Here is a 72,089-nt window from a genome sequence, read left to right on the forward strand (position 1 = left end):
TATATATTGGGCAGGAGACAAAGATCGGGCATCGTTACAGGGCACTTCCGTACCCGCACCCTCCCTCGAATCCAGAAACTGCCCCCGCCAAAACGCCTTCTTCTACGAACTATATTTTTGCTGATTTTGAATCTAATGCTGCCTGTAAAAGTATCAGTTGTATACATCTTTAGATGGCGCTATTCAAACAACACTGTCAGACTGAGTCGCCAATAAATTCCGTATAGATGGCGCTGCACATTATGAATAATTGACACAATTTGCAGATTCAACGTGCCCCTAAAGTTGTTTGCCGTTTTGATCATTATCATAAGCAACTTACGCCGGGTTGAAAATATTAAACAGATTAAGCATATTTTGAATGTCAATGAACGGAGGATTTATACAGCCTGCATGTTTCATTAAGGATGAAAAGAGATATATAGTGTTGTAGTGAATAAGTGAGTGTTGCCCATAAAGATGGAATGATTAACCTCTATTCCTGAAATGATTGTCTGTCACAATATTGTTTATTCTTGGAAAGTATAGTTTATATCTTCTCAGAACTTTGCCCATCAATAATAAGTCACGTTGTAACAATCATTTCATCAACAGATCTTTGGAATTATTTTGTTAACTTCATGGCAAACGTGTAGTTGTCGATATGCGCGACATTTGAGATTTACACATTGATTAAGCCTACAAAATGTTGAATAAAGATAATGAAATGTCTTCAATTTTAATAAGCATTTTTATTCACACATATCGGACGATGCAACTAACATTAACTTCGTCAATAGTTCCCAATTTTTCTTCCTTCCATAAATTGTGTTATTCAATCATTGTGATTTGAAAGAAGAAAAAAAATACATTGATTGTCAATGGGAAGGTGTTTAGCTCACCCTGTGGAACCTTGCGAAACTTAAGACTCAAAACAAATGATGTAATTAATTCTGAAGAAGAACACAACAATCTTATTTTTTGCAACTTTTTTTGCAGGAATTATACCACACACACTCATAATTTCGTCACCTATTCCAGAATAGATTTTGTGATTGTACAATGTTAGGTTTAAAAAAAATAATGATTACGTAGCTTGATCAACCAGGAAGGAAACTGTATGATGTGAACGTCCCCAAATGATCATGACCAAAATATAACACTTGTGTAAAGTTGCCCCCTTCTATTTTTTTAGCGACTTTCGATTTGGCAAGGAGTTGGCCTGACAGGAGGGTACACCGATTTCATCCTATACTAAATACGCAAATGTCAAAAGAAAAGGGCATACAGTGTATATCAAATGTCAAATGTGAATCTTTATAATCATCTCAAAGAATATTTCGTTTAATCATTCTCACTGTGATATTTATAAACCACGAAGTGTATTTTGTTATTTCTTTATCTTTTGTTGCTATTGTAAGATAATCTTTAATCTGATAAGACCGTTTGATCGTAGGGCCATTAGAAGTACTTCGTTCAACTGAAGGCATTGTACTAACCTCCGATTATTTACATACTGATTATGCTGATAGATTGGTTGGATGACGTCACAATAAGTACTCAAACAGTTGTCTTATATACCTGAAAAACAGAAGATTATATTGTATATATCATATCGACGTCATTTAACTACTCATGATGATGATATCACATATCATTTAGTGGAATCAATTTGTGGAATCATAGTTTGAAGAAAGGATTATTTGGTATGAAGGATACGGGACATGGATATGGCACTAATATTTCTGCTGTATATTTCGAAATATAACGTAGGTATATCAAATAATGACCCCCTCCCTTATGTCCACCCTTCCCCTCTCTCTCTCTCTTTCTCTCTCTCTCTCTTTCTTTCTCTCTCTATCTCTTTCCCCCTTCTCTCTCTCCCCGTTATTTCTCTCTCGCTTTCCCTTTCTCACTCCCTCTTTTTCTTTCTGTCTCTCTCTCTCTTTCTCCCACTCTCTCTCTCTGTCTCCCTATCTCACTCCCTCTTTTTTCTTTCTGTTACTTTCTCTCTTTTTCCCACTCTCTCTCTCTCTCTCTCTCTCTCTCTCTCTCTGTGTCTGCCTTTTGTTTTCTCTCTCTCCTTTTGAATTCTACTCTCTTGTCTCTCTTGCAATCACAGTGTACACTGCTACCCATGTCACAGTTCTGAGATGATTTAAGCTTTGTCTAGCAAGAATAAATTTCATGATAACAAATATCAAGTTTTTCAGGTGTACGAACAATTTATTCCAACTTCACGGGCAACAGTATGGACTTATGGTTCGCCATTCACTTACAAGAATCAAGTTCTAATTATTAGTATATTGGAAGCAATCATTCGTTAGTGTGTATATAGATAGTTATGATATTGTCGGACTAAACATGACTAGTTTCAGTTGTCACATTGTGTTTGAGGCGTGTGTTATAGATCCAAAATATTAACAACACTTCACTTCGATCTCCTATCTTTGTTAGCAATCACAAATTATTTTTCATTATCTTCCGTGTTTTTCGAACGGGATTTTTGAATTTTTATCCTGGTTAGTTGAGATAAAGAAGTCGATTCGGGGAGAGAAAGTCGGTGTTATAGATAACGTTCTGCGATGCGTCTTGAAGAAGCTGCTGGAGGACATCGGAAGCGGCAATTCCTTTACCAAGGAGAATGGCAGCAGCACCTGGTGAGAGAACAACAAAACTACACATCTCAAGTCCACTTTTAAAATACTATGCATTTTTATTCTTGCAGTCATGCCGGAAGCAGCTACGGTATACCGGTAAGCAGGTACCGTAAACCGGTTGGCAGATATAATATACCGCAATAATAGGCATACACATGTATCAGTGAGATTGAAAGCATAACACTCTTTAGGGATGAAACAGTTCCACTGCCTCGATAAGCAGTTACGAATTATTGTAAGTAGAATCGTGCAGTTATGGTGTTTATTTTGAATGTTGTTCTTCTGTTTATATATTTTTTTTAGGCATGAATTTAATTTGGACTTTTAACTGATTTCACTTCTGAATAATGTAGTTTTCATTTTCTTACTGCTTCTGTTTGGAGAAATAAAACATTTCAATAACACAAAAGGACTTGTTTTTATACGAGTTCCTCGGAATGTACTGTATCGTATTTATTCATACATTCAGTAAAAACCAAACATGTCGGGGTGCAAGAAAATGATTACAGTAATCAAATAAAACAAAATATATGATAATAATTTTAAAAAAAGAGAAATAAAAACATAGAAATACAAAGGTAAGATAGTAAATATGAATAAAAACAGACAATCAAGTTGTATAGCATGTGAACTTTAAACTGGTGACAGTAAATTCTGTACAATATTATCAGAGAGTTGAGTTTTATATCCCATATGTACTAGTGTACAGGATGGATTAGACCTCCCTGCAAGGTCACTGGACAGATAGTTATCTCATCAAATCAGCTCTCAGTTAACATAAGAAAAAGAAAATCACGGGGGACCAAAAATCACCGATTAGGCATTGTTTGTTATATAGAGGGCGCAAGTAGCTATAAGACGTGCGATGGGCCTTAAATTGACACTCACCAGCAACATGAGGAGTGGCCATGCTTGTACCGCTCCATATAGCGATGGCCGTATCGGATGCAGATGAAGAACTGACGATAGCCACACCGGGGGCAAAGATGTCTACGCAAGAACCAAAGTTGGAGAAACTCGCCCTCTTGTCATCCCGATCCGTTGCTCCAGCAGTGATTGCCTGTCAATTTGAAAAAGTAATATTTTACAATATCTTTTTGATAAAAGTCCTAATTCGAGAGTTCCATCCCCTCCGCTCACGTTCCTTCTTTCTCTCTCCCTCCATCGTTGTCTTAAACCCTTTGTCTACGTCACGCTGTCTCATTCGTAATTTCCTAAATTTCAAAATACCTATAAATACTACATTGCCATTGTAGCTAAAACTCACTTGAATTTGAATGGCATCAACTAGCTGATTAACATTCACCTATATATATTATTACGATCCATTTTTATAGAATAGATTCGCAAGTGTTTATACCATATGCAGGAATTAGGAAAGCCCACATTTAATTCATGATAGTCGAATTTGGGTGGGCCGATCCCGATCTGACTTCTAAAATAATGTAAGTATTTCTTCTCTTGGTCAATCTTTTGATATCACATAAGTATCTTTCCCATCCACCTTGTTCCATTGGGTGGTTATAGGTTGGTTTTCCAGCGTCGTGTTTGAACGCAGTTTCACATCTTCATGCCACCAGGGGGTGTTTCATCAACTAAAATCGATTTCTATTTTATAAATCAATTTTAAGGCCGAATCAGTTTTAACAAAAAACCGATACTTGTGAGCTGTTTCATCAAATCAATTTTAAGCTAAAAATAGATTTTAGGTGTCTGCAATCAAAGCTAGTCAATTTGGGGTAAATCGATCACAAAATGTCGTTGCCAAACTACTGCAAGAGAGTCCTTGAAAAGCAAGTCAATTCCGTTTTTCTTCGAAAATATTAATTCTGTTGATAAAAAATCTGTTATTTGGGAAGAAGAAAAGGGTTCCTGTCATTTTTTATAGAATTACAGTTTTGTTTAACTGAACAAAAACTTTAGATAATATCAATTTATATCACTCCCCAACTGGGCTAAAAAGTGGACGAATTGCTCTGGTTCAATCATTTCAGTCCCATTCATATAAACTCATGTAGGTCCAATAGGAATTTTCTACCGACGGTTAGGACAGGTACAAACTCATTAATCTAGTTTATTCTTGCAGTAGTCTTGTGGTTAGACCTATACAATATACTACTAACCTTTGGCTCCCGAGCAGGAGAGAAAAGGCAGGTGTCCATGTTCTCGTTACCAGCTCCTGCGACGGCAACGACCCCGGCGTCGACGGCCCGAGCCACGGCGTCGTCGATCGCCTGATTCGCCAGAAATCGGAATGACATGGACATGACAGCAGGATGGACGGCATTCTGAGCTACCTCATCGATGCCTGAAACATAAATCATATCATTAGTTCATTTGTTTCTTTATCTAATAAACCATACATTGTATATAAATTTCAAATACATAAGTACTTCGACAACTCAACTACGCCCTATAAGCCGCTGTGGGCTAGTGGATATGGGTAATTCCATAAATAAGGGCCCGTTTTGTAACATTTTTGGTGTCCCACTCACATAAGGAGCTCACACGTATTTGTGGCTCTGAAGAAAGACTTAAATAGTCGAGTGAGATTGTTAAGTGATTCTAGGTATGGGGATATAATATTATGCTTGGAAATCACTTTACACTTGTAGTTGTCTATGGACATGTGTCCAGAGGTAGTTGACCTTGAACAAAAACCCATCTCAAACAGTACCTGGATCAAATTAGGTTTATCCCAAAAGTTGAGCAGACTTTCGTTGGTTAACCATCGATCTATTGTAGCTACAATTTCTAAGCGAACCTTAACCCTAATCCTAAACCTAAACCCTAAATCTCAACCGCACCCTAAACATAACGGTTGGGGATGGACATTCATATACATTAACTCTATTGGTGGTTAAGCCAAGTTCTCACCTGCAATAGTGCCAGACGCGGAACCAGAACCTGCACAGTTGAAGAGCCGTATCGAGACAATGTTGGCTTTCCTGGCAATACCGTGGATTCCTCCCGCTGCCGTTCCCGCGCAGTGGGTCCCGTGTCCGTGACAATCAATACCCTTTTTTTGGGGGGGGGGGAAGCAAAAACGAAATATTTCCCCCACTTTTATTCACATTCTTGTATCTGTCCATTTTATTTCATCCATTAGTTATCATATTTACCAGGACCTTACTTAATGTTAATGAACGCTTGTGATATTACGAGAAATATAAAGAGAACAAGAACATGATTGAATTAAAATATATCAATGTCGTCTGACAAGAACATAGAGCGGTATCAATGTTAACAAAATTTTCATCTAAATTCAAGCGATATAATTAATTGATTATTCTACATAGTTTTTCCTATCTAGAATTTTAAAAAAATTAAAAAAATTGATCAATAACACAAATGCAATGACTTCAGCCAAAATCAACTCAGTAGCGATTTCTATATCCTTTTGTATATCCTATAAAAACTTGCCCATACCTTTTCAGATTGCAAGTAAAACGTCACTGTAATATTAGCTTATTGGGTAACGGAAAGACTAGGAATTGCGCTAGCATGATTTTTTGAAGATTTCCGCAAGTTAATTTCAGTTGGTGTAATTTTTTGTTTTCCTTCTCAATCAAATCAATGCCAAGTTGGATTTACATTTTTTTTTTTAAGAAGATTTCACTTACGTTCCATCCGTCGTCGACGTAGTCTCCACCGTGACTAACCCGTCCTCCAAATTCTTCATGAGTATCTCGAACTCCGGTATCCAACACGTACACAGTCACACCCTCTCCGTCACCTTAATACCAACAAAAGTAAATTTTGATGTTTAAAGTTAAGATGCTAGTCTTGTGCACAAGACCAGCTGTGGGAAGGAAGGCCGAAGGGTTTATTCCTTCCCAGGCGGTGCACCTTCGTCTAAGAAATTATCACCATTTTGCGTTTACTTATTTCCATGTTATTTTTTTTGATGTATTAACATTGCGAAATAAATAGTAATGACAATAATTATGTTAATTGTGATCATAATAAATATGTTAATAATGATAACGATAATGACAATAATAATAATAATAACACCAATAATAATTATAATAATACAAAATAATAATAATTATTTGAAAAAATAAAATATAAAATAAATAATTCAAATATGGAAATATAGATAGCAGGTGAACACAATATGCTATATAAAATCAAGCCGCCCCCCCCCCCCCACAAACAAAAAATCTTCAAGCTCCCCCACTTTAATTCATTATTCATGTGAGTTATTGTAAGTGAGGCACATTAATTAAATGAATGCAAGAATGCAAGCTCCCAAGCCCCCTATCCTCCCGCCCTCCCCCGAAAAAAAATGTGGAAACGCGCTCCAGTGTAAGTCATGCCTCCTGCGGCGTTGCGCTCTCTGAATTCAAATCACATATTATTTCAATGTTCATGATAAATATCTATGTAGATATTTAAACGCGGTTTCATGGATGAGATTTGTAATTATAATCTTAAAGGGTGGTTTCATAAAAATTATTTTCATAAAATGCGTGCAGAAGATTGCCCAATCACTGTATGAATTGACGACACATCACCACCTGGCTCCATTGCTCATACTAATAATTAAAGTAGGCGAATCGCCTTCGAAATTCCAGCATTACCTTCGATGTTGAAAGCATCATCGAGTGGGAGGTCGTGCTGATCAATGCGATCAAGACCCCATGATGATGAGGCGACATCGACGACGCCGATAGCATCCTGTTCCATGTACTTCACTGCAGGGAGTTCCAGTACCTTTTGGAAAAACAGCAAGGTAAAATGTTATCCATTTAAACCAGACCCGGTTTAATGATTATCTTTACGATTGCCAGAGAGACATTGCTAGAGAGAGAGAGAGGGGGGGGGGGGGGGGGTAGGAGAACCAGCACTAATAATTGCAATGTAAAGCGCAAAAAAACCTTAGTATTTAAATGAACGCTATATAAATGTGATTAGAAATGTATTATAGTAGTAGTAGTAGTAGTAGTAGCAGCAGCAGCAACAGTAGAAGTAGTAGTAGTAGTAGTAGTAGTAGTAGTAGTAGTAGTACTATTATTATCCTTTTTGTTGTTGTATTCATCACTATTATTATTACTGTTATTATTATTATCATTATTGAAGTCATTATCATTATCATATTTGCGGATGTAATTGTTAATGCTTACCCTTTCTGCAACATCTTCAGACATATCTGCAGCGAACCCATTCAGTGCTTTGTAATATTTCCTAAAAACAGAAAACCTCCCCGAGCGAGGAACCATATTCTGCTGTATCCGGGTGAGCAAAGGGTCCAGTATCTCGCCATCCTAAAGAAATGTATATATATGTTTGAAATAAATGTCATGATTAAGAGGTAAAATATACACTTAATTATCATTTCAGTAGTATAAAGAGATTTTTAGAGATTGTAAGATACATAACAAAAAGTCGAAAGCTTCCATCTTATTATGATGAGGAATGCTTGAAATTTAAAAATCGTTACAATATAGCTTTTTTGTTACATGCTCGCAAATGAACATAAGACTAAATAGGTAGCTTGCTATGGATCTGAAACCAAAATGTAATCGTGTATTAATTTGATTCGAAATATTCTGTCTATTATATAATAATAATAATACATGTAGAATGGAAAAATATTACCACAAAGATGTGTCAATCGGATGTCAACTGAAAAAAATAATTATTGCATTCATTAGATGTATTGCAAACTGTACTTTCTCGTGAATTCCTAAATCAAAATTTAATTAATATTTGCTAGCTATGGCAATCCTTCTTCCGCAATTTTTTGTTATAAAGTTTGATGAAATATGATTATTTGAAAATGTATCTATTCTTTTTTTATAATAATTGTTATATATGTTTGCTTATTTATGATTCATTGTCAGAAATTACTTAAGTAATTTATGTTTGTTATGTTACCGAGGATTGATTATAATTAAACTGGAATGAGGAATAAAATAAATCAAACCAATTCAACATTATTTTTAGTCATTAATAACGAAGCACCTTTAGTATATAACCTGTTGCTTTGTTGGTTAAGCATGGAAATAGCACTATAGGTGTTTTACAATTAGTTTACAAGTATAAAATGGTTAACATTAACGTAGGACAGGCTAGATGCGGGGATGTTCCTCTATTACCATGGTAAATATACTTACATTGAGTACCACTATGTACCTGTCCGGGATGGTCTGTATCCTGCTATCTATACACTGAACCAGGCCCAGTACAGACAGGAACAACACGATGGAAATCCCGATTCTCATGGTTCAGTAGAAAAAGGTACTGTAACAAAATAAATTAGTATACAAATATAAAATGACACTAGAGGATCTAGCTAAAACTATTCGCATCGAAGGAACATCAACTATTCTCCTGAGGGCCATCGGCCCGAGGGAGAACAGTACTAATGTCCCTTGGCAAGACATTGATCTACATTTGCCACACTCCACCCAGGTAAAGTAAATGGGAAACGGTAGGAAGGAATTCCTTGAATGCTGTGAGCACCGAAATCGGTAGCCTAGCAGAGCCGGGGTAATATTTGAGCGCTTTGAGCACCTTGCAGGGTGGATATGTTCGCTATATAAATATCTAATATTATTATTAGTAGTATTATTATTGATGTTCCTGAGTGCGAATAGTTTTAGCTTGTTCAAAGAATGAGTCATTGTGTTGTATATCCCTTCCACCTGTATCATTCCTTGGACACTTCTGTACATGCTTCTATAATAACATGTACTGTAATCACATTCACATCACATTAAAAAATGAAATAAAATAAAATTTCACGGCTGAAATGAAACAATGAAGGACGTAAATATGTTTAGGTGGCGCTGTATACAGGTACTGCAGTAGTGTAGTGTATAGTTATTGCACAGTGTAAATTGCGTTGCTTGACCACGGTGACACAGCGGGAGTTGGCCGTGTGGAGGCATTTGAAATCCCGTTCGCTCGCTGAAATTTGCCAGTTTTGAGGGAGAGGGGGTGCCGAAAAAAAACGAATAGTACCCCTTTTCCGGGAAATGCAACAATAAGGCAACAATAAGGGATATAATATATATATACAATAAACGTGCAAATGACATTTTATGACAATATAACACCAATGAATCCAAATCAAAATTGGTATAGGAATAGTTCATGTTTGAGAATGCATTAGTGAATATATACTGCATGGAAGTAAAGTCATTATACGATAACGAGACTTTTCGGGTACATGGTCCGTCTCATTGCGATTCACTGTTATGAGACAGAATGCGCTTCAGCAATATTAAACTTTAAATATAGCAATTTTCCTGTATTGTTTTTCAATATTATCCTACACGTTATTATGCTTTATGCTAAAACAGACTAAAACCGATAGACTCATATTAAATTACAAATGCCAGTATTGCAACAACAAGAAGTGCAGGAAAGACTAAATATATGCTTACCTTTGCCAAGAACGAAATCAGATTAAATGACCGCTTGGTTTAGAAGACACAATAATAATTAGCGATTATGTACACAGTTTATGTTGATACACAATCGCAATTAGGACAGAGGTGATCGATCCATTTCGGACTTTGCTCGTATCTTATACACATTGAGATAGTATTGAGGGTCATTTAGATAAAGCAAATTCCCATCTTTCTTTCTTTTTCTCTCTTCCTCTTTCTCTCTCTTTCTCTCTCTTTCTCTCTCTCTCTCTATCTCCTGCCCTCTTTCCCCCTCTTTCTCTCCCTGTCACTTCCACTCTCTTGTCCTTCCTGCAATCAGATTTGTATCAGTTCTGAGATGATGTTATAAACTTTGTCTATCAAGAATAAATTCTATGATCAAAATTATTTAGTTTTTCAAGATTTAAGAACAGTTTATTCCACCTTCACGGGCAACAGTATAAACTTATGGTTCACCACCAACTTACAAGAATCAATTTTCTAATTATTAGTATATTAGAAGCAAACTGTCATCAGTGTGTATATAGGTAGTTACGATATTTTTTTTTACTAAAGATGTGCAGTTGCGAATGTCAAATTGTGTTACAGGTACAATGTCCCATTTGCAGGCACCAAAAAATGAAAAGGTTGAATTCCAACGGCATTTGAAAGACAATACTTATTTAGAACTTCCCTCTAAACAAAAGGGCTTAAAACGGCTTTTAGTGGGAAAATAACGACCATTAGTTGTCGAATCGACTTAAGTGATTGAAATCACCTAAGTAATGGTCTGATTTTCACGCCCTTTTACTCATGTACCTGTTACATCTCATATTATGAATCAGTCAAGAAGGTAAACGGGTTTCCTTGCATAATTTGAATACTTTATAATAGCGATACGCGCATATCGTGGAAATATTGTGAGAGGACATACATGACATATTCATAATTCCTTCAAAGTTCTAAATAATTTGACGTTGGCTGCAAAAGGGACATAGTATTTTTAAAGCGTGTTTTATAAATCCAAAATATTAACAGCACTTCACTTCGATCTCCTTTCTTTGTAAGCCGCAATTTAAAATTATTTGTCATTATCTTCCGTGTTCTTCGCACGGGATTCGGGGTTGTCATCCTGGTTAGTTAAGATAAAGGAGTCGATTCGGTGAGAGGAAGTCGGTGTTATAGATAACGTTCTGCGATGCGTCTTCAAGAAGATGCTCAAGGACATCAGAAGGGGGAATTCCCTTCCCAAGGAGAATGGCGGCAGCACCTGGTGAGAGAACACAAAATTAAATTAATCTCAAGTCCAGTTTTACAACACACTTTGCTTTTCTTCTTGCAGCCATGCCGGTAAGCAGCTACAGTATACCGGTAAGCAGTTACGGTGTACCGGTACGCAGTTATGATATACCGCAACCGGTACCTTTGGAACAGTCTTACACGCCCAAGGCGGTAGCCGAGGGTGTTTGGACTGTTTCGAAGGTACGGAATGTGGGTAACTTTTCCAATGGCCGAACAAAATGATTTGTATTATTGGTTTTATAAGATGATGTTTTATTTTTTTTTATATAAATGATGTTTTATAACATGATATTACTAATGACCGATCTTTAGCATTTTATAATTACCGGTCATTATCAACATTACGCATTAGGCAAAATAAATGCCTGGTCACGTGCACACTCTCAACCAATCATTTGATTAAAATCAACGCCATCATTTTATTACACGTATTACGGATGAAACAGTAAAGCATGTCAACTTTAAACTGGCAACAGCAAATTATTTTTTGAAAATTATCAGAGAGTTGAGTTTTTAAATTGAAACTCACCAGCAACATGAGGTGCAGCCATGCTTGTACCGCTCCATATAGCGATGGCTTTATCAGATGCAGTTGAAGAACTGACGATAGCCACACCGGGGGCAAAGATGTCTACGCAAGAACCAAAGTTGGAGAAACTCGCCCTCTTGTCATCCCGATCCGTTGCTCCAGTAGTGATTGCCTGTCAATTTGAAAAAGTCATATTTTATAATATAATTTTGAATAACAGTCGTAGCGAATTTTCGAGAGTTCCATCCCCTCCGCTCACATTCCTTCTTTCTCTCTCGCTCTTTCTTTTTCTCAAACCCTCTGTCTTCGTCTCGCTGTCTCCTTCGAAGAGCAATTACGTACATTTTAAAATACCTATAATACTACTTTACCATTGTAGCGAAAACTCATCTAAATTTGAATGGTATCAACTAACAAATTAACATTCACGTATACTGTATATTACGATTACGATTACGATTACATATAGAATGAATTCGCAAGTATTCATATGCAGGAAGTGGGAATGTCAGACCACAGTCATTGGTAATCGACTCGGGGTCGGCCAACAATGGTAATCGACTCGGGTCGGCCGACACCGGTTCGACTCCTAAATGTAGGTATTTGTCATCTGGGTCAATCTTTTAATATCACATAAAAGTATATTTCCCATTCACCTTGTCAATTCAATCTCATTAATGAGCTATATATACATATGTATAATATAGGTTCGACGCCTTCCACGCAGTTTTACCATGACATGTGTGAACGCCGTTTCACATCTTTATGGGTGCGTTCAAGAGATTTTTTTAAAGCTAGAATCACAAACATGAATAAAAAATCAAAACGCCGTTAAAACACGGTTTCTGCGGGAAAGCGTTCAAGCGATTTTTCATCAACGCTGATTCTCGCTCATTTCAAGCCCAGCCACTGCTCATCACACTGCGCAGGTTGACCCAGGTCGAGGAAGTATAGGTCAACTTCGCCGGCGTGCTTTTGGAATTTTGTTTACGGTCGACTGTCGGCTAGACCGGAAGCAGGCCACGATAATGACGTTATAGAAGCATGATTAAGATCTCCGTTGCGTTCAAGCGAATTTTAGCGACCGTGATTCTGCAGAATCACGATTCAAAACGCATCTTTTTCAGCGTTTCATGTTTGCGTTTTGAAACACATATATTTTTACGACCGACGAAAAATGACTTAAAATCGCTTGAACGCAACCGTGTTTTAAACTAAACGTTTTTGAAAACAGTTTTCCTAGGGTGGAAAGGTGTCGCTTGAACGCACCCCAAGTCACCAGGACATCACTAACCTTTGGTTCTCGAGCAGGAGATTTAAGACAGGCGTCTGAGTTATCGTTACCAGCTGATGCGGCGGCAACGACCCCGGCGTCCACGGCCCGAGCCACAGCGTCGTCAATTGCCTGAGTCACCGAAAATCCGAAAGACATGGACATGACAGCAGGGAGGACGGCAGTCCGAGTTACCTCGTCGATGCCTGAAACATAAATCATTATTATTGTTTGTTTCTTTAATAAACACAACATAGACAAGTCAACTAGGCGCCATAATATTGTGAAAAGCCTTAGGTTTCTTAGCTAACCCTAACCCTAAACCTTTACCTTACACTAAACATAACGGTAGGCGATTGACATTCATGTGATAAACTCTATTGGTGGGGTATTCCTTAAAGGGGCTGTAGCATGACGAGACTATGGGTCTTCCCCGGGGCCCACTCAAACTCGGGTACGACTTCGGACGACGCGACCGCAGTAGGCCAACGTATGCACGTGCGTGCAACATACGCGAAACCGAAGCGTGAGGAGAACTTCGGTCTGTTTCGCGTACGCTAACGCGCTGACACAGTTAAGTCAATTCTTTAACGTGCAGTTGTCAAAAAGAAGACGTAGATGGCGTCAAGCAGTATTTCCCATGCTACCTCTTTAAGCTAAACCAAGTTCTTACCTGCAATAGTGCCAGACGCGGAGCCAGAACCTGCACAGTTGAAGAGCCGGATTGAGACAATATTGGCTTTCCTGGCAATACCGTGGATTCCTCCCGCTGCCGTACCCGCGCAGTGGGTCCCGTGTCCGTGACAATCAATGCCCTTTTTGAAAAGCAAACAAAGAATTATCCGCCACTTTTATTCATATTCTTGTATCTGCTCATTTGATATCATTCATAAGTTATCATATACATCTTAATGAACACTTGTAAGATTAAGAGGAAGTTTAAACAAATCAGCACGTGATGCAATTTAAATATGAAATAGAGTGGTATCAATAATTACGAACAGTTTCATTTTAAAGGGAAGGTTGAGTTCTGGGAAGAGGTGAACAATAATTTGTGAGCGTTATCATTCTTATTATGCAAGTGTGGAAGAACATCAGATAAAGACATGTTCCCTGAAAAGCATGGCTCTTTAAATGCTTTCATTTTCTAAATATGTCATGTAACATCGTAAAAATCCAGGGTAGGATTTTTACGCCACGTGTTCGTGTAGTCCCATATACATCTTTCTGTGTACAGTGTTTGTAACTTTACCAAGACTAGGCCAAATTTCTTATCATTTTGATGATTCCAGAACCTTGCAATACACACAAATTCTTATATGCTAGATGATTTTCTGGTCGATTCCACACCGTTTCTTTCACAATGCAATCACATGACAAAAACTCAACTTCATCTTTAAAGGCAAGGCTATAGAAATTGCGTAAGAGTGATTTTTAAAAGTTTTTGAAATCGTGTTTGATGGAGACTGAGATACCTTCAAAAGTGTGCTTCTTCTTAATCAATTCAAATTCCAAGTTGGATTTACTTTTTTTTAAAGAAGATTTCACTTACGTTCCACCCGTCGTCGACGTAGTCTCCGCCGTGACTAACCCGTCCTCCAAATTCTTCATGACTACCTCGAATTCCGGTATCCAACACGTACACGGTCACACCCTCACCGTCACCTTAATACCAACACAAATTAAGTTATGATTTAGTTTAAATCAATGTTTGGATACTTGTGCACTCGGCCAGGTGTGGGATAGAAGGCCGCCTGGTCTGGCGCACCAGTGTCTGTGAAATGATTGCCGTATTTTGTTCGGTCATTTGTATGTTCATTTTCTTTTAATGAATTAAAATTGCCAACTAAATAAATTAATACTAATTATTATAACAATAATGCTGATAATAATACTACTAATACTAATAATAATATGACAATAGAACATTGCATAGTATTAGCTGAATTATGGAAAGTACTGTTATACGCATATTTATAACCGTTTGGGGGGGGGGAGGATATACGAAAAGTTAATGGCATATATGGTAAATTATGCAAGCCAACAGAAGCAGTTCTTGAGGGGGCATGGGAAGTCAAGCCGCTCCCCTACCCACAAAAAGCTCCCTCCCCCACTTTCCATGATCATAAATAAATTTAAGCGCGGCACTTCAACAGTGAATGCATGAACCCCAAGCCCCAAAACTCCTAAAGCCTCTCCCCCAACAACCCCCCCCCCCCCAAAAAAAAAAACACAAAACAAAACAAAAAAAAAAAAAAAAAAAAAAAACAACAAAAAAAAACACACACAACAACAACAACAACAACAACAAAATAATTCTTCGAAAACTGCACCTTCGTATAAGCCAGGTGCTGCGCGGTGTTGCGCTCTAAGAAATAATATCACAATTCGCTTTCAATATTCATGATTATATCTATGGGTTCCATGGACGAGGTTTTCTAATTTGAAATTTAAGTGGGTGGAATAACTTCTATACATGTATTATCTTAAGAAATGTCAATATTTTGGTGCATGGGATTTGAATAAAAGCAACCACTCTAAATTATTTTCATAAAATGCTTGTAGAGGATTGCCCAAGCACTGTATGAATCACTCAATTGACAACCCATCACGTTATCGATTCCATAAACCACAATAAAAGTAGCTGAATTGCCTTCAACATTCCAGCATTACCTTCGATGTTGAAAACATCATCGAGGGGGAGGTTGTGCTGGTCAATGCGATCAAGACCCCATGATGATGAGGCGACATCGACGATGCCGATTGTATCCTGTTCCATGTACTTCACGGCAGGCAGTTCCAGGACCTTTTCGAAAAACAGCAAGGTAAAATGTCACCTTTCTCTGTTTACAAAACTATCAACATGATTATCAAAGCAGAATCTAGATCCGGCTCAATTATTATCTTTACGATTGACATTTTTCTCACGAAATAGAGATAAGAACCTATATATTATCATGCATAAAAAAGAACTAATTTTTTCATTCAGGATAACGGTAAGAAAGGGGAAGTTGCCTCTAATAATTACGAGTTTGATTATGATTCGTATGTGTTTCTTTTCCCTATATGATTTGATTTGATTTGATTTGATTTTTGGTTTCTGCATCTTTTTTCTTTCTTTTTCATCATACATTTTCATGAACATAATATGGTTTGATACAATATTTCAAGTGTACATAATTTTATACAGATAATATACGAATTAAACAAATATATTGAATGCATAATTAACATAAATTAGATGCAGGAGGGCTACAGAATAATCAAAGTAGCTTGCCGTGCCCGCAGCCTTCAACTTAGATACAACAATAACAATTAAAAAGCAGAAGAGTGACTTGCAGAGAAGAAAAGTAAATGATTTTGGTAGTTGCCACCAGCTGATGTAATTAGGACCAAATTCTGATAAATCTGATTTGGGTAAGCGAATCTAATTAATTAGATTATGCTAGTGACATTTAACATCAAACTCGCCGTCAGGCTTACAGTACGCATGGTAAGCGAGCAATCAGAGAGAGCACTACATTGCCAATAACCAAATAAGAATTGAGTCTAAAATCTGGGTTCTAGGAGGAACTCAAGTCCCTGCCATAATCAGATATAGTAAACTGTAAGATGTGACTCCTATCGTTTGAGACAGAATAGTTTGGACTTAATAACAATAATAATGGTGGCTTCTTATATAGCGCACATGTCCGTCACGTTGCCCAATAGAGGTAAAAATGGGAATGAATAGAAAGGAAGAGGTCTGGAAAATGACAGGAAAAGGGAGAGAGAGAGAGAGAGAGAGAGAAAGAGGGAGAGAGAGAGAGAGAGAGAGAGAGGGGTGTGAGAGAGAGAGAGAGAGAGAGAGAGAGAGAGAGGGGGGGGAAAGGGAGGGCCAGAGAACCAGTAATGATAATTGCAATGTAAATCACTTGGAAACCTAGCATAAAGCCCTTTATCAACTTGTGTATTTGTATAATTATCATTAATATTATCATTGTTACTATGGTTATTTGTATTATTATTATTATTATATCATTATAAGTAGTATTATTATATCATTATAAGTATTATTATTAATAATATTATCATTATTATTTTTATTATGACTATTATTATTATTATGATTATCATTGTTATATTTGACACAATTTTTTTTTTGCTCACCCTTTCTGCAACATCTTCAGACATCTCTGCAGCGAACCCATTCAGTGCTTTGTAATATTTCCTAAAGACAGAAAACCTCCCCGAGCGAGTAACCATATTCTGCTGTATTCGGGTGAGCAGAGGGTCCAGTATCTCGCCATCCTAAAGAAATGTATAACAGTTCTTATTATGTGATTATATTATACATGTATGTGAAATATTTCTCGTCATTCATGCTTGTACAGCGCATAGAACACTTTTATTTATTATGCGCTTTATAAATATTGTATTATTATCACTGTTATTATTATAATTTAGAGTGTTTGAAATCTATTTTTTTTTTACAAAATGGCTATACGTCCTCGGAAACAAACATAAGACTAAATACATAGCTGTCTCTGGATCTAAAAAGATAATTTTCATTAGTAATAAATGCAATCATGAATCCGATATTCTATGGTTTATAATATATTGGTCTTGTAATAAGGGAAACAATAAATATCCCCCCAAAGATGTGTCAATCGGATATCAAATTTAAAAAAATCCTAATTGTTTCATTTATAAGATCTATTGCAATATATATTAAATGTACAAAGTCAACTCTCGTGAATTCCTAAACCACCAAACCAAATCAAATGTTCTTTAAAGTCATACCTCAGGATGCACCTCTTAGTAAACAATTCTTGCGATGTCGGTTAAACCTAACAAGCGTGGAAATAGCACAAAAAGGTGTTTTTACAATGTTTTAAGTATCAAATTGTTAACATCAATGTAGGAGCTGCCTTTTTGACCATCTTTTTGTATCTCTTTCCTGGACAAGCTAAATGCGGGGATGTTCCTCTATCACCATGGTAAATATACTTACATTAAGTACCACGATGTACCTGTCTGGTATGGTCTGTATCCTGCTATCTATACACTGGACCAGGCCCAGTGCTGACAGGAACAACGCAATGGAAATCCCGATTCTCATGGTTCAGTAGGAAAAGGTACTGTAAACAGAAAAGGTACTGTAAACACAAGTAGTATACAATGAACATAGTAACTGTTATGACACTATTATTTATGATATAACAGCATTGATTCCAAAAACAATATTAGTATACGACTAGTTCATGTTTGGGAATGCATTGTATTAGTGAATATACACTGCACGCTAGTCATAATAAGTCATTATACGATAACGAACGAGACGTTTCCAGTTCATTGTCCGTCTCATTGCGAATCACTTACATGATACAGAATATACAACTTGAAATATAGCAATTTTTCTGTATTGTTTTTCAATATTATCCCACACGTTACTAAGGATAAGCTATGTGTTAAATGAGACTAAAAACCGATAAAACCCGATAAAAATACAAATGCCAGTATTACACACAATAAAAAGGAAAAAGTTACCCCAACAATATGCTTACCTTTGCCAAGAAAGAAATCAGTTTAAATGATCACTTGGTTTAGAAGACACAATTATTAGCGATTATCTACACAATTTTTGTTGATACACAATCGCGAGGATAGAGGTGATGGATCCAATCCGGACTTTGCTCGCATTCCCATACTCGTTGAGATAATATTTAGGGCCCTTAAGATAAAGCAAATCCCCATTAAAGGCAATTTGGTGCGCAGATTTGACCGTAACGATGATTGTTTTTCAAGATATGATACAAATTTTAGTATTTGCTTGATTAATATATATTTCTTGCTGAGTAATGGGCGACGGACTTGGGTATGGGTTACAAAGTATTTCATCCCCCTCCAGCGAAAAAATGAAGTGACCGGGCATTCCATTCTGTTGAAGGGGTGGGGGGAGGTTTTCCATTTTGTTTAACTCTTGGTGCCCAACATTGGAAACTGGAACTCTTTGGTGTAACCCATTTGTATACGTTTAACACCTAAACCGGATCCTGGTTCTCCTTATCAATGACAATGAAGGGAATTTTATGTTCATTTAAAAAAATGCCCCTTCCTTGTTTCTAATCGGTTGTCAGAGTGATAATCGCGTATTTGTTCTCATGTGAGAATGTGAACAATATATAATCTTATCATTTAATTGCAAAATGTGTTTCAAATTCGAATGAAATATAAATGACAATGATTCCTCGTCATAATATCCTATTACTTTTTTATAACCATTTTGTTTCGGTGAAAGGAGGAGATAAAAGATTTTATTTCCTTTGTAAAATACCAGTAGGAATAAACATTGTAGTTATTTTGGCTGAGGATGCTAATGCTATGAACTTAGATATATGTCAGACAATCAGCAGATTTCAGTTTAATGACCAAATAATAGCAACAAGCACAGACACACTACATGTATAGTTTTTCGTTTTGCACTCACAGAATAATAACACAAAAAGTAAAGCTCGAGCAAGACAATAGGAAGCTATTCTCTGGACTTTACAGTACCAATCATCTCTTTAATTTACTGATCATTATCTTTCACAAATCCAGTGGCGTATCCATAAATAAGCGAAACAGAGATAATCACCATATTAAGTAAATATTGATACGAAGAAAAAAAAAGAGAGATGACGAAACATGACCAAATTGATAATACGAAATGAATTGATTTTCTTTTGATTATATGATTGTTATGTATGTGTTTCGAATACCATAACTAGTTGCACTGTGTTGTTTTTAGCAAGTGAATCTCTCTTCCCCCACCCCCAGACGCTTTTGGGTCTAGAGTAGACTCGATACAATACGCGTATGGGGATGATTTTTCCTCCATTGTATCAACTTCTGGATAAGCCGCTGATGGCCCTGAAAGGACACGACATTGACTGACTTACACATGTGTAAGAGAGATTGTTTACGACATGTATGTATTAGATTTATTCTCATTTAAGTCAAATTGACAAACTGATCAAAGGGGTATTAAAGTCATTTGCACACGAAGCATGCGTCAAATACCTGACGGAGGACTAAGTCAATGACTGGTGCATTATTGGACAAGCCACAACAGGATGACATCGTGCAAAAAAGAGAGAATATTTCAAAATGAACATAGTGCAAACATTGTGTTACACTACTGGCTTATGAGTCAGATGCCTTCACATACTTAATTAGCGCAGGTAATAACGCAATATAAATTACATTTCGTGTGCATTAGGTATTATTATTGGATGAGCGGATTTTATGATAAACATTGTTGTCCGTTAAGTTAGAATAACTTTTTGTCTTACCTCTTTTCATGAAATGATTGTTACAATGTGGTTTGAAATAATAAACCTCATATCTTCTAAGCACATCATTGACCAATCTCTATGGATCTTCATATCGATCAATAAAGTTCTGAGAAGATAATGAATTAACTTTATCTATCAAGAATATATTATATATTATATAGTCACAACCATTTCATGAAAAGAGGTAAAACAAATACTCTGACTTCATATTATATGTATCTTCGTGATTAAAATAGTCATGCATCATAACAATGTTATGAATTCAATATGTTATCCTGGGCTCAACAATCATTCTAGTATCAGTTTGTGGGACCGAGGTAAAGGAGTTTGTTTGGGGTTCCGTCTTCGGAATCGTAGATCTTGTTGACGGATGCGTCGTTCACAAGACGGTCTCGGATGTCTTCAGGCGCGACCCCGTTACCAAGATGGACGGCCGCTACACCTGTAATTCAGAGAAGAACAAGAGACGAGGATGAAGATGAGGAGGAATGTGGAATTTTCATAAAAATTATCGTACATGGTTAATGGTTTACTTCTCATAGCTAACTGTTAAAAAAGCATGTGATTGCTTGTACGTTAGGAAGAAGGGGACTGACAGTTTTTATTCCTCTCCAAAGGATTTAATTATAAGATTTAGTGCACGCGTACGAGCGCATCGACTAAGTTTCGAATCCGGGACCTCCCGATTACGAGATCACTAGTCTACCACTGAGCCAATCGAAATCCCAACATTCTTTGATCCGATGGCACATATATATGTCCATTGTATACAATGACAATTCAAAAGAATCCATGCCTCAGATAACAAAATAGATTTTAAAAAATGAACAAATATAACCAATCCAACCCACTATCATCATAGCTCTTTTTCAACACGGTCGCAACTATTTTTGAAAAAAATTAACTTGAGGCAATAGGCCATTTTCATAGTGTAACCAAATGAATACATTTCATTCACCTAGTACGAATAATTGTATCTCAATAGTCAGAATACAAACTGCATATATATTTACGTGTTGCAACTTTTGCAAGGTAGGACGAGCCATAATGTTTGTGCTACCTAGCAATATTCTGACATTCTTACTATTGAGATACATGTTTTTCTTAAGCGGGACTGCACTACTTTCCTAAGCGGTACCCGTTGGTCCCTCAGGATCCACTTTTTCTTGTGTTAATCGAGAGCTGATTTGATGAGATAACCGCCTGTCAGTGACCACGCAGGGTGGTCTAATCCCTCCTCGCCAAACTAGTGCAGATTGACTTTAACCGGTAAATAAAATAATTCGTATCGAGGCGCTTCACAAAGGCATATGCATACCTTTGGTTACATTACGAAAATCGCCTATTCCATTCAAAGTCTAATGGTCACCTATTGAAATGTGTGACCTTGACAGTGGCGTGTGACGTAATCCGAACATGAATTCTATGGGACAAACAATTAGGTATTGAAATTGCCCTTGATTTTTCTTTTGGAGGTAGATACCGATATAAAAAAATGTTCCTTTAATCGATAAAATTTGTTCACTGTCGTTTCTCCTCACTACTACAACATTATATGCAATAACTATAATGATTGCTAATTACCTAGAAATTTCATATACCTACATTACATCCTAAATTTGATATTTATCTTTTATAATTATGCAATTTAAACCATTTTCACAATTCATTGGGCTTAATCTCCACATGAAATGTTTATTACCTTCTTAGTTATATATATAATTCTAATGTAAAATGTCATAATGTAAATGTCATATTGCATTATGTTATCTTTTTTTCTCCTCTTTTTGTTTTTCCCTAATTTTGTTTTTCCTATTTGTGCTGTTTTCGTTTTTTACCATTTGTATAAAACTGCTTTTTTGTTTGTAACTGCTCTCATTGTCAGTTTGTATTTGTATTTTCCATCCTTATGCAGGACCATTATGTAAAACAGCCTGTGAGCTGATTAATGTTAACCTGTTAAAAGATGTTTTAATAAATAAATAAATAAATAAATAAATTCGTTCGTGTTGTTCTTACCAGCGACGTGAGGACAGGCCATGCTGGTTCCGCTCCAGGTAGCCGTGGCTACATCGCTAGCAGGAGAAGCGCTGGTGATGTCGACACCGGGAGCAAAGAGTTGGACGCAGCTTCCGAAGCTGGAGAAATAGGCCCGGTTGTCGTTGATGTCCGATGCTGCAACGGTGAAGGACTGTCGGTGTGTGGATGGCATGGAGGTGAAGATGAGGGAGGGGTTGATTGAAAGGGAGAGAGAGTGGGAGAGAGAGAGAGAGGGAGAGAGTGGGAGAGAGATAGAGAGATAGTGGGAGAGTGAGAAAGGGGGAGGAAGAGAGAGTGGGAGAGAGAGAAAAAGGAGGGAGAGAGAAGGAGGGAGAGAAAAGGATGTAGAAAAATTAAGGAGGGATGGAGGAAGGGAAAGTGGGAGAGGATGTAGAGAGAGAAAGAGAAAGGGAGGGTCGAATTCCGATTTATTGATATAATCCTATATACATTAGAGAACGTCATAATTATTTCACGCTTGGAATAAAAGGTAATTCTAACTAATTTTTACAAACATCATCACATCATCATTCTTACTAATCATTGATGAACGTCTTATGACAGGAAAAAAATACATTCAATTATCATAATCACAGAAAGATAGTGTCAAAGAGTATGACGGACTTATGGTAAGATTAGTTTATTTTCTGGGAGAAAAACAATAATAAATGGTTTATTATCTATTAGTCGAATTCGGTATCGTAATATGTAACAAAAAATAGATTCAACAAATCTTGAATCAGGACTATCTTCTTTGGGGGGAGGGGAGTGCGGGGGACAGGCGCGGATCCAGGATTTCTTAGGGGAGGGGGCCCAACTTTTTTTTTTTTTTTGCTCCCGAAAATTTGAAAATCGCGCCGGCCAAAAAGTCGCTCAGTGGGAGGGGGGGTGGGTTGGTGTCATACAGAGCACAATTTTTTTTTTTTTTTTTTTTTTTTTTTTTTTGCTCCCGAAAATTTGAAAAACGCGCCGGCCAAAAATTCGCTCAGTGGGGTGGGGGGGGGGGGGGGTAGTGAGCACATTTTTTTGTTGTTGATCAATTTGCACCCCCCCCCCCCCCTTGAGCGCCAGGGGGGGGGCCCAACCCCAAAAAAAGGTAAAAATCACGATTTTACATGATTTTTTTCTCAAGGGGGGGGGGGCACCTTTTTCATCCTAAACTCTTCAATATTTTTGTTCCTGCTTCTCGATTCTTCATCATGAGTATTTAATTATTGATTCATGGCCTTTTAAGAAATTAGCATGACAATAATTCAAAGGAAAATCTTACTTTTGGAGACCCCGCTGGCGAAAAGGTGCAGGCATCATTGTCGCTGTTACCCGCCGCGGCTACGGGAATGATCTGGCTGTTACTGGCCGCTTCAATCGCATCGTCGATCGCGTTTCGTCTTACTACACCGAACGACATGGACATCACAGCGGGACGCTGAGCAGTAGCAGTTGTATAATCGATGGCTGAAAAAATAGATAGATGGATATAAAGTTAAATGGATTAATGTAGGCAAATAGATAGATAGATAGATAGAAAGATAAGTACAGCATATGCCTCAGAGGCGAAAGAGACCAGGTTTTTTCACAAAGATCCTAAGTTGAGCTTATCTCGAATTATTGAAAGCCATTAACATATTTTGTAAAAGTTATATTAAAAGGCATCAAATGTTGATTCAAATCGTTCATATTTTCAGTGAGATTTCATGTTCTTGATGTGGAATTTATAAAAAGTATAAAATACCTTAATTTTAGCTTTTGAATATAATTTTGTCAATGCTACAAATTTTTTTAAAACTCCAAATTAGAATTAAGTTCAACTTAGGATCTTTGTGAAACACCCCCTGGACCTCGTTTCTTGTTATCAATAACAAGATACGATAATTGTTATTAGCTACTATAATCCTTACCTTTGATTGGCTGCGAGTACATACGTCACAGAAATTTAGCACTTCTTATTGATTACAAGTTTTATGAAACAGGGGCCAGGTGTTGGGAGCTGCACCCCACCCTCACCAATATTAATGAGTGGTCACTTCATATTCGGATATTTGGGTGGCAGCGAGATGTGTGTTTGTTTGTTTGTTTTTGATAAACCTTGTCTAGCAGGTTTTGAAGACAAATCACATTTTACACTATGGAAAAGTGCCCGAAATTTCGTTTGCTCCTTTCTTCTACCTTGCAACATGTAGAAAAAGGAAAGTTGACATTCGGGCAAGAGGCCGTCAGCCCCCCCCCCCCCCCGCCCCGAAAACAACAACAACAACCCACATATAGAATAGGGAGACTTGTTATATAGACACTGTAAAACCTAGATGGAGTTTCTTTCTTTCTTTCTAGTGTTTTCATCATTTGGGTCATTGTCAACATTAAAATAGTAAAATTTTTCCTTCAGAACCGACCTAGTATTAGTCGAAAAGGGATTTCAACATGATTGAATAAAATGGCAGAAAGGTACAAAATATAGCAAAGATTATTTTTAATCATTTTTGTACCTTTATGTGTATGTGTGGAGATTCCAAAAAATAAGATTTCATTATTTTCATTAGAAAGTGACATATATTCCTGGAAAATGTACTCGTTACCTGAGACAATATCCGACGCCGATCCAAAACCACCACAGTCGAAAAGCCGAATAGAAACAATGTTGGCTCCACGAGCAATACCGTGAATACCGCCCGCTGCCGTTCCTGCACAGTGAGTGCCGTGACCATGGCAGTCTGCTCCCTATTTTTAATGGAATACGGAGAGAGGAAGATGAATATGGGGGAAGTCAAATGCTTGGTCAATTGCAGTCCCGTAAGTTACTTTTAATAGCGAAAAAAAATAAACGGAAATCAGCATCACAAGGATCATTTTCTTGCTATGAATGCTATTTTGCCCGTTTGATGGTAAAACTATCAACGTGATCAACTTGAAAGAATCGCCAGGTATTTTACAACTTTTGATGATATTCGTAACGTTAGAAGGAAAATACCCAGGACTTACTGATGTAAGTAAGATAGATAGCTTGATATAAAGATGGAAAGATAAATAGATGGCTAGAAGGGTAGATAGATTGACATATATATAGATAGATAGATAGATATATGGACATGCGAATAAATATATAGATAGATAGACAAATAAGTGGAAAGATACAATAATTGATAGCTATAAAAAAAATCAAAGATACAGTAAAACTCCTTTTCTTACATAAGGATTTAAATTAATAATTGATAGCTATAAAAAAATCAAAGATACAGTAAAACTCCTTCTCTTACATAAGGATTTAAAATAATAATAGCTCCCCCCTAAAAAATAACGATAACTATCCGGGTTGTATTCGTCTGGGATGGCAGTAGTCCAGGCCAAATTGGACCTGCAATCAAATTGGCAACAGAGCATTTGTATTTTCTTACATTCCAACCGTCGTCTACAAAGTCCATTGGGTCTCTCCTGGCCCTCCCTCCGTCGAAGTCTTCATGCGTCTCCCTGATGCCGGTATCCAAGACATAGACAGTCACGCCAGCACCGTCCCCTGTTACAGATTTTCACAAATTATGACGTAATAACAATAGCATTAATCATTGCGTCAAGTGAATGTGGTGATAGTGATATGGTATACAAAGTGACTGCAAAGTGAATAGGGCAAGCAATTCTTATAATAAATATCGTGTAGGCTATTAACTACATTTATAGGTTAGATGAGCGCATGTACACTAAAGCATTTGAAATAACGCATCGTGTGTAACATGTATACGTTACCATCGGAGGCAGCGCTCCGGGGTGGGGGGCAGGGAGCACGGTGCCCCCATTTTTCATGTAGCCCAAAAGTCCCCTTTTTTACATAGGAAAAGTGTCCCCTTTTACTTAGAAAAGTGCACGTTTTCCTTTGTAAGAAATGCCCCTTCCCCATCTATATAATGCCCCTTTTACCTCTGATAAGTGCCCCTTTTATGTTGACATGTGCTCCTATTTCTTTTACAATAAGTGCCCCTTTTCCTTGTGATAAGTGCACCGTTTAAGAAAAACATAAGAGCTCCTTCCCCTATTAAAATCTGATAGGTACCCCTTTTACTTCGACAGATGCCCCTTTTCTATACTTATCATTACCATTTTCATCTCTGATAATTGCCTTTTTTTTAAAGCTTTGACAAGCTCCTTTTTCTGTTTAATATGTGTTCTTTTCCCTTGTCATAAGTGCCCCTTTTCCTTTCTCCATAATATGCGCGCCTAATATAATGCTACTTTTCTATAATTTTCTGCAAAGCTCGCTCGCTACGCTCACTCCCATTTATAGTTCATTTATTACATATTTAAGTTCTTTTCGGTCTTTCATGATTAGATTGGACCTAAAAACCCATCAGGTGTGTTCTCCCTCCCTCTTTATAAGATGTAATTTTCAGCACTGCGACATTACAAATCTTTAAATGTTTGCTCGCTCGCAAACGAATATTCAGATCATCAAACCCAATTGCAAGTATGATGCTTAAGCAGTATCTCAGACTGGGTAAAGAAAGAAACAAATATTGATTTAATCCCTCATAATTCAATCATAATAATGAAAATGTAGGGATATATACCAAAGTCTAACAAATGGGGTATTTCGAAATAAGGCTTTCTAATAGTATGTGCCCCATTTTTTTCTTTCCAATAGTGCCCATTTTTTGTTACTGCCCCCCCCCACCCCCAATTTGTAAGACGCTCCGCCACCCCTTGGTACCCTTCATCATGATGTTGTGTGATATGACGCGAAAATCAGTAAAAGATACTGCCTGGGTACATGAACCTTAAACATCGCTTGAGGTAGGCCTTCACCGAAAGATGGCGCGATTAAAAAATACATAATAACAGTGGTTGCGATTTCGGTAAAATACCATGCATGCCTTTAAAGGGACTTGGTGACATTCTTAAGATGAGAGAAAATGGTGCTAAGGTAGTGACTTCAATGCTATATGTACAATTAAAGATAATCTGAAAGTTTGAGTGAAATGCAAACCATTATTAATGGCAACAATTGGGAAAACTGATCTGATCGATTCCTTAATTATATTATTATAATTTGATTAAAAATTTAGGTGAATGTTAATCGTCACAAAGCAATGAATTGGCCGTATATACCATCCCAAAGATTTGAGTGTTGCAATATTTTTAAAAGCCTGTGTTATGTCTTATTTTCATGGAAAAAATGTTGGGAAAATTCAGAAATTGGTTAGGAGAATTTACTTTATGAGGATGTCGCACAGTGACGCTTCAAAGAAAACCATAAATATCTTTGCGGTTTGAGAAATTTGTCAGGATTTTGTGCATGTTAGAGGGTTAGTACAGTAGATGGAATAGTTAAATAACATTTCATACAACAATGTTACCGGTTAAGCCATACAGTACCTTGCATTTCGAACGATTGATCTAGAGGCAGGTCTCTCTGATCGACCCTGTCCAGACCCCATGACTCGGTGGCGGCATCGACCCGGGCGATAGCATCGCTCTCGATGTATTTAACACCTCGTGCTACTCTCAGCTGCAAAGTTGGAAAAAAGGGAAATCAAATAGACGATTTATCAAGTCTCTAACTTTTAGGAGTAAAATATGATTATCTGATTATGAAGAAGAAAAATTCTATTCCTTCATTAATCGGATATTCTACTCTGAATGACTAATCTAGAATATGATAATGATGTAGCTACAGTAGATATAGATCTAGGTCTAGTTTACTCACTAAATCAAATTGGATATTCTACTCGGAATGAATAATGATAATACAGTAGATATAGATCTAGTTTGATTAGTTATACTCACATCACTCGATCAAATTGGGCAGTACAATCATGCAATGCAGTGCAGCGGCCCGGCACGAGTCGGTGAATTCCCCCGCCGACCCGGCCGGCGGCGCTGTACGGCTAGCTGCACACTGAGCTGAGCTGCTGCGGTAGCACTAGGCAGTAGTCTGCTAATTTACGGCCAGGACGAAAGAATGTGAACAAACATCAACCATCTCGTCTAAAATGTACTATATTCGACTTCTCAATAATGAAATCTGTGTCAGGAATAAAAAATAGACCTTCATATGAGATAAAAATTATATTTTTGCAGTGATTTACCGACAAAAACACTGCTCGAATTTCAGTGGTCCGAGTAGATACAACGCACATTTAATGTACGTGCGGCAATGCAGATTGCGAGCTAGAGCTGTGAGTAAATTGTCCGAAATGTCATTTTTTTTGTCATTTTACCTAAAGATAAGTCATAGATTGTCTTCATTAGAATCATTTAACACAATTCCATTAAAGATTTAGGTTGGAAAGGGCATTATTAAGTCACAAAGAGCACAAACATATACACATTGGTATCTCTCGATCGATTAATCAGGTCGGGACATCTCGGCCCAGTTTTTCCAGCTGGGCCGAGTAGTCCCGTGGGCCGAGTTAGCCCGGATTCATTATATCATTCATTTATTGCAACCATAAGTTGGATTTCGTACAGTAAAAAAGGCAGGCATATATTAATGGTTCACAATATAGTTATATGTATATATACTTTGTACAATAAAACTGTATAAATTGACACTTTAAATACATAGATATGAAAAGAAGAAGAAGAAAAAAAAACACTCAAGAGCAATCGCATTTAAACATAATTAAAAGGTACACAGGACTTCACAGGACCAATAATCATATATAAACTGACATCAACATATTGTCCAACAATTAAAATTGAGAAAAATTTTGAAAGAAAGAGAGAGACAGTAAACCCAAATTGAGTGGTGGTATAATGCATTATCCGTAAAAAAAATATATATATCCAGTCAAATTCAATTGGTATTAAATTTGTTACATTCTAAATTATTATAAAATACATATAACAAACAAGTGTGCAATTTTAAGCAAAACATCTACACGGCAACTCAATTCAATATAAAATTGGCAATCATGATTATTAATTAAATGTTATACCATGTACAAAACTTAAATACAAGTACCCCCAAGTGTGATACTAATAAACCGGTGTCGAATAATAATAACAGATATGTAAAATAAGATTTAACATAAATATATGGACCATATAAACATTGAAAAAAGGAGAGATTGAGCCAACGATATCATACCGATGACTATTTCTGCATGAAGCCACAGATTTTATTTATAAACCTACTTGCATTTTTAAGGTTTATGTTGCAAGAAGAATGAGGATGATACGCTAGCTGCAGACATTCAATTTACAGGGAGGGGAGGGGGGGGGCAGGGGAAGGGCAGAATGCTGTCGGACGACATATGCTATAATGCAAAATCCTCTAATATATGATGGCCTAAATAATGTATAAATGTTTACTTCCTTTTCTTTACCTATAGAATCTGAATAGATTGTATTCAATGCAAGGCGTACATTAAGAAAATCTACGCTTTTTCTAATGCAAAATGGCTGAATACATACAGGCGGAAAGAAATGGAATACAAAGATGCTATCTCGACCAGTCGAACTTTGATAGCCCAACTAGAACTTGAAAATGACAAAATATCAAATGAAATGGTTGTTTTATGTCACCTTATGTTCAAAGTTCCAAAATGAAATTCAATCCTTGGTAACGTGTGTGACATACGTGGACTTTCCTATTAAGAAACATGCATTAGAAAAATGAAAGTAATCGTACCAGTTTCAGAGCTCTTTCATCAAGTTTGACAGCAATGCCTTTTAGCGCCGTGTAGAATGTACGAGTGATTTCGAACTCGCCGGCCACCGAAGCGACGTCGACTTCGAGGTTGGAGACGAGCGCGTCGACATCGACAGTGTCCTATGGGAAGGGAGAACATATCATTCTAAGAGTTGTTATATTCTAAAGAGCCAAATTTGAATAACATGAATGACGAGGTAGGTAGGTTCTTGTGGAGGTGAACTTAGGAGTTGTGAGATTTCAGATTCTTTTCATGTCAGTTTAGAAGAATAGTATAGTAAAAATGTGCTCAAATTCGAAATATGAGAAGTCGTGGAAAACTCGTAGTTTAGGACAGTATCCGTTTTACCACTTTTTGTCAATCATATTCATCTTTGTGCAATTTATTTTGTCCAAGTTATCCGAGATCTTTCAAAATAATGTCAAAGTAAATTTAGTCGTTCAAGTTAGTCAATGGTCGATAAATTTCAACATTGGTCCAGAAATGTTCGTAATGCTTATTCCAATTCGTCTCACTTGGTGGTCCGCTGCAGAATTTAATAATTTTAGTTCATTAATCAAATTCGTCTCTGTGTAATCAATTTCAAGCGAAATTTAGTCGAATTCGGTGCATAGACATGACCTTAAAACGAACGAGTGACGACTTTCAATGACGCTTTCAATTGCAAAATGACGAAATTAAATTATGCAGTTGTACGTTGGCAGCCGAGGATGACGAATTTGATTTAAAATTGGATGCAAATGATGAAAGCTATTTGACAAAGTTCGTCAATGAATGACCGAAGACGAAATTTACTATGAAATGTGCAAGATTAGAAAGTTCAGGACGAAATTGAATGAAAACAGTTTGTAAATAGACGGGGAAACCTATATTCGTAGTATCAGTAGTAGTAGTATCAGTAGTAGTAGTAGTAGTAGTAGTAGTAGTAGTAGTAGTAGTAGTAGTAGTAGTAGTAGTAGTAGTAGTAGTAGTAGTAGTAGTAGAAGTAGTAGTAGTGGAAGAAGAAGTAGTAGTCATCATCATCGTCGTAGTAGAACTGAGAGAAATGGTGTTGCTGTAGTATTACTGTTACCATCCCGGCACCCCCTCCCTCCAAATAATAACAATAAATAAATAAAATAAAATAAAATAAAATAAATAGATGAAATAAAACTCAAACATACCCTCTACATTGTTAGTGTCATTTATTAGTGTTACTAAGCATTCACCCATCGCCCAAGTGAAAATACAATTATCCTGAGTAATTATTAGACTAAGACAGCACTAATCTCGCTAGAAATCATCGTAGACAACTTTAAATTAACAAAAAGTAATATGATGACAACTGTTGGAACCGCTCTCACCTCAAAGACTACGATATACCGATCCTCGATGGTTGCAAGTCGCTCTTTCAGGGTTGGTATTGCAGCTACAGTTGCTGCCAACAGAATGGTAGCGATAACGAACTTCATGGTGGTGATAGTTTATCAATAAACCGTGCTGCAACAAACAGAATACCATGAAAAATATTGCGAAGAATCTCAAGAAGAAAAAAGAAAAGGAATTTCAATATCCTATTATTGTAGTACATAAATAACTCATGTTTGAATTGTGTAATATGTCATTAAAATGTTGGCACGTGTTAGAAGGTGATGGACAATTAAAGAGAAGGATGAGTTCTGGGAAGAGGTGAACAAAAATTTGTGAGCGTTATCATTCTTATTATGCAAGTGTGGAAGAACTTCAGATAAGACATGTTCCCTGAAAAGCATGGTTCTTCAAATGCCTTAATATTCTAAAGTGGCATGTAACATCATTAAAATCGGGACGGATTTTTACGCCACATGTTTGTATATTCCCATATACATCTTTCTGTGTATAGTGCTTGCAACTTTACCAAGACTGGCCCAAATTTCTTATCATTTCGATGATTTCAGAACCTTGCAGTACACACCAATACTGATATGCTAGATGATCAATATTTTCTGATCGATTCCACAACGTTTCTTTCACAACGCAATCGCATGACCAGAACTCAACTTCATCTTTAAAGCTAACAAAAAAAAAAATACGTATGGTTTATTTCTTGAAAGTCTTCACGATTGCGCTAAGTTGGAAACAGCAACACCAGCAACCGTGTTAATGCTCTGATATAAAACTGTTTGAAAGGGGAAACTAAATTGAAATCAATGAACAATAAAACCTGAATCTTGTGTGTTTAATAACTGGTGCACGCCTGTGTTTCAAATCGATGTAGATAATCAGAATTATCAACATATCACTTTAAATTTCGTTAACTTTATTTCTCGAAAGAACCTGACGTAGTCTTCGAACATATTCAATATCTCCGATGAATGAAGTCAATATTTCACCTAAAATTGTCGTCTTAGTGAGCTTTAAACATTAAACGTTTTGAGATGTCAGCTCCATAGTTGATACATGTAACACTGAACGACAACACAATGTAAACTATTGAATATGTTAATCTAAGAAAGAACTATATAATTAGTAATCTTACCTCGCAGGAATCTCTCTTGGTAATGTTCTCATCAACTTTTAATCTGCGTTATATTAGCGCACGAAGGTCGTTAATCCGTTTCATAAAAGACATGGGAAAATGAACACTTGCTACTCTTAGCGAGTATATACCAAGATGATAATGGATAATGAAAATAACAGACTGCAAGTTAGCAATTTTGATTATAATCCTGATAATCATTAAAAGATAAGATAAGATCGAACTCTAATAGTGTTAAAGTCAGAATTAATTGTGAGAAGGCCAAATGTGTAGGGTTAAAACATTCGGAGGGATTTCACAATAGGCCCTTATGCCATAAAATGTTGTTATACATTAACAAAACCTCTAAGATAAAATGCAAATAAATCCTCATTATCCTACTATGAATGTGTATAAATCTTCATGCATTAAGAGTTTGCATATCTTATGAGAACGAAAATTATGAAACTATAATGTAATTTGCTTATGTTTCACCATTAAAGGGCCCATGATTTTATATGTTCTGGCTTCAGCCTCACTGCCTTATATAGTTGCTAGGGCATTACTTCCTGTCGTACCTACTTTTCTTCACCTGGGCGTGGCAAATGATGTTTTGCCCAAAACGCTAATGCTGTGTCAGGGATTCGAACCCATACCTTGGGGTCGTTACACTGTTCGAGAATAACCCCAGCTCATTCTACCCTCCCTCTCTCTCTCTCTTTATATCTCTCTTTTTTCTCCTTTCTCCAGTTTCTCTGTCTGTCTATCCATCTTTCTCTTTCTCTCTAAATATCCTCCTTACTGCCTGCCAATCGCACCCTACGCTCCATTTCCTCTCTCCCCCCCCCCCCCCCCCCCCCAGTCTCTCCCCCTCTCTCTCTCTCTCTCTCTCTCTCTTTCTATCTCTCTATTTCTCTCGCTCTCTCTCTCTCCGTCTCTCTTTTTCCCCGTCTCTCTCTCTCTCTATATCTTTTATTTATTTATTTTCTTTTTTTTCTAATCTTTTGACAGGGTAGCCCATTCACCAAAAAGTAGTGGTCTTCCATGGGGCCCTGAATGAACATATTTACATAGTTTATAACATTTATACAGAACAGTTACAAAAATAATACTCGTTTGCAAAATAAACGTATATCATTAACCTAGTAAACAGTAATGTCAATAGGAAAATATTAATTAAGTCGCAATTATGTGAATAAGTCATGTCAATATTACAGAACATGCACGTAGTGTATGTTCGGCTGAGCCTTTCGCAAATTACAACTTTGTTTAAACAATCTCTTAAATGAATTGACAGAGGAAGCCGTTCTCAACGAATTATCTAGCTTATTCCATTCAAATATGGAAGAAACAATTGGGCTACACTTATAACAATCAGTGTGAAATCTAGGCACACGTATACATACACTGTCTATTTGCCTTGTATGATGCTCATGTACATCATTAGGATTGATTAAGCCTACCTGAAGGTAAGAAGGTGCTAAGTTATAAACGCATTTATATATCATCATAACGCGACTTAACTCAAACCGCTTGTCTAGTGTCATCCATTTAAGACTTGTGAACAAATCAGCCGATGGTGTGTCATATGTCTTGTTCAATATTATTCTTGCGGCCCTCTTTTGAATTTTTTGCAGCTTAGTTGTATAAGAATGAAATCTATCTACCTATATTTCTACAAATCTATCTATTTATCTTTCTTTCTTCTCTGCCACTTCCCTCTCTCCTCTTTCTCTCTAAATCTTCCACTATCTCCTCATTCCCTTTCTTTCCCCAAATCTGTCTCTTCTAACAGTCTGACTTTGTCCAAAGCTCCCCATCTCTCTCTCTCTCTCTCTCTCTCTCTGCATCTCCCACCCACCACCCTTTCTCAAGTTCCTCATTCCCCCTACATGTCTTCCGTTTCGCAATTACTTTGCGTTTATTATATCAAACTAATTCGTCTTTATCCAGAATGTTTTTTTTTTCGAAATTACATCATTAAAATCTAGGAGACAAGGTTTGAAGGTGTAATTTGTTTTCTTCTTGTTTTATTATCAAAGATCATAACTGTAATAAACAACATTGTGACAGAGGTATAAAAAAGAAATAGAGAAAGAGAGGTGGGAGAGAAAGAGAGAGAGAGAGAGAAAGAGAGAGAGGACCAAAGAGAGAGAGAGAGAGAGAGAGAGAGAGAGAGGGGGGGGGGTAGGACAAAAATCAAGGGACAGAAAAAGGCGGAGGGAACGTAAGACATGAACAAATATTCGTCTGGAGAGGAGTGAAAATAGATGCATGCACGTCAACTTTAACAGATATAAAATTGAATAGTAACACTAAAAGTTGTTTACAAAATTCATCCCCAAAACATTCCCATATTTGACAGGTGTTTCATGAAGATTATCATCTGTTCCCAAAAATGGAAAGGAGCGCAGGAGATAGCACTGTAGCATAAACTGCATATTCATGCCTGAACACAATGGACATGCGTATTGCCACAATTTTAGTTAGAAATAAATACATAAATAATGACTAAATTTAAATGAGATGAAACTATAATAACAACAAAAAGAATGAAGGGTTCCTAAAAATCTTCCTAGTTTGATTAAAAATCTGTAAAACTTAGTTTAAAATCCTGGAACTCGTAAATAATATGACAATTACTGTGAAGGCAAGTTTGACCCCTTAATAAAATTAGTAGAATAATACATTTTCATGCTCCTCTAAAACAGATATCGGATTACTTACCATCACAAATTAACAAATAACAATTTAACGAACATAGTTATAAATCTTTCTGCTATGGTAGAAATGAGAAATAATGCTATCAACAGTTGTCCTAACATGATAATTTGAAAAAGCGCTACACACACACAAACAAAAACGATAAATACTTTGATCTTTCGAAAGGTTCAGAAATCAACATTATGGTGCACGTCTTTGTTACATGTATTACAAGGCCAGCCTCGATACTTTTTAGTGTCATGTTTGTCGGTACAACATGCGATTTCTAATTTCTATGATCAGGACCTTCGGATGGCGGGATCGAGCTGCATTTTGCTTTTCGGTCCTGCAGATCGTCCATCCTTTCAACCATTTCGGCGCGGTGACACTCAGCCTCTTGAATACTAGGTCAATTTTTTTGAGAATGTCTTTGTTTCAAGCGATATTCTCAATGTTTTTTAACATTGCTGTAAATATATTACATCTGTAAATATTGAAAATATATTCAACCTGTTCAATAATGATTCTCTAATTAGGACCTCTTTGTAGATAAATGGGTCTTCTCGTCAAGTTAATCCTTATTTTCTCGTGTTGTAGATTTTTCCCCATCGTCTTTTGTACCACTCTGTTGTTATTTTATGTATATTTGAGCTTGACAAAACAAATAAAATCTATACAGTCTCTTAGTCTCGAAGACAGCCGATCTCTAAAGCTTTTTAATTTCGGTCTAAGTATCTTCAGACTTATAAAACTATGGACAGATAGAAGGCCAAGCAAGAGCAATACTTGAAACTGGATCAGGAATTGTGTTTTGTTTGAGAAAAGCTTTACGGTTCAGTACTGGTTGTTTATATCGAAAAAGATTGTTTTTGTTTCCAGTCATTAACATTCCTTTCGTTACATTATATTCGTAATCATAAAAAACATTTCAATTCATCATAGCTGACATATATAGCAAGATATCGTCATTATTACTTGTCGTAATCTGATAGCAAGTTAGCCATTCCGTTTAGATATTGCAAGACACTTCTTTGTGCTACGTACTCCTCATTCATACGACAATAAATAAATTACAAACTATTCACAAAATGTGTTCATCCTGACCAACTTAGTTCAGTGTCTGTCGTCATAACCGATTCTCTTTGCCTCTCGAGGTCTGAAGCACTTAGATCAATGGATATAAAGGTTGTCAGGTTTGAGGTTTCAGTATTTCCTGTGGCTAGAGCAACATGTGCAAGAGAATCATTGACAATGTAATCTGCCATTGGATTCGTAAAGGTGAGGCCGGAGGCAGCAGCTAGGTCTCCTTCAGCAGCAGGAGCAGCAGTTGCGGTGGCGTCCTCAGCGGCAAAGACTTCGTTGTAAGATGGTGGCATTTCGATGTTGGCACTGATGGATGTTGCCATGTCATCTGGTTTAGGTCCTGCAGAGCTTCCTGAAATGTTGGTGTAAGGCGCTACCTCGATGATCCTCTCTTCCTTCCTGCAGATGCGAGCAACAGCCGAATTGACCCTCCACGTATTGATGGCACCGCATGCGACAAGTCCGACGAAGAACACTGTCGTAGCCGAGATGGACATCTTCAAAGGACTTCCCTCCAGGAGAGCCATTGCAAGGTAACCAAGAGGAATGATGGCTCGGGACAGGACGGTCGCGAAGGCTCCAACGTAGATGATGACACGGTACCTCCTGGTGCCCTTGAGGCGAATGACTTTGTGCAGTTTTCCAACATTTGCAAACAGCATGTCCGTCTCACTCACGAGCAAGATCATACCCATCGGAGCGTCTTCCTTGGTAATCAGAACTGCCACAACCGTCAGTATCACCATGAACTGCATCAGCATAATCGTGTATTTAACGATGCAACTGTTGCCAAGGAATGCTACTCTGAAGAAGGCAACGACATGGAAACCCAGGGATGCGGCAAGGAGGAGCTGGGCAGGACGCGGTAACTCTGTTTCGAAGGAAAGAACAGAATCGTGGAAGACCAATGTTACGATGATGGCTGCTATGCCCTGAGCTGAGTAGAAGACACTCTCGAGATAACTGAAATGATAACAAAGAAATAAACAATTCAGTAAGTTTTAAGCTGGAATATTGAATCTAAAATATTCGACATAAATTGGGTCCAAAAGCAAATGCTGAAGCAAATAATTTGATTTCCCGTTGATAAGAAATTTCAAAGAATGTGAATTATTCATCACTGCAGGGTGATTGTAAATGAATTGCTACCTCTCACGGTATATGGTACTTTTCTTCAAATGTTTAAACAGAAGATGAATATTCATTATATGCAAATACACCATTGGTACTGTTGTATATTCTGCATCTCAATATCTGCTGATTTCTTTTTCTTATTTCTTGATGTTGTTTTTGTTGTTGGTGTTGTTTTCTTTAGCAATTTAATCTTTGGAAAATAATAAAATCCGAAGACTTTCTTTAAAAGATGTCTAACAGCAAACCCTGCACCGACAGAACCGACAAACTGATATAGGAGATCCCCATTCAAAATCGTCTTGCTATGCTTCCTTTAATAATCATCAAACACTCATTTGTCCACACTATTTCCAATCTCAACATTGAAATTTACTTGAGGCTTTGGAAAAAGCTTTCTCATGTGAATTCCTTACACGGTATAGGACCAGGGAGATGGGAGGGACACAGCTTGTCTATCACCACATTGACGGTAAAAGAGGAAACGCCCTTGCGTGAGTGACATCAAATAGCCACTCTCATTAAACTCAGTGAGAATTAATTGTTATTACATGACAGACCCAATAGAGGAAATCAGTCTAATTTCGTCCAAACGAGGGCCGGTGCGTGCCCTTGATGAAAAAAAATTAGCCTCGGCCAAAAAAATCTTTTACAAGTCATGATCAAACGTGTTTTTGTTTTTGTTTACTTGACGCGAAGGCGTGGCTTTCAAATACAAACATTGGCGACTGGTCATATGGGACAACTTCAAATACAACGATGGCAAAGACTTTCGAAAAATTAACCTTAGCCAATTCTAATAGCCAGGGCAATGACCCATTGATTTATGTGAACATTACAACGAGGTATTACGTAATCCTAACACGGTTTCTATGGGATATACAGTACCCTATACGATATTGAAATTTCCCTTGAGTTGAGTTCTTGAAACTCTTTGCCACCGTGTTGATAATGTAGTTTTAGCCGACACTGGTGCAAGTGCAGTAAACGACTAAATTGTACATGTTCACCAAGTTTTGTCATTTTTAAGTGTTTGAAAAATAGATTTGTCCCTATTTATGATTCTTGAGAATGTGACATATTAACGCGTACATGTACATCTAAAAGTATTCAACAAAGGCTCTAATTCAACCAGTCCATCTTTCATTCTTGACTTAGGACATACACATAAAAGAGCACAAAATTTACAAGGTGTTTGAATAATTTAGTTCTGAACTGTATATCCACTTTATGTCACCACTATCATATGATGAATGCGCCACTTCGGCTTTGAAACAAGCTACCCCTCCCCCGGGCCCTCCCCCCCCCCCCCATAAAACCACCCCACAGGCAAAACCGGGACTTAACCTGTCTTCAAATCTTGTTGCATGTCGACTTCGATATGTTGCTTTACAAGATAATTGTCATGATCATTTTTTCATGAGCTCACGTGGGCTTATTACGTACGTAAAACATACACGGTGTCGCCGACTCGTCTGCGTTTCAGGATATCAATTTTAAAAACATATCGCACCCCTTGCCGAGAGTCTGCTCAATATAGCTCACAGAGACCGTGTTCATACGATAACATGGACTTTTAGTGGACGTGTTTATACTGACATTAAATTCCCCCGTGTCTGTTCATTTTATTTTGCACCAATGGTGATAGTTGTTATCCTCTCAATAAAACTTTCAGAGACAGGTTCGTGTCGTTTATACTGCTCATTATTTCCACTGACTCAACCCCGGTCGTGTTTAAACAGACATTATTTTTTATCTCTATTTCTCTTTCCATTTTTTGAAACATAAATGCGCCCCTTGCGGATAAATGTTCTCAATCTTTTTTCTCTTCTTCTCCAACATTTTAAAACATTATGCTCTTGTTGTTATCCTCAAAATAGAATTGAAGAGACTATGTTCGTTCAACACATTGAAATAGAATTTCCATCCATTCTTTTCGTATTTATACTGGAAATATTTGTTACTTCTATATATATATATATATATATTTTACATCCTATACTTTCTAGATATAGCTAAGAGTGACAGTGTTCCTACAATGAACTGACACGGATCTGTTATTGGCTCTGGTCGTGTTCATGTACCTACACACACATTTCCCTTTACTGCCTCTCACGAGTGACGCTTTATATAACGACGTATGGACTGCAAGATTTCGTCTCCATGTTGATACACATTAACAACAACAACATATGATAACATGCTTTACATTATGTGTCTTAGAAGCAACGTGGTCAGAGAAAGAGTAAGAATAAGAGAGAGAGAGAGGGGGAGAGAGAGAGTAAGAGAGAGAGGGGGAGGGGGAGGGAGGGGAAGAGGGGGGGGGGTGATTTGTATAGCCTCTTCCCAAATTCGAAACATAAGTTATCTACCCCCAGATGTCTAACGATAATGAGGAGGTACACGCGTTAGGTATTTATTTTTGTCCAATTTAGCAGAGAGGCCAAATTATTTGAAAATTCAACATCGTCCTTTCTGAACACGAGACTCGTCGACTAATTATTCTCTATAAACACACGCATTTCGACTTAACGCGCTAATCCTCGCATACAGCGTGATAAGGCTTGATACACTAATTGCTCGTGATCTGTTTCCCTCTAGGCGCACCTGGATTTCTTAATATTCGCCTTGTCCCTGATCTAAATCACTAATTATGAAAAATAGCTAAGAATAAACCACGAATGCAATAAGGAGAACTCAATTAATGGAAGTGCGTTGATTGATGTTTGGGAAGGGGTAGGAGGGGGAATGCTTCGGTATGTTATGCATGTGTGAATCTTGATTTGCACCGTTGCAAGCAAGAAGGAACGAGCTATTTCAATTTGATTCTGAGGGAATCTCTTCAGCGGTGTTTTGACATTTTTAAAGAGCAATCCGACCCTCGAGAAACTAATTTCGAACCACTTGACGAATAAAACCCTTTGCACACGGAGCGTCACTTGATGAGTAACGCCTTTTGCACACGAAGCGTCATTTTGGTGACGTAGGACTACGTCAGGGACTTGCCCGGTCTTTGACGCAACATGAGAGAGTGACAGCGTCACACAAAGTAAAAGCCAAATGAACAAAGTATCGCGTGAAATAATGAGCTTATGCACCATTACCTTCATCGGTTCATTGATTTCGTTTAATAGCGGAGGTGATGACGCAATCAAAAGGACGCCTGGTGGACAATGGCAGTTGATGGCGCTTGTACTACTGCCTTAAAATCTCTATTAGCGCAGGCGATGACGCAAATGAGATGACGCATCGTATACAGCGAACATTGGTGGCGCATATACAGAGGGCCTATATTGCCTTCTAAACCTCGGTCGGCGAAATACTACATAATTCATAAAGCAGTTGAATTGATGCATCATCCACTTTATGAAAAGGAAAGTTAGGGTAGCAGTTTTTACGCAAACAATTATCGGGAGGAAATCAACAGCGTCTGGCATTGTTTACCATAACGGAAGTCATTGAAAGACAATGAACTTATGATAATACTTAAATAGCTAGTCGCTAGTTGTAATTGGCATTTAGCATGACCTAACAATTCGACTAGTTTGGACATGTAGGGCTGATAAAGCCTCAAATGTTGGTTCGAAGAGTTTTTTTTGTACTTGTGGATAATTTCCTTGTCCATTGAATCGTTTCCATGCTAAGGATGTATTTTACCATCGGACATGTTATGTAGTAGAACTAAATCATTGATATGTATACCTTGCCCTTCATTGTACATGTACAGGCAGATATTCTTTTTCGTTTTGGTAAGGCAGAAGCAAATTTGGCAGAACCTATAGTATATTATGACTTATGGTATGCATCATTAAAAGGTAATTAATCCTTAATCATTAGTCAGTTGTATAGTGCAACGTGACCCTACTCGTGGAGGAACATCTGTCGTAGTGCGAGTGTGTGTGTGTGTGTGTGGGGGGGGGGGGGGTATTGGATGGTGAAAAATGTGCCTTCTCTTTAAAAAAAAACTGATTTATGACCAATATTAAGTGGATATATAAATTCCTTATCCATTGGAAATCCCTGCCGAAATAACTTTTCCCTTGACCCTTTCTCTTCACCCTATTTCATATTTGTTTGTCAGTGACAGGTAAGTTTTGTACATTTATTGGGGGAGGGGGAGGGTTAAATACAACTGATTTATAACTATTCATTAAGTGGATATATAGAATTCCTTATCAACTGAAAATTTCTGTCGAAATATACCTCATCGTGTCGAACAAAACAACTTTTCTCTTGACCCTGTTTCTTCACCCCATTTGTATACCATTGGCAGTTATGTTGTTGTGTACATTTATTGGGGGGGGGGGACAATCTGAATTATAACTAACATAAAACTGATATTTAAAATTCCTTATCCCCCGGAAATTTATGCCGAAATAAACCTTATTGTTTAGAACCAAACAACTTTTCCCTTGGCCCTACTTCTCCACCCCATTTGTTTATCAGTGGCAGTTAGGTTGTGTACTTTTACTGGGGGCGGAGGGGTAAAATCAGAATTATAACTAACATAAAATCGATATATACAAATTCCTTATCCACCGAAAATTTATACCGAAATAAACCTCATTGTTTCAAACCCAACAACAACTTTTACCTTGACCCTATCTCTGTAATGTGTTGACAGTTATAGGGCCCTGCCCTTCTTTGTGTGTGTTGACAATACATGAGTCATGTGTGTTTTCATTGTTTCAAGTAGAACTTATTAAAGCATGTTGGGATTTTGTCGACATGGTGTATTAGTTATCGCTTATCGATTGGTGTACGATGTTTTCAAACTTTTAAGAGTAAGAAAACAAAAACAAAAACAATATCAATTTGATTTAATAGACAGCGTTGAATATCGCATTTCTACACATTCCACTTGATAACGTTGATGTCGTGAATTTATCATTGGATAGACAACTGCAATAAAGGCACAATTTAAGGATATAAGTGATTAAATGCTCAATTCAAATGACTTCTCTGGGTGACTTTTTATGAGAGTAAGAAACAGGAACAGTGTCAACTTGATGATGCAAAGTTCAAAGATGCACTTCCTTGACATCCTGCGTAACCTTGGCATCTTGATTCTTTTTTCCTTTATTTGTATCGAATAAAATATTGGAATAACTTGAAAGCAAACTCAGGTGATGAGAAAATTATGATTCCAATTGGTTTATGGTGCTTTTTCTTGATAATGGAATGTTTATTTTTTGTTCGTCAGACCCATAACGACTTAGGCCTTGGTAAATGCCCTACTTTTTGTTGCCAAAATCTCGTAAAAGTAATGCAGCTGTTAACTGACAATCCAAGATGATGATTGCTAATTTGCTATGGTATAAATCCTGACTGTTTCATTATTTTCTTCATCATGATCAAGTGGGGATCGTTTGTCTGTGCCTTGACCCCGAAACGAACGGGTCATGACCTCTATCAAGTTCAGATGTATTCTCAATTAGCAAAAATAAACGACAACCAACACTTTAATAGTAGAAAAATCAGGTTGATTTCAATTATATCCACACCGTACCGTTTAATTGTATATAATTACATATGATTTGTAAACATGGCAATTGGAATCAGTACCATTACCAATAAAGGGAGGAAGAAATGACGATTAGTCGATAGAAAAACAAGATTATTGTAAATAAAAATCAAATATATTAACATAGTGCCCTATTGAAACACAAGTTCATGACGAAGGACATGGACAAATTCCTGCACATACGCTTGGTTAATTTGGCAGGTGACAAAACACACAATAACAGGTATATTCGATTGCAATTGCGGTTGTAATGAATTTGGGTTTTCATTTCACGGTTTTTATGACACGAAGGAGGTTTAAAGTCCAGTAAAATTAGTCATGACGGTGACGTGAATCAGTTTAAGATAAGCGAGGACATGCATGGTCAACTATTATATGCACCTAAGCAACAAACATGTGATTGTTTCCACATCCGTTACTTGGTAAATATATACATACACCATCGTATCAATGACACGTTAACTTTGTGCGAGTACAAATCGAAAGACAAGTCCGTAAACAAAGCGCTAATTATTCAGTTATAATGACTTTTTTCTCAAAAGAGTGGGATATTCATTCCGTCTCGGTGTGACTCAGGCAAATTCCGATGTGTAGATGTCGCCACTATTATATTTGTACATTAATAAATTGTATTTTATTATGTGTTTTTCTAGTAAGGTTGTCTATGATTACGGTAACGATATGTGCGACGTGCGTCAGGAGCGGTGAATCATAGGCCATACGTATCATCTTTTGAATGTCCGTGTACATCATCACTGCATGAACAAAAGGCCTTGTTGATGTTTTTCATACAGTCCAGAACTAGACTCCTCAATATAGATACCAAGTGAGCCCAAACTAATGCCTAAATATAAGTCGGAGTGACTTCAGGGGTAAAAGGTGTATCGGAAAACGCCCAAAATCCCAAATAGGTCCTTGATATCATAAAGTCATTATCATAATAAAGCCACAAAAAGAGGGTAAAATGAATTAAAGGGGGAATAGAGAGAAGAACAGAGAGAGAGAGAGAAAGAGAGACACACATAGACAGAGAGTGACATTGACAAAGAAAGGGACAGGCAGAGAGACAGAGAGAGAGAGAGAGAGAGAGCGAGAGAGAGAGAAAAGGGTGTTATAGAATTTCACCGCATGAAAGGAAATTGAAATAAATCCATTCATAAGTAATCCGATTTAAAAAAAATGTAATAAATGTTTTGTGTGATATATTCTCCTAGATGTATGTAGAGACTTATAGACCGAAAAATTGTATTACACTCTATTTATAAAAACATATTAAGGATATAAGAGAGAAGTTTTTAGTTTACTCTAAAAGAAAATCAAAGTTAAGATGGAGGCAAACCGAAAGAGATTTAATTGGGTTTTAGTTGAGATTCATTTCTGATGAGAGATAGCCTTTAAATATTTACTGTCCTTCGTTTTGCCACTGAGTTTCTCACGCACAAGTTATCAGTTGCCCTCATGACATTGTAATTTGTTGTTGTCAAAAATATCGAAGACACAATCAAAATGTACACAATCGTGAAGTCAGGTGCCAAGTGTAATCTTCAAATTCAAGACAAATTGTCGACCCGCATTCTATTTCTAGCAAACTAAAAAAGAGAGATGTTTCCCGATATATTTGGCGAATAATCCGCATGACCGAATGTTGAGGTATATGTAGTTAAAGCTCTGTATCCCATACCTTACGAAACGCTTTAATTATTAATGCTTGATGGGATACTTTTAAAGTAAGTCAACATGATGATGATGATGATGATGATGATGATGATAATAACAATGATGTTAATAATAAAAAAGATAATATTCGTTTCTTTATTTATATATATTATTGGCTGGAAATCCAATTGCAACAAGCGAACAGTTAACTTGGTGAAATTATTGGACTAAAGACGTTTAATTACTTCGCGATGAAAGGAAATATTTTAAGGATTGAAACTTTATCTTCTATTTTTATGCAAGAACTACCATTCACATTAAAACGAAAAAACACACACATTCAAAACCCTCTGCATCACTAATAAGCTTCATTTCGAGAGTTAAGTGATCTTTCATCGGGAAGCCTGTTTCCCCAAGTCACATGACCACTTTGTAATTGGCGGGAAATGAAAAGGAATTCGGCTCGGTGGAGACGCCTGCTGCATGCGATTGAGGGAGGGGGCATTGGAAAGACTTGTAGAGCTGGGGAGAGATAAAACTTCACGGTCATGTCTCTACTGAGGTGCAATCAGAAAGAAAACATGTCTTTATCTTCAGTAATCATCTTGTTTCGACTACATCATCATGTAAGGAAACTGAGCAGGCAGGTACTTCAGCATTTTTTTTAATTTTAATGTTATAATTAAAGATTGAAGTTATTTTGGAAATGCACATGTACAAATCTGTCAGTAATGTTTATTTCCAATTCATTGAAAAGTATATATTTTTTTAAAGATCATGCGTCACAACACAATGTTGAATTGTACACAATCAAACTTATAAGAAATAACAATAAACATACTCGCCAGGAGTGTCAAGTATGACAGATATGAACGCTATATAAGAATCCACTATTATAATTATTGTTATTATTATCATCCGTTTAAAAGAATAATTTACATGAGTGGTGGTTAAAATGACTTTAAATAATATAACATATGTAGAAACGAAAGAAAAATACATTGCGATGACATTATATAGAATTCCCTCACACATATTGTACAAAATGGTATAGGCAGAAGGATAATATTGTGATGGGGGTAATAATGAAGAAGGGGGGGGGCAGGGATTAATTTTCCTCATATCAGGAGAAAGAACAAAAAATTGACATGTAAGATTATATATTACGGAAGCACATTCTTGTACTACTGGGTGAGAATAGTTGCCAACATGAGAATATAGTAATGTGTTCCCAGAGTAGATCAAGGAGTATCGAAGAGTGGGGGTCCGTTCATAATTTTCCCTCTCTTATTTTGCTCCAGGAGCGTGATTTCGTAAAACCTCTCGGATTTTTAAAAAATCCAGGCCACTAATACGATTCTTTGAAGTTTCCTCAAAAGACGATCGCAGTAGTTTTGCTCTCAGCCCCCCCCCCCCCCCCCCTCAATCAGTCTTTGTCAGTGTATACCTGTGTCTGATCCTCTTTGAGCAATTTTATACCTAAATGTGTTCATATTTTGTTCAATTTTCATGATCATGAAAACATTTTAATCCCAATTAGAGCATAGTATTTTAACTGATGAAAAATACAATGTATGCCCATTTTTGTTACGCCCAATTTTAGATTGGCCGGGTTCGTCATGTTTATTGATTGGTACACAGGTATTCAGATTGTGCATCGGACCCACATATTATTTATGATGTATTTTTAAAATTAATTTAGTTCTATGGCGCCGTATTTTCTTATTCTATTATGAATTATGAAGTTGTTCCACAGAATAAATCTATTTTCCGCGTGATGAAATTTCGAGATACATGTAATAGCCACCATTATGTTTTAGAAACCAAAGATTTAGAAAAAAAAGGAAAAAAATGTCAACTTATCTAAAAATAATCCTTTTCGCCAATCTCTCCGATTTTCTTCTTGAACTTCATTCATATTTAAGGACAGATCTTGGCAGAAATTAAACTTGTATCAATTGAAATTCTGTTTGAAAATATCTAATTATTCAATCCTTGATTTCAAGATCAGCTAGACTAGATCAGACAGACCTAGCATCCGCTGGTTGTTAAGGCTTTCCTGGACATTACTGAAATTGCGTTGGCTGATTGCCAATTGGCGTGTATTGGTACTTAAGTTATTTTTAAGAAATAATTGTCAATAATTGGTCACAAATGCTGACCACATGATGGACAAGGTGCTGTCAATATTTTGTCCGACCTCGGACATGAATAAGAAAGACAGAGGATGAATTAATACCTCAGGTCATTTATAGCCAAAAATAAATGTAAAGAAGTTTTGAGTATTTTTAACTGAATAATAATCTTTTTTTTTTCAAGCAGTCATATTGCACATAATAATTTAAAGTTGCTAAATAAAAAAACCACTTTAAAGAAAAGTCCTGCTACAAAATACACAATATCATGTAAAATTAATGAACATTGACATGCAACTCGAATAGGGCTTAATAAAAAAAAAAATATAAAAAATTAAAAGGGGAAAATTGATATACATATATAGAAATACATATAACACATTTTTACACAGAGTTCGGAGCGGATTTTGTCAAACGAACCCAACTTCACACCGAATTTTCATTAAAAAATATATATATATACGTTATGAAGATATGAAGACTAATTAAATATTTGTTGCCAAACGGCAAGTGTATGCAGGAGATCGTTGATTCAAATTCCCGTGTTAAAGAAGATGTTCAACTTTGAAGTCTGGGAATGCCAAAAAAGTCATGTAGTACAATTTTAGGTGCGCTTGCTATCTAACTATCACTTTGAACCTTTGAACCTCGGAAAGGTTGAAGATAATGTCTGGATGGGACAATATTGCCCCTCAGAGGAGTGTAAATTTTTACCAGGCATCCTTTATGGTTTAGGATTGCACCTCAACAAGTAAAACTCTAGGGACAATTAAAAAGTGAACTTTATGTTTAACTCTTAGCGATTTCGAGCAGGTAGTTTCGAACCGAGGCCGACGCTCGCACGCAGGCAGAAGATCATTGGCTAGGGTATACATGTAAGTAATGAAATAAAGGGGCGGGGATCGGCGGTTGGGGGGGGGGGGGGGAGCTCTTAGTGACACTGATCCAAAAACCGCTCGAAGCCTGAGAAACCTCAAAGAATTATATCATCTGTCATGAGGGGGAAAGAGAAGGAGAAATAAAAATTAGCATCCTGTCGAAGTGGAAATCCCCACGTCAGCATCACAAACCACAAGTGTATGGCCCGGATTAGTGCTCCCGTCCTGCCTCATTTACCTCGTTATGAAAGTCATAGCTGCAAGCCAGAGAGCTTTGTGCAGTCTTAAGGTTCGGTGTTAATTCGATGTTTAACAATGCTTGAGGGAACGAAACATGACTTCTTAGAGTCCTGATATTTTGGATTATGAATATGACTGATAGCTCATTTTGGTAGGGGTGTAGAGCGGTGGGTCTCGTAAAAAATGCCCCGAGGTCCTGGGTTCGAAACCAAGTCGATACGCTCTTGCAAGACATTAATCCTCATCACGCTCATATGACCTTGTGTCTTTATACCAATCCATAGAGTGTTTTTCGTATTGTAGTATTTTAAGTTGATTTTTATGTTGTTTTGTGTATGTTTGTTTGTTTATTTGTCTGTTTGTACACTTTAAAACTATTCATCAACTAGGCCTCTCGCTAGACCAGATGTGATTTAACACAGCTGAGTAAGGCACTATCCATTCATTTTTAAGCCCACCCATGTGTCATTTAGTTATTAGTCATTATCATGTTATCATTTTAAAAAGGAAATCTGATCATTTAAATCAAACAAGATGAAATATCTAAATATGTTTCCTTTTCTAAGTACACTCTTCCAACGTAAAGGAGTGAAAATCCGCTATTTTTCTATTCACTTTAGTCATGTTAGACTGTGATCACTTCGTCTTGGAGTTGAATCCACTCCAACGTAGTGGTAAGAATGACTCTTTCGGAGTGGATTTCACTCTTGTTAGAGTGGAATTCCACTCCAAAACGAAAAAATGAAGAGTGTATTTCCATTTCTGAACATTCAGAGAGTATATTGATTTCTACAATAGTCGCCAAGGAGCTGGCAAATTCAATCTTTTTCCCCCGGCATGTCCTTCGCCGAGTCTTAATTATCAAAAAGTATTACCCCACGGTCAACCGAATGTGATCTTTGCCAAGAACTATGAGCCATCTTCGTGGTCAATACGGAGAGTAGTGTCCGGTCCGAGTTAAGTTATTTATTTATAGTTTCTTTTGTTTTGAAAAGATTTGGTTTTCAGACTTTTGGATAGATTCTGTTAAAGAAGAAACGTTGATGAGGAAAATAATCACAATTGACTATTTCTCCTTTTTTCGGAATGTTGTGGAATTATAACGGATGTCACTGCCACTGGTTTAAACGCTAAATGTAGTTTATAAAGAGGTATAGGTTGATCGAGTGGATAAAGTAAAGGTATTTATTTATTTTTAAATATTAGAGTTTGTCTTTACCAAAATTAAAAACCATTTCAATTCAACACTAATTTTTCTATAGCGCAAATCACTTCTCATCCCAAGCGATCAACAACAAAAAATATATTGAAGAACAATTTGAATTGAGAATGAAATTAGAAACGGCCAGTTAAGTTTAGAGAAAATAATGATAAGACCGAAGTAATATATTTGGCGAATTAGACGCTGTGTGAATAAAACGACGGCGTTGGTAAACAATATACATGTGAGCTCGCTCTTATAATCAATAAATTTCATATTTTTAGAAAGATATATACACTGTACAAGACATGTAGCAAACATTGCCAAGGAAAATGTTTAGATTTCCATCGGGTAATTAAATTGATCTGGTCAGTTAGCTTTACTCCAACAACATCCACATAATCATTAAAATATATTTGTTATAAAAATTAACGCCAAGACGACATTTGGGCTGCTATAAAACTGTCAGGTTTTTGAATTGTTATTCAAAACAGAAACACACATTTCCTATATTTATTTATCAAATGTTAATATTTTGCCTATTCCTAACACTTATCTGTTATTCTTTTAATAACAACTTCGCTATATCCATAGAAACACGATTATAAAGATACCAATGGTTACAGATAGGGCCGTACTCCAGCTTTATTTTGGCAATCATTTCAAAATCATGAAGAAAATTGTTTTCTATTTTCATGAAAACTTATACTTGCAATATAGTATCTCAAGTCTTATGACAGTTTAAGTGTGGCACTAGCGATTATCATGAAGAAAAATTAAGAGACAAAAAAAGGAAAAAGAAAAGAAAAGGAAATAAGTTAGGACATGTACAGATCTATAATGTATTATAATGGCTTCTTTTAGCGCTCATAATTTATACACATGTCTCGCTGTGACGCGCATGGCTCTTCGCCATTATTATCCCGCTGATCTTCTAGGGTATTGTACAGTAGTGGTTCCCAAACTTTTTCTTGGACGGTCCAGACGTGATTTCTATAGAGGCTGTACGGTCCAAAGCATGGGATGCTATTCGCTTGAAAATTCCTATGGTCGATCGTATACTTCAATGTACAATATGATTGCTGGAAAGCCGGGCATGACTGAAGCATTAATCAATTTGGTTTCAGACTTAGACAATCTAACCCTAGACGCTTGTATATACTGAAGAGTGACAATTTTAAGAGATGGAATGTTATTTCTACGGGCTTGTTGTGCTCTTTAAAAGGAGCACACAATAAGCGGATCACAATTTAAATTTCCAGGGATGGATTGGAGTTTTTATCGCACTTGAGAGTCTAATAGCACTTTCAATTCATTTTAGAAATAAAGTCTAATCCGTCCCTTGATATTCAAATTGCACTACTCTATTGTGTACCCTTTTTAAAGGGCACAAAAAAAAGCCCTCAGATTGGGCAGCATGTAACAGAATACGCCCCTAATACTTGGCAGAACATTCAATGGGATGATGCCCACATCATTGACTTTGAAACGCACTTCTGGTCAAGAATGGTAGAACAGTCCATCTGCATAAAAAGGATTAATCCTTCATTGCATGGGGCTTCTTGCTATACTGTTACCTTTCTTCGCTCCAGTGATCTCCAGGCAGCAGACAGCAAGAAAGTGTGTAAATAATAAAAGGTCTACGGGAGTGGTTGTTAGAAGCTTTAACTCCATAAAACTCACACTTTTTTAATTTGTTTAGGCCGCCATAAAAATTCGGCTATCACCCAGAACCGTCACTGTTTCTAGAGCTAAACAAATGCAATGATAAAATAGTGAGAAAAAAAAAATCAATTTTCAGGATCACTTACATCCCTTTCGATTTTTAACTTTTCCTTCAAAATCCTTTAAAATTCCTTGACACTTTCAAAATTCGTTATTTTCCTTAAAATAGGGCAATTGGAGACTCTATCCAGGCGGTCCGGAGTGGCATGCACCGCGGTCCGGACTTTGAGAAGCCCTGACCTATTGCCTGACATTTTAGAAGTGAAACGCGACAGACAAGGGACTTTCCCATTTATGACCCAAACATCACGATCTATTAATTCAAGAGTCTCCAGTGATCTCGATTTAAAGAAAAATCGACTCTTTTTATTACCCATTATTCGATTTCAAAATTTAAATCATTTCTTTCTCTGATTTTTCTTAAGGTTTCAGGGCTGTTAACTTTTGTTTTGTTTAAAGCCTATCTGCACTAGTTTGATATGACACCTCAAACAGGAAAAATGAGCTAGGAATAATAAACTTCTGTTTGTTTAAATTAATGCTTGCATTTCCATAATCTTTGGTAAACGAATTCGTTTTCACTGGCAGAACTTTGTTATTCCTAGCTCATTTTTCCTGATTGAGGTGTCATATGAAAGGGCAGAATATGAACTTTTTTTTAGAAATGTGAGATTCTCTTTGAAATGCAGATACCGTCCGCCAAATGATTTTCTTCAAATTGATTTTAATCATTCATGCGTGAAATATGCATAGTGTGAGTTGCATCAAATGAAAGATAGGATCTAAGCTTTACAAATATGTGTCATTTATTAATGAAAATTGTTATAAAGTTATGATAAAACATCGATAATTCTCGGTTTCGATTTTTCTGGGAAACACTGCATAGGGGCGCAAGTAGCTACAAGTAGTGCAGTCCCGCATTAAAGAATACAAAATTTCCCTTTAAAGTTTAAATAGGCAAGATGCTATGAATCATTTGTTATGAATGGATCACTGTTTTCCCCCTTCTTTTGTGGTAAAACAGTATTTGTTTTAAATAGTGTGACATAATTAACTAAGATGCCTATTTCTACCTACAAGTACCATCACAAGTGTACTAATTTACGGTTCAAGGGAAAGGGAAGTTGTTGATTATAATGCCAAGCTCAGTCATGAGATGTTATTTACATGTGTAACTTACTAGGCTTAATTAAACGGTTTCTGAGCAAAGTTACATGTACATGTATGCCAGGAACATGGTAAATTTGTGTTTGACCGTCTGTTTGTTCGTTTGTTTGTTGGTTGGTTGAGTTCCATGTCTGTTTAACGGGTCATTGTCCGTTGTTACATCTATTTTTATTAATGAATAATGCTCCATGTTACATCTGATATTACTTTTGTCAAGAATGAAATAAAATAGTATATGCTCTCCTTGGTAATCTTAACCTGATTTTTGTTTTAAATCTCAGTTTGGGTTTTCACTAAAAATGAAAAGTAAATTACGCGACAAATTTTTAAAGCTATATCGGAACGTTGAGTGTCTGGTCGTGGATAGGTCTTCGTCATGCCTTTTAATATCATGTATAGGGTAAAATGACAGGAAAAGACACTGGCGTAATAGACGCGTGGGTGATGGCTTATATGACCTCGCTTTAATAGTGCTAGACTGACATCAATCCTGCTTCCTCAAATAAAATTCGATAAACAAAATCCGAAGTCTGTCTCTTCAATGCTCTGACTATATGAGTTGACGAAATGTGTTAATCCTCGATTTACGTTAAGTCTTTCCTGAATCCTGATAAATATGATTATTGACCATTTTCTAGTACGTCTAGGCATGAGTTTTCCTTAAAACGTATAGTTACCCATGCAGTAACTGTAATGCAAAGGGGGAAATGCTAAAATCGAAACGATATTTCTCATAATTAAAAAATAAACAAAATTGTAATTTTCATGGATTCTCATTCAGACAAATATGAACAATGAGAACAAATAGGGCAAAAAAATTGCCTGATTATTCTTAAAAGTGATTGTACAGGTATCATATTAATAACTATATGACAAATGATTGCATTATCATTAACACTGTTGGATTATACGATATGAAAGTGCATATATTCCGCCCCCCCCCCCAAAAAAAAAAAAAGAAAAAAAGAAAGAAGAAAGTACGTACAACAACATGTATACGTGTAGAGGCTATATTTCTTAATTCAATTATTTGCATGTGCCTCCTTTTATGAATCAATATCCTACCATACTTTGGTAAAGGTTGGTAACTAATTGTGCTTTTGTTGTTTATAAACCGAAATCTTGCATTTATTGCCCCACTATGTGTACAAAACAATGCCCACAGACAATGGACACGACTATCATCATCGCCATATTGAAGAGTTAACACGCATGATTTTTGTTATTACGAGTGTTAAGGGAACTGCTTAGTCTCCCGAGCATGAACAGCAACTCAGCAAGCATTTTGAAAACATTAATGTTAAGCTTCCCATTTCGCAAAACAGAACCACGCGGAATTAAAAACAAAATCCCCTGTGAGCTAGGATGACATCGGCAAAACAAGAGGAAAAGAAAAGCACAGGTAACAGATGTTTCCGTTCAATCAGATCATAACAGATTCCACCTGAAGATAGATTGATCATCCATTCTTAACAACATCAAATTGGCAACCCGACTTATGAAATATTTCAGTAATTATCAAGTGATTCTTTGAATTCATTAGATAAGCCGATTGTTCATTGGTTGAAATGCCTGTTGAGTATTTTTTAAATATTACCCGAAATTAGTTTCCCTAAGCTAGATAATGATGATATTAACATTAAAGATTACGTTATAGTTTTCCCCTCCCCTTCCACCCCATATCTACTTAATGTAAATCATGTTGATTATGCATTGAGCGTGTAAATCTTGTTTTTTCTTTATTTATTATATCAAATTGGCAACCCGACTTATGAAATATTTAAGTAATGATCAATTCAGGGATTCTTTTAATTCATTAGATACGCCGACTGTTCATTGGTTGAAATGCCTTTTAAGGATTGTTTAAATACTATCCGAAAGCAGTTTCTCTATAAGCTAGATAGTGGTGACATTAACATTAATGCTTACGCCGCGCAGCCCCTTCCCCCATATCTACTTTATGTAAATCACGTTGATTATGCATTAATCGTGTAAATCAATTTCTTCATTTATGAGTACCGTTGCTATACATTCTGTTTAGAAATGAATGAATATCTGCTTTTGAAAATATGATGTAGAACTCAAAAAAACAAATTAAATCAAATTCAAGTAATAATATTCATGATGCGTTATAAATCCACACTACTAGTAAATGATGCTCAAGGCACCTACATGTACTAGTAAGGTATCATCATGCTAGATCGAACCAAGCTGCCATATAAGGTTGAGAAAAATGAACAAAATATTTTTTCTATATACCCATTTGGGAAAGAGTAGCAAGAGTAGATAAATGTTATGCCAAGGGATCATAGTTTTGGAGCTAGGATTTTAACTCCTTGAGCCGTCGTCTGCTGACACCATTAACTAGACTACCGCAGATTTTTCTCTTCAAAATTAATGTTGCCATTAAATAAAAAACATTTACTTTATGACGAATTGCTAAAAAAATTACATTGTAAAAAAAGGTTAATTGTTTTTCTTAACCTCCATGTTAATTTTGAAAGCTTTATGTTAAAAAAGGTGTTTTTTTTATATGTATTGATGAAAGTAAATTTCAGCTGAATCGTATTTTTTTCCTCTATCAATCAATACTTTTTTTCATTGCCTTGCCTTTATGAAGTATTGTAAGTTGTTACTGTATCTTTATTTTGTGTATTGCTTTACATTGTATTTCAATATTGTACTATGCGAAACAGAGCCCTTTTCTAAGCACTTATTTATCCTCTGAAGAGACTACCCTGTATAAAGAACACAGACAAAAATAAAGATTCAAAGAAAAAAAAGGCAATATAGATATAAAGAGGGGGAAAGTTCAGCTTCTGTACCACAAGATTTAAAAAAGACACTTCGTTTGGTTGGAAGTCTAACCGTAATAAAATACACATTTTCTACAGCTCATTATACATGTAACTTAATCAAATAAATCTATATTTGTTACAACTACAACTTTTTACAAATTATTAATTGCTTAAATTAAATAAAACACATTTTTTCCATCAGAGATGTTTCTACGTTATGCACTATATTATCGTGTGACTATTGTAACGAAATTAATGATAATAACCGGATGAGTGAATGAATAGATAGGAACCGCGTGTTGTCTCGCAATATCAATCCATACGATTTCGCGCAGACACTTTTAGATCAAGGAACGGCTTCCGTTTCAACATTCACTGCGGTGTCTGGTAGACAGATTAAAAGATTTGAGAACAAATTAGCAGTAAATAAGTTCCATGTTGCAATCAAATCATTGTAGACATGTGTAACGTTCAATACCAAAACCGAACATAATATATAAAGCAGGGACTGATTCAGAGGGTTCAAGCAGGTCTGGACCCCCTTTCTGTTTGCTTGTCAGTGATTTTTTTTTTTTTTTTTAGGGGGGGGGGGGGGGGGGGGGATTTACATCCCCGCGTTTTCAGAAATCCTGGACCTGCCACTGGAAAGAAAATAGCTTGTAATGTTTGTTGTGTATGTAGTTTGTGGCTAATTTTCTAGACAATGCTTTAAATATACCGTTTAAAACCCAAGGTACAAAACAAGTGGCTAGACAGGAAAAGATTAAAATTGGGCTGTTGTTTAAGAAGAGACGGAAGAAAGAGAATAAAATAAGAAAGAAACAAAATTTGACAGTTAAACGAACCTAGTCATCATTGCGCAATTTAAAAATTACTAACAGTATACAACATGTATTGAAATGATCTTTGCGACAACAAAAAATACTTGTACCGTTTAAAACCACGAATGCAAGATAAATGGCTAGAAAAGCAAAGATTTTTAAAAAATGGACTATTTTTTAAGAAGAGATGGAAGAAGGAGAAGAAATAATTATGAAGGCACTTTTTTAACAGTTTAATTAACCTACTCCTCATTACGTACTTTGAAAATTACCAACGGTATACATGTATTGAAATGATCTTTGCAACAACAAAAAATAGCCAAACATATTGTAAGGCTATTTTTCTAGACAATGGTTACTAGTATACCGTTCAAAACACAAGATGCAAGATAAATGGCTGGACAGAAAAAGATCGAAATTGGGCTTTTGTTTAGGACAAGATTAAAAAAAGATGAAAAAGGGAAAAAATGAACAGCGTAAAGAACCCCGTCCTCACTGCGCACTTTGAAAATTACCAACAGTATACGTGTATTGATATGATCATTACAAACACGATCAATATGGTTACACATGGATAGTGATCTGAATAACTGTGAGAAACGGGAGGGTACAGGACATAGATATGGGGCTTTGCTACATGTCTTGATAATTGAATAGCAAATGCATCCAAAGTCATTACTAGAAACTTCATATTCAATGAACCCATTAAAATAAAGGAGAGAAACCTATACCACCGAACTACGTATAGAATTAAAACAGTGACTCAATAAACACGTATTTTTTCTGTGAATCTTAAGGGGTGATAACTCTACATCGATAAGACAAAACGAACACCAAACAAATGAATTAATAAATTGATAGACAAGGAATTAAATGATATATTACTACAAAATGATCCGTTGTGAATGACAGTCTTAACAGTACAGTATTATGGCAATCGTTAACTGTGGTCAATATTTATGTGACACGACACCAATTGACACAGCTGCTCGTATTTAAGTACCATTATTTACTTAGGTAGAAGGTGATGGCAGCTGGGGTTCCGTCTTAAAACACAAGGACCCCGTTATCTTGTCTAAAATTATGTAAAAGATTAATTCTGCTGCATGAACTTACAAATTCCTCATGAACTCTGCGCAGTGTTTATGCGCCAACTGCATACGGGAGGTTGACGAGTGGCAGGTCTTCACGAATAAATCCGCAAGGGCAAAGATGAAAAAATAGCAAAACACGGACAAATTAATCGCCAGGCTGGTACACAGACAGATATCCAGAAGATTTTCCATAGTTACTCCCTCCATGGTTGTGTTCAAGTTCTTTTTCGAGGAATGGAGAAGAGAAATTTAAAAAATATCACTACTATGGCACTGAAAAGAAGCGGCAAGAATGTTCAACTCATCCGCTAGCAGACGATACAGCGAATAGGACGCGGTGTCTGTTCACGATGCTGGCACCCCGAGCTATTTCTGAACTCGAGTTTCCTTTGGCTTAGGAAGTCGTACTAATAAGACTACATCCGTATCCATCTGGCGCTTTTATACCGCTAATCGTTGTTTACTTTTCAAATATTGATCCCTGTGTGTCTCGCGACTGTGCTCGTATTAATATACCTGCGCCTACCGTTCATAGTCCCACGTGCGCCCTTTGACGCTGGCGAACAAGAACGGTTTTGACAGGGAGCGCAAACCTGTGATTGTCTTTGTCATGGTTCAAGCCCCGCCCCTCCCACGCAAGGACCGACAAGACAAAGAAGGCGCATGCGTACGGAAGTTGTTGAATGGTCCTGCTTACTGATTCGTCACTTCGATCATCGGTAATTGTCATTGATTGTTCTTTCGTGACAAAAAAAAGCCGGTATCTTAATTAGCTGGAACCGGGGGAAAGGTGTATCAAAATATGTTTACGTTCTATTTAATCGAACAAGGCCTACTTAAAGTCCAAGGAGTAAGAGAAGAGGAAAGGAAGGAAGAGGGTTTTGGGATATATCGTGTTTAAAAAAAAAAAAAATAATTATAATTTCAATTCTGTATAACAATATGTTGGGAAATATGAAACTCACTTATTTTTTCTTATTCTGAAAAGAGCAATGCTTGTTCTTGTTTTGGGGATGAGATAACTGTGTAGTACAGTCACATATTCCTATTATGTGATTGTGATGCATTTTAGTCCTATACTTTTTTAAATTATGAATAAATAATTATGTTGTATTTATATTCGTCTATTTAATGATTTAAAAAAAGCTTTGTTATAATCATGTTGCAGTTTTGTATAAATTATTTTATGTACAAAAACGAATTGGAGATTTTAGAAGAAAAAAAATCAATGATTATAAACATATTATTTTCCTCGTCTTTTAAGTCGATTTTGTTGAAGAGGTATAGAAAGAAAATGTTAATTGTGATGTTTGTGGAGGGAAAGATGCTTACGATCCTACCTTGAACTTGAACTTGAACGTGATTTTCTATATTTTTAACAAAACCAAAACATGAACACGGTTATGACGATAAAGAGAATAGCTAAAAATACTCTTGCCACAGCAAATAAAAAACATGGATACGACATCAGAGATAATGGCTAATGAAAATAAGGGCGGAATCATCACTTGAAATAAATGGGGCGGAATGTAATCACGGCCTTCAAAGAGAGATATATATAGAGAGAGAGAGAGAGAGAGAGAGAGAGCGAGAGAGAAAGAGAGAGAGAGAGAGGGAGAAAGAAAGATAGATAGAGAGAGAGGGGGGGGGGTCAGAGGGGTGCCACCCTACGACTATCTATAATAATAATACGCTAAGGCTCCGCGGGGGGCGCGACGTCTCGGCGAGCCTTTGTATTCTATTGTTTTTTAATGAGATCGCCGACCGAAGTTGGTGCGGCTATCTCCTCCTGAACCCTCCCCTCGGGGTACCCGTGCCCGGTGCCATCGTCCGCGGGAGAGTCTACTCTGTGGAATTGGCTATACTCCGCCCGAGGTCCTCCTGCGTGTCGACGTCCAGGGCGAAAACAGACGCGACATGCATAATGCAGGATATGCGTGACGACAGAGATACCTCATGGATATTCAACATTGACACACGACCGATGACTATCCGTATAAAATTGTATACACAAAAATCGGTCGTAAAAAAAACTCGAACCATATTCCATACCTTACCTGGCTTACCATGTCGCACGCAAGTACGCCAAAACACGTACATTTTCGCAGTTGCGAGATCGAGACGGAGCGTAGGGCTCGAGTTTTTGGCGGTCGATTTTGTTTCGGTAGAAGCTGAATCTAGACCATGAACCACTAAACATCGCGAAACTGCAATCAATTTCCATCACGAATTCACGATTGCTGCAATATTATAAAGTTTCCATAAATAGAGGTATGAAATTAAAGCCTATTTTGTGATGTTCTCGCCATGTTTACGTAATTTTGATAATCATTTCTTCAAAGTAAAGAAAATCAGACAAAATCACCGTAACTGACAGTGCATTGCCACTGTGTAGTGTGTGTGAGATGAGCTGAGTTGCAGTTGAAAGTGTGTGAGTTGAATTCGAGTCGAAGAGATTTGACACTTTGAAATTGTTATCTGTTGGTTTGCATCATTATTGCCGCGATTTCAATATAGTTTCGTGAATAGATTTACGAAACCTGAGCTTAGAATTAGTAAAAGTATTACTAGACTCTAATGTCTACGTTTTTAAAAGACTGTTTGATTTTCCTGTGAAAATTTTACTTTGAAAAATGATTATCGAAATTCATGGTCAGAAATAATCACAATCTAGGGTCTATTATGTTACAGTTCTTGCATCAAATCAATGCATGAAAACTTAGTTATTGAACTAGAAAAATGTTTTTTTTTTTTTTAAATAGGCAATTATGAAGTAGGAAGCCTGAAACCTAATAGCCTACTAAACAAATCTCAACGAAGTGTAGGCCTATCCTTTTATGAATTAATGAAAAAGTAGCCCCAGAAAAAAGAGCCCCCAAAAGTTGAAAAAGTAGCCCCAGAAAATTTCCCAAAAATTTGAAATGGAGCCCCCGAAATGAAAAATTTAATTTTTTGCCTGCGCCCCCCTCTAGAATCCTGCGGATTTCCGCGGGTCCTGAGTTCAGTGTATATATAATATAGGCGTGGGGTCCACGGGTTTCAAGGGGCCATAAACCCCCGAAAGCTCGGGGGTTTTAGGCGTTTAATTAGGGTCAGATGAGCATATTTTTCATACTTTATTTGTGACACTTGCGGGTCACTAATTGGCGTGGGGTCAATACGTAGAGTTGCGTAGTGTTGCGTACCAACTACGCTGGCCTACGTTACTATATGCTGAAGGACGGAAAGGGGTACGCAAGATGAACGAAAACAATTCAACATGTTTAATTTTTTTCGCGTACTTTCGGCGTAGAAACTTGACGCAGAAAGTACGCCTTTTTACGCAACACTACTCTACATGACTACGCAGCAGTACGCTACCCTACGCCAGATCGACAAAGCAGTAAAAGCTTTCCACACAGTAAGCAACCATAAGCAAACCTGTACGCCAGCCTACGCATAACCTACGCAGGGACAATTTTCCCATTAATAGCAGCCTAATTTCTGCGTATTCGGTACGCCACACTACGGAACTCTACACAGTTCCAGTGGCTTAAAGAATAACTACCAGAACAGTTGGATTGTTTTTTAATTTAATATAAGGCCAAATTAAAAAAAAAAATACTTATAGCGTCCTGTTTTTTTGAAAAATGGGAAGGAGGAGGCAGTTCAAAATGGCCGCTCCGTACATTCGGGCTATTTTTCAAGATGGCGTCCGACAATTTTTTCTTTTTTCTTTTTTAAAATCAGAAATACATTTTAGCAGTGCTTTTCATGTTTTTTTTCTTTCAAAAAAAAAAATTCAAAAAAATTCAAAAAAATTCAAAAAAATTTCAAAAAAAAAAAAATAGGAGGCGGCCCCCAAAAAGGAAGCGGGCGGGGACGCTAAACATGTATATTTTTAATGGCCTGAATGGCAAATTAAGTTCTTGGTGGTTTTAATTTAGACAGTCTCTATATATCTATTTACACCCCCGCCCCCCTCTAGAATCCCGCGGATTTCCGCGGGTCCTGCTAGTGAGTATAATGATACGATTAATAAAATCGCGTGTACTGGACCTATGTCCTACCACCAACAATGCAATAATATGTGCCCGGGTCGTCGATTCCCGAGTGGGGAGGGGGGTGCACCTCCCCGATAATTTCGTAATAAAGTGTGTATCGTCAAGATAAATCAATCAATAAGTAAATACAAATTAAGATACATTGTAGCCGGTGATACTCTTTAACCTACTTATTATTGTAACCAAACGATTCAAACATACAATTCGAAACTAAATCAAAAGTCAAGCAGAAATGTACATAGGGAATTTATGGTGCAAACTGGAATACTTGTGACGCAAATCTCGACGAAACTGAAAGTTGGGAATTCCTATATTTGCTCTTTATCTACTGGCATTTCAATTTAGCTCGGTAATCGAAGATAAAGTCACTTAGGAGCATGATTGTATTGAATGACTTCAATTCGAGTTGAGAGTAGTTTTCCCGTCGTTATGAAACTAGTAATTAGATGAATATGTACATTGGCAGCGAGCGACATTGTTCTTATCTTTGGAGCGCATTCCAAATCGAAGTGATTTTTCTCTCAAGAATGGGAAAATAGATGTTTAAAGGCCCACTGCACTACTTGTAGCTACTTGCGCCCTCTTTATAACAAACAATGCCTAATCGGTGACCATTGGTCCCCCATGATCCTCTTTTTCTTACGTTAACTGAGAGCTGAGTTGATGAGATAAGTCAGATAACCACCTGTCCAGTGACCTTGCAGGGCAGTCTAATCCCTCCTGCAAACTACGGCAGATAAGCTTTAAAGGTTATTTTGAGTATTTTTGAATTTCAACTGAATTTTTAAAAAAGTACCTAGAACATATGTTCATTAGTTGGTATGCATGTTAACTCGAATCGACAACTTAAAGTAAACCTTACCCAAAAGAACAAGTGTAGGTATTCTGAAAAATGAGATGTTTCCATGTACTTTGAGGTACAATATTCCTTACGAAAATGTACAAGAGATATATAAATGAAGATATTCTTGGCATGACGTGATGCCTTTTAGCATTATATGGGCGCAGCCATTTTCCTGAAAATGTGACGTACCAGTGGTCCACCTGCACACATACCCCAGTATAGTATGATAATACTCTGTAAAGTCAGAGGTCTGTACTCAAAATGGAAGAAGAAGAAGAAGAAGAAGTTCTACATGTATTATGCACCAACCTTTAGTCAGAGAGACTTTGTAAATCAATAACAAAAACCTTTGTTTTTCAATGAGGAAAAATCATAGCTGAGAAGATAGAAACTTTATCTGGTGAAAAATATATAACAGGGGAACAATTGTAACTTTTTCATTTAAACATACTAAAAATAAAGCAGTTGACACATCTATTTCATTTATGAGAAGCCTACACTATGAACATATTTACGCAGTTTGCGTTTTGGCAATTGTAGTACAAAGGCTAATAACAGGTGAATAAAATGATTTCTTCCCATACACACCTGGGAAGGACGCATCCATACATTTAAATACGTTTACTTGATAAACGATTACACATAGAACATCATCTTTAATATCAAGAAAATGGCGATGCCCATGTCGTGCTGAAAAAATGTACATTATTCTTGCTTTTATATGCCTCTGTCATATACTTTGTCTGGGAATCTTATAGATTAATAGATAGGAATATAATAAATCTCTCAGAATGAATAAAGTTATTTCTTGAGGTGAGGTTTCCCCAAATAGCGCAAATAATATTGGTTTATATCTTTTTATCTAAAATTTGAACGATAAATATTCAACCCCTTCTGTGAATTATTTGTGGAAACAGCCTTGTATAAGCTCAGAAGATTAATTGCATTTTGAAAAATTAACCTCGACAACTGCTCTACATCTTCTTACAATTTCTAGATTTTTTTATGATTTTTAATATCATTATCACGTGACTATTTGCTAGATGTCAGTTGATATAGATATATACTAGCAAAGAAAAAAAAACCTTTTAAGTGATATTTTATTAATACTGAGTTGTGACATGATTAATAAAAACAATATTATTAAAGCATTGTATTACATCTTGTTAAACGTGACACAGAAAAGCAATATTTGATTTTCGAGACTTAAATTAATTAGACTAGTCCACCGCTGTATAAAACACCGTGACACTTTATAAAAGTGTGTTTGTCAAAAGAACAAAATAATATTGTGTTTACATACATGCTCTTGTACATGTTTTATAGGGTCAGACAATAACAAAAACTGTCAGAATTTAATTATTTTTGTTTATTAAAATCAAGCATCCAAAGTACAAGCATGTGATTTTGATGTCTTTATATTTCCATTTCGATATTTATTTCAACTAGATACCAATACTGTTACAATTATTGTCGTTAATATTTTTATCAATATTACAATATTATTATTCATTTTTATTTCATCATTATTATTATCATTATTATTATTATTATTATTATTATTATTATTATTATTATTATTATTATTATTATTATTATTATTATTATTATTATAATTATTATTATATTATTATTAGTAGTAGTAGTAGTAGTAGTAATAGTAGTAGTAGTAGAAGTAGTAGTAGCAGTAGTAGTAGTAGTAGTAGTAGTAGTAGTAATAGTGGTATTAGTATTATTATTGTTATAAATATTATTATTATTATTATCACAATCATCAATATTATCCTTATCATCATCATTATAAATGTTATCATTATTATTATTCTCCTTATAATTGACATCATCATCATCATCATTAATTCCATCATCATGAATGTTTTACTCATTTGACTAATAAGTCAGAGATGTCGTGGTCTAGTGGATATGTCGACGGATCATCTATATGTGCCACTCTCCACCCAGGTTTTAAATGGGTGCACGGTATGCTGCGAACGTTGATGTGTGCGCTTGTAAAATGGCGCCTGGCCGGAAGAATACTCCCCAGTGAGCGGAGCATGTGCACTACATGTACGGATTAGCAATTGAATCAAATGAGTGGGGTAGTAAAACATATAATGCAAAGCGCTTAGAAACGTCATATAACGCGCTGTACAAATGTGACTATTATTAGCAAGTCGGCGTAAGTAAAACCTGTCAAATTCATAAGTCTTTGACGTGACGCAATAATTCCAACGCCGACTTTGGATCATATCACGACAACTCTCTATTGTATCTTCTCCATACAACTTACAAGCCCTCGAGTCGTGTACGTCTTTTCCTCCAACACACGATACATATGTAATGGCACAGTGGGTAAAACCAGGCATCACGGAGAGGAGGGGGTGGAATGTAAGGGGGCAATAGCTATAGGCCTACCTGTTTTTATTACCAGTTCTCTTGACAGCAGGGTTAAAAAGAGCGATTCACCCTGAAATATGATACTTTTCAGTCTTGGATAAAAATGGGAATACAGCGCTCAATGCAAGATATAGGGAAGCAAGTGGGGAGGGGGAGGGGGCAACCCCTTACCCTTGGAGCTACGCCAGTAACGGGAAGCGGTGTATTATCAGGACGGTGCACGTTGACGCACATCCCTAACACACGTGATAATATGAGTGATTATGGGTTATGAGACTTTCGCAAATATAAACCAGACATGTGCATATTCTTGTACTGTCTTATCAACTACAACATGCTTCAGTACGAGATACTTGTTTCTTTCTCTTTTGCTGTCTGCTTTTTCAGTTTATTATTATGTTCACCCACCCCTTCCCCCCCCCCCCCCCCCACTTGATGAAAGAGATAACATATTTACTGATAATATTCTCTTTGTTGTACCTTTGGAAAAAAAAAATTTTTAAGAGAAGGAAATTATAAATCGTAAATCAAGAATTAAGAATGTCTTAAACAAAAATGCGGAATAACTTAAACTGAAAATCATAACTTGAAAGGCGAATTCCAGCTGTGAAACAGATATCCTTTCAAATTACATGCCCTATATTGTCCCCTATATAACGAGGAAACAACTTTAAAAATAACCAATATTTCACCAAAGTTATAATATGCTGTATAATTATTTTGCTATGTATTCATTATAACCATTCTGTAGGAATAACGGCTCAGGGTTTGAGATGGTGCAGAAGTTTTGTGCTTGATTGAGTCTCAAAACGATACAATTTTAATACAATTTTGAAAACGCTCAGCTACTTTAGCATTGAGAACTCTGTAAATATTTAATACCATTATAAAAAATGAACATCAAGTGAATAATTTGCATTGCTATTGTATTATTATTTTATACAAACAGAAATGAAAATTTAAAAAGCCAACAGGTTTAAATCTATCGTCCATCGAATTACGGTCATCTTTCAATTGCCATACTTTCCACGATATGTTTCCTGTTGAAGCCGTTATAACGATTAGCAAAATTCGTCATACTTACTTAGTTCTTATGTAGTTATTAGTTTTTTTTTTAATCGTAAATTTGATGACACACTGCAGTAAGAGGGAAAATGCTTTTGATGTACCAGTTCCCGGATAATTCCTACTTTTACCCTCTTTAAACTTTAAAAGCTACTGAAGCTATTTTCCTTTTTTGTCTCTCTTTTTTTCTATTTTTCATAAATATTTATCGTTTGCTTATCTATAAAGCCATGACCTTGAAAAAAATTCATAAGCGCGGCCCTTTGTTAATAATATCGAGATACATTGAGGCTATGTGGACCTTGCATAAAGGGTTAAAGTTTGAACATTTTGGTTTCAGATTCCTTGGCATTTAACCTTTTTTACTGAGTTTTTTTTTGTTGAGCTACTGCTCACGTGCCGGGACCCACGTGCTAGATTGAGAAGATATGCGGAGCCTCGATCTTCGCTAGAATATATATTATGTGAAAAAGAAATAAATGAAATGAAAAATAAATTCGCTCTGTATAGAGCTACTACTACTACTAGCCTACTACTTATAGTTACGAAAACTAATCTTCATTTAAAACACTGTTAACTTTCTTTTCAGTACATGTAATAGAATTCGTTCACATAAAAGGCGTAGACGTGTACATTTCATATGATGAATAAGAATTCATATTCCATATACGAATATGTTTTTTCTCTATTCATTTATGTTTATTTCTATTGTTTGTTATTTTTCTTTGTTTGTCTGTTTGTCCTTGGGTTTCCAACAGTCATTTCCTCCACCTATTACACCTTTTTTCATGTAACTATCGTTATTTTACTTTTTGTTATATGTTTTCATTCATTTGCAATGCAATGTTAGGTAATGCAGTGTAGTGTGTTGTAATTAACTGTAATGTAACGTAATTCAATATCATACGATTTGCTTATATAAATAGTTACAGTGGATTTTCTTTATGTAGATTTAACAGACATTACTATGATACTCTATTATGTCGAATACTTATTTTATTTTATTATTATTTGAGGGTTTTTGTATAAATCATTTAGTCTAACACGGAAGACACATGGATAGTTCCAGCTTTATCAAGAGATTACAGCTGCTGTACACACCACACAGTACATTAGGAAATACATTTTCCATCTGTTTTGTACACAAACAAACAACAAGTTTTCCCGCCTAACTTGAGGTCACACCAGATCATAAAACTTTGAACTCTATGTCCTATTTTCATGAACTTGATATCAAAAGATTTTAAACATGCAGGGCCAGGAAGCGGCAGGCTTCGCTTTTAATAATGTTGGTGCGAGGGCAAAAGCAAAGTCATTCTGACGGGGATGGGTGACTTTATCCTCCCAAAGTTGTAAATTAATCTTTGGACCAAAAAAAGAACCATCTACAACAATCTTCTATAGATTGTTTAGTAATACATTGAGCCATGGTAATGACTGTCGTTATTGTGCAGTTAGTGTATTACAAATCAATTCAGACCACTGAACTGTGATAGCCAACTAAAATAATAAACAAACAAAATACAGACAAACCAACAAGCAGATAAACAAACCAACAACAATAGCATTTTTGTTAATGTATACTGAGAAACCAACCAACTTCTTCTGTTCGTATAACGTATGGAAATTACTGATGAATGAAGTCCCACTATCCTCGCTTTATGAAAACTGTCATCATATCTATACGCGTATGCAATGGGGTATGTAGGCATAGCTTCCCGAAAACGACGGAGAACTATGAATGTTGTTATCATTGATCTCATAAGAGTCTTGAGGGACATGTCACTGGGGAGAAGGCTGCTTGCAAGGAGTTGGCTAACATCAGGAAATACCTCTTTAAGTTGTAATCGTTTCGCTGGATCAAAAACTACCGATTCATCGCACCTCGGGCTCTGCGCGCGCGGCCCAGCTAAAAATAGGAAGGGAGAAATTGAGAATTGGTTAAGATAAGACAAGGTTTGGACTGAGAACATTGCCTGAGGAGTGGAAAAGGGGAGAGGGGGAGGAAGGGGAAGGATTGAAACCAAAGGGAAGGGGGAGGGAAAGGGGTTGGGAGGGGAGGGTACAGATTCGATTCGGTTGCAGATAGCTGCTTGACTCACATAACCGCTATATTATCTTGAAAAGCAAACTTAGAATGTGTTTCACAATTCACATTATTATCATGGCCAAGATTATCAACAGATTTGTGAAGGAAATGACTCTTCTTTCAACATACAGTGCATTTTGGTTTCAATATATTTGTGAAAATATTTAAGAAGTTTGCATGTGTGTCTCTGTAACTTAAAAAACACACATAAAATTAATTATACACTAACGTATACAAAAACTAATTGCGACTGCGTGGATATAAAGAGATCAAGTTTTGTCGCAGGAGGGCCATTTTCCTTGGACATATGATACAAAGATTTAAGAAAAACGCACGTGACTGTATCGATCATACGTATCAATTGTATAAGTAAGAATTATACAAGATTCTAAAGAAGGAGAACTCTTTAAAATAATTTAGTTCAGTTTGAATGGGTAATGCAATGTGGAATACAGGGACACTTTATCGACTGTATATCAACAAGTTTGGCTTGTGACTATCAGGGTGACATGAAAATAAATGTAAATCTATGTGGTAGCTTTCACACATAACAATCTTCTATCTTAACCCCCCCCCCCACCCCCACCCCCCCCAAAAAAAAATCAACAAAAGAACGCGTTTCTCCTTAAAATTAATATGATAATGAACCTTATAGCCATATACGGAAAGACAGTTAACATTCTCCATTCATTAATAACGAGATTTAAAGGGTCTAATGACGATCGTAGAGCCAGATTAAAGCTAAAGCGGAGAAGAGCGAGAGAGAGAGAGAGAGAGAGAAAGAAAAAGAGAGAGAGTGTGTAAGAGAGAGAGAGAGAGAGAGAAAGAGAGAGAGACAGACAGACAAAGAGACAAAGAAGCACAAAGACAAAGGATAGAAATAGAAAAGAGGGAACAAAGACAACGGGTCGCTGATTTCTACCTATAGGCCTATAAAATGGTGATAGATTTAACTTGGCTGTTGACAGAGAGCCTCTTCTAAACTGACAAAGCAATTATTGGCACCGGCCAGAAACCCGTGTGGCAGTGAACCCCTACAAGAACTCGTACTTTGAAAAAGTAGCCTGTTCCAATTCCCCTCGGGAAGCTCTCGTAGACAATGAACCTGACAATGAACCCGACAATGAAATTTGAACTTCATGAGTTCAGAGTTTCACAGGTGGACGAGGTTATACATGACGTGCACTTATATATCATGGAGAACCAAGGGTCAAGGACAGGGTAAGGTCAAATAACTAAAATGTTAAAACACAGTAGATTTAATATTTGTATAGACATTAATAGTGAATTACAATATAATATATGTATTACGCGTTACTGAATGTTATGCTATGAAATTTATGATTATAATCCTGCTTTTCAATAGGTTCCTGCACATTTCACAGTTATGTCATGTACTTGTCTGGGTTTTCGTTACTTAATAGTAGTTGTCAAACATATTTGGTGATATATAATTTTGTCGTCTGATTAGTGTCTAAAAGACAGTCTGCACTAGTTTGGCCAGGGGGATTAGACCTCCCTGCAAGGTCACTGACAGGTGGCTATCTCATCAAATCAGCTCTCAATTAACATAAGAAAAAGAGGATCATGGGAGACCAACAGGCACCGATTAGGCATTGTTTGCTATATAGAGGACGCAAGTAGCTATAAATAGTGCAGTGGGGCTTTAATTACTAACATGATTTTTTAAAATTATGAAACAATACGTCTTTTATGTATATTTTGTTATCCGTATTGAATCTGCATGTGAAATGTGAAACCAATAAACTCAATGCGAATTATTCACTATGTTATTGAAATTCGTTTTGGAATGATTTTTCGAAAGTCTTTGCGATCGTGTTCAATACAGTAATAATTTTTGCTACAAAAAAAGAAAAAAAAGAAAAAAGAGTAAAATGATGTAATCAACCTTCGCTGCATTAGGCGTAACTACACGTTGGAATACGATTAATGAAGATTCCCCCAAAACAGTCAAATGCTGTACAGGAAAGGGGCTACTTGTAAAGGAAGACCACGTGACCGCAGTAACCATGGTAACCGTTTCCTCACCCCTTCCAGATAGACAGTTTCTAAAGCCACCTGCGAAACACTGTCAGTCACCTCTTGGTTTATCCAAGGTCCATAGTTTATCCCTTCTTTTAAAAAAAGGGTGGTCAAACAAAGAGGCTATGTTTATTGCAATGGATTAAGAGCAATTATCACTTTACGTCTGACTATTTCTGATTAAATGGTAGTTAATTGTAGTTCTTTGGTTAGTCTGTTGATATTGATAGTCGTTTGCTATTGTGGCAATTAAAGGGAACCAAAACTTTCATTCTAAGTTACTTTTATTGTAAAGTTTAAGATATTTGAATAAAATCAGTGAAAATTTGAACAAAATCGGGCAAGCACATCAAATTTCACAATTTTTTTGTTTTCTTCGTATTTATTTGTGTTCTTGATCCGACTTCATAACATGTTAAGTACAATATCATTTTGCATTCTATACCTTGCTTTCAGGGGAGTAGATTATCTCAATCACAAGAAAGAAGAAAAAACATGAAATTTGATGTACACAAGGCATGGAGAGTTGTCCACAAATGATGTCATCAAATTGAATATCGCCCTGTAGTGATTAGTCATTTAAAAAAGCTTTAACTTCCTTATTCCTTGCCCGATTTTGTTCAAATTTTCACTGATTTTATTCGAATATCTTAAACTTTACAATAAAAGTAACTTAGTATGAAGGTTTTGGTTCCCTTTAAACTTAGGATTGATGTAGCTCTCAGGTGATACGGCAAGTCTAATGACAACGGTCCAAGTCATCTGTTTTGAACCTGTCTAGAAAGGTCACCTTCATATAAAAACTCGTGAAAACTCGTGGATTGGGAGCAAAGGTGAATCACACGAGTATTATAATGTGTACAGTATTTAGAATGTAATATGCGATGAAGAGCATCATTAATACATTGGTCTGCTAATAAGATTTGTGCTTACTAAAAAAATGTAAGTCTTATTTTAGAAAGCAGCAAAGACTGAATGTTGGATCAAACATTTCGATGTAGGCCTAGTATTACTCCTTGATATGATACGTTTGTTGTCTATCATTTATTAATTTATTCCTTATTACACAGATTGATCAAACTAAAATTATTATTACCCCAAATAATTGCCAGGTAGGCCTACCCATTTACACCTGGGTGGAGGGAGGCAAATGTGGATCAATGTCTTGTCAAAGGACGTTATTGCCGGGCTGGGATTCGAACCCTCAACCTTTGGATTGTAAGGCAAGTGAAATGAACCACTACACCACGACACCTGCAATACACCCACATTATATACTTCCGGACCTGTAATCGCACTATTAATGACACAGGTGCATCTTGATTACGTGAAATTTGTAGACAATAATAATTTCCGCAGGAGCCATTTCCTCTAGACTCAGAAATTCACTTCCGATCGGCATAAATAGCTTCTTGATTAAAACCTTTTAAAAAACGACTTAGACGGAAATATTGGACTTACGCCAATTCCGGAATTGATGATTAAGAGAGGTGTTAATGACCTAATGCCGGCTGTTTGTTAATCCTTGGCTAGATTAACGGGTGTGAGGGGGGGGGGGTGGACTTTGATCTCCTTTACGATGGTCCTCGTAAATTGCACGTGTACAAACTGAACTGATAATAATGTATGACGTCACGTGACGACGGTGACGTGTTCAGTGATTATTGGTGTCACGAGGAAATAACCGATTTTTTTTTTGTGATTATAAAATGAAACACAAATAGAGTAGTTATTCAATTTTATTGCTCTGATGTATAATGCCATAAAAGATTACATATCTTAGTTGAAACGAATTTTGTAAAAGAAAGCTGTCTGAATATAACACAAAATCATTCGATTGCAAAGCTAAACTCAAACATCGGTGTCGTATTTATTGCATTGAAGTGCGTATGACTGACGTCATTTCTTGACACTAAACTTAAAGGGATCGTGTAACAATGTTAAATCTGAGATACACGGCCCTACGTGTTATCAATGTCTGTGATATGGTGTAATATTGAAGCCCTAAAAAAATTGCTCTTCGAAATTATCAAGAAGTGCCTCAAAAAAGTAAAAATCTTTGAGTGACCGGTTTTACCATACTCGTTTTCCCCAATAGACTGTAGTGTTATGAAAACCGTCAGGCGAACGGTTTTCAAAATTTGTAATTCCAATCATAAATATCTTTATAATCAGGCAGGCGATCGGCTTCTAAAAGTCACGGGGTTCCTGACTGACCTAAAGGTTTATAATTATCATTGTATCATGAGCTAAATCCAGAATTTTGTTTCAGAATCTAAGACAAAGTTACCGGATCCCTTTAAAGCCACGTTTCTTTAAATCTCATTTCATCTAGGCTATTTTTAAGGTTACACATCGATATAATTATTATTTTACTCTATGCATCTCATAGCTGTTTCATGTAAAGGAAGGAATGTATGTATTTCTTAATATGTACTTCTGCTTTATATGGTTTAACTGCAGCAATGACGAGCCAAAGCTTGTATAAATTACATGAATATTCGGATCTCGTTGTTTGCACATGTTCGTCCATTTTTTTTACGTAATTACGTAAAAAAAAAGAACCCATTAAGTAAATGGTGATAATAATAATAATGGTAATGATATTATTAATACTACTACTACTACTATTATTTATACTACTACTACCACCACTACTACTTCTTCTACTACTAATAATACTACTACTACTGCTGCTGCTGCTACTTCTGATGCTACTACTCCTAATAATAGTAGTAGTAATAATAATGATAATAATAATGACAATAATGATGGGGGGGAGGGGTTATGTAGAGCGTATCACTATTATTGAAATAAGCACTTGTGTTTAATAGCATTAAAGAAAATCATAA

The 72,089-nt window shown here is 36.5% G+C and overlaps 3 protein-coding genes across 4 annotated transcripts; all 3 read right to left on the reverse strand.

Moving 5' to 3' along the window:
* Positions 1-2,179: 2,179 nt before the first annotated feature.
* LOC587944 (aqualysin-1) lies at positions 2,180-18,704 on the reverse strand. 2 transcript variants are annotated; one of them, XM_030980882.1, is made up of 9 exons: positions 18,672-18,704; positions 18,119-18,245; positions 17,275-17,415; positions 15,799-15,931; positions 14,678-14,790; positions 13,799-13,940; positions 4,763-4,947; positions 3,528-3,699; positions 2,180-2,636 (listed from the first exon to the last, which is right to left on the reverse strand). In XM_030980882.1, the coding sequence occupies exons 2-9, from the start codon at positions 18,224-18,226 to the stop codon at positions 2,503-2,505; spliced, it is 1,128 nt and encodes a 375-aa protein (XP_030836742.1). In that variant the 5' UTR covers positions 18,227-18,245; positions 18,672-18,704; the 3' UTR covers positions 2,180-2,502. The 2 variants fall into 2 exon arrangements, with proteins under 2 accessions (XP_030836742.1, XP_003731743.1); XM_003731695.3 differs by lacking the exons at positions 13,799-13,940; positions 14,678-14,790; positions 15,799-15,931; ... (1 more) ...; positions 18,119-18,245; positions 18,672-18,704 and adding exons at positions 5,517-5,658; positions 6,263-6,375; positions 7,226-7,358; ... (1 more) ...; positions 8,762-8,888; positions 10,037-10,056.
* Positions 18,705-20,686: 1,982 nt separating this feature from the next.
* LOC115922275 (aqualysin-1-like) lies at positions 20,687-31,624 on the reverse strand. Its single transcript, XM_030980883.1, has 8 exons — positions 31,468-31,624; positions 30,103-30,243; positions 27,843-27,975; positions 25,874-25,992; positions 25,058-25,199; positions 23,755-23,939; positions 22,464-22,635; positions 20,687-20,886 (listed from the first exon to the last, which is right to left on the reverse strand). The coding sequence occupies exons 1-8, from the start codon at positions 31,573-31,575 to the stop codon at positions 20,744-20,746; spliced, it is 1,143 nt and encodes a 380-aa protein (XP_030836743.1). The 5' UTR covers positions 31,576-31,624; the 3' UTR covers positions 20,687-20,743.
* Positions 31,625-34,610: 2,986 nt separating this feature from the next.
* Positions 34,611-57,327, reverse strand: LOC115922276. The gene is made up of 2 exons (XM_030980884.1): positions 56,779-57,327; positions 34,611-37,349 (listed from the first exon to the last, which is right to left on the reverse strand). Exons 1-2 carry the CDS (start codon positions 56,961-56,963, stop codon positions 36,398-36,400), a joined length of 1,137 nt encoding a protein of 378 aa, XP_030836744.1. The 5' UTR covers positions 56,964-57,327; the 3' UTR covers positions 34,611-36,397.
* Between the last annotated feature and the right edge of the window lie 14,762 nt (positions 57,328-72,089).

The sequence above is a fragment of the Strongylocentrotus purpuratus genome, unplaced genomic scaffold (assembly GCF_000002235.5).
Source record: "Strongylocentrotus purpuratus isolate Spur 01 unplaced genomic scaffold, Spur_5.0 spur5_scaffold_11, whole genome shotgun sequence".
NCBI lineage: Eukaryota > Metazoa > Echinodermata > Echinoidea > Camarodonta > Strongylocentrotidae > Strongylocentrotus > Strongylocentrotus purpuratus.

Excerpts from the sequence above, each read along its gene's own strand:
- LOC587944 (XM_030980882.1), bottom strand. The coding sequence starts at position 18,226 with ATGAGAATCGGGATTTCCATTGCGTTGTTCCTGTCAGCACTGGGCCTG. Across the intron at positions 15,932-17,274 it reads CTGAAGATGTTGCAGAAAGG|GTCCTGGAACTGCCTGCCGT; the intron begins GTGAGCAAAAAA and ends TTTTTCGAAAAG. Across the intron at positions 4,948-13,798 it reads CGCGTCTGGCACTATTGCAG|GCATCGATGAGGTAGCTCAG; the intron begins GTAAGAACTTGG and ends TTTATGTTTCAG.
- LOC115922275 (XM_030980883.1), bottom strand. The coding sequence starts at position 31,575 with ATGAAGTTCGTTATCGCTACCATTCTGTTGGCAGCAACTGTAGCTGCA. Across the intron at positions 30,244-31,467 it reads GGTATATCGTAGTCTTTGAG|GACACTGTCGATGTCGACGC; the intron begins GTGAGAGCGGTT and ends CCCTTCCCATAG. Across the intron at positions 20,887-22,463 it reads GGCCTGTCCTCACGTCGCTG|GTGTAGCGGCCGTCCATCTT; the intron begins GTAAGAACAACA and ends TCTGAATTACAG.
- LOC115922276 (XM_030980884.1), bottom strand. The coding sequence starts at position 56,963 with ATGGAGGGAGTAACTATGGAAAATCTTCTGGATATCTGTCTGTGTACC. Across the intron at positions 37,350-56,778 it reads GCAGAGTTCATGAGGAATTT|TTATCTCGAGAGTGTCTTCT; the intron begins GTAAGTTCATGC and ends TTATCATTTCAG.